The following is a 72,089-nucleotide window of genomic DNA, read 5'->3' on the forward strand; positions in this document are numbered from 1 at the left end:
ATTTGAATTTGGCGAGCTGCTATTCAACGGGTGTTGATGAAAATGATCCTACTAAAGGGATGGGTGCGTCAAGAAGTTAATAATGGAAAAATTTATGTAAAAATGTATCACTTGCCACTGGGCTGCAATCCCGTTAACGGGATGATATGACAACAGCCAGTGAAAGTGCCAAATTCAAAGCAACAGAAATCCCACAATTAAAATTCCTCTAACATACATTTTTACGTTTTAAAGGTAGTCTTGTTGTTAATCCCACCACAGTGTCGATTTCAAATAGGCTTTACGGCGAAAGCACCACAAACGATAATGTAGGTCACCAACAAGCCACAGAAAAACACAGCCATTTTCCCAGCCAAAGAGAGGAGTCACAAAAAGCACAAAAAGCACAAACACATTGGCTAATAGGACCGATGGTAAATTACCCTCTCGGCGACCGATCCTGACAAGGCACCCGGATCTTCATCCAGATACCTCTGTGTCTTTCTCCTGCAAATGACATGGATGAGGACCTTGTCGGGCATCTGAAGTAAATCCTTCCCGTCCGACTCGTTTAACTTGTTATGGATGCAATCTCAATACCGGGATCGATATGACAACTACCAGTGAAAATAGAGGGCGCCAAATTCAAACCACAGAAATCTCATAATTACAATTCCTAAAACATACATGTGTTTTATATAATTTTAAAGGTAATCTTGTTGTTAATCAAAGTGTCCGATGTCAAATAGGCTTTTCAGCAAAAGCACTATAAACGATTATGTTAGGTCTCCACCAAACCACAATATGCACAGCCATTTTCAAGCAAAATATAGCATTCACAAAAAGCTGAAATAAAGATAAAATTAATCACCAACCTTGATTTATCTTCATCAGATGACACTCATAGGACTTCATGTTACACAGTACATGCATGTTTTGTTTGATAAAGTTCATATTTATATAAATAAAATATGAGTTTACATTGTCTTGTTAGATTCACTTTGTTTCAACAGAAATATTCGTCATAAATGTAGATACAACCACTGTGTCAGATTTCAAAAAAAGTTTACGGAATAAGCAACACATGCAATAATCTGAGACGGCACTCAGAACAGAAGCCAAATCAGCCGCCATGTTGGAGTCAACAGAAACGAGAAAAGACATGATAAATGTTTCCTTACCTTTGATGAACTTCATCAGAATGCAGTCCTAGGAATCCCAGGTCCACAATAAATGCTTGATTTGTTTGAAAATGTCTGTTATTTATGTCCAATTAGCTACTTTGATTAGCGCGTTTGGTAAACAATTCCAAAGTCACAATTCCAAAGTCACAAACGAAATGTCCAAAAGTTCCGTAACAGTCAGTAGAAACATGTCAAACGATGTACTGACTCAATCTTTAGAATGTTGTTTACATACAGTGCCTTGCGAAAGTATTCGGCCCCCTTGAACTTTGCGACCTTTTGCCACATTTCAGGCTTCAAACATAAAGATATAAAACTGTATTTTTTTGTGAAGAATCAACAACAAGTGGGACACAATCATGAAGTGGAACGACATTTATTGGATATTTCAAACTTTTTTAACAAATCAAAAACTGAAAAATTGGGCATGCAAAATTATTCAGCCCCCTTAAGTTAATACTTTGTAGCGCCACCTTTTGCTGCGATTACAGCTGTAAGTCGCTTGGGTATGTCTCTATCAGTTTTGCACATCGAGAGACTGAAATCTTTTCCCATTCCTCCTTGCAAAACAGCGCGAGCTCAGTGAGGTTGGATGGAGAGCATTTGTGAACAGCAGTTTTCAGTTCTTTCTACAGATTCTCGATTGGATTCAGGTCTGGACTTTGACTTGGCCATTCAAACACCTGGATATGTTTATTTTTGAACCATTCCATTGTAGATTTTGCTTTATGTTTTGGATCATTGTCTTGTTGGAAGACAAATCTCTGTCTCAGTCTCAGGTCTTTTGCAGACTCCATCATGTTTTCTTCCAGAATGGTCCTGTATTTGGCTCCATCCATCTTCCCATCAATTTTAACCATCTTCCCTGTCCCTGCTGAAGAAAAGCAGGCCCAAACCATGATGCTGCCACCACCATGTTTGACAGTGGGGATTGTGTGTTCAGGGTGATGAGCTGTGTTGCTTTTACGCCAAACATAACGTTTTGCATTGTTGCCAAAAAGTTCAATTTTGGTTTCATCTGACCAGAGCACCTTCTTCCACATGTTTGGTGTGTCTCCCAGGTGGCTTGTGGCAAACATTAAACGACACTTTTTATGTATATCTTTAAGAAATGGCTTTCTTCTTGCCACTCTTCCATAAAGGCCAGATTTGTGCAATATACGACTGATTGTTGTCCTATGGACAGAGTCTCCCACCTCAGCTGTAGATCTCTGCAGTTCATCCAGAGTGATCATGGGCCTCTTGGCTGCATCTCTGATCAGTCTTCTCCTTGGATGAGCTGAAAGTTTAGAGGGAGAGGCCAGGTCTTGGTAGATTTGCAGTTGTCTGATACTCCTTCCATTTCAATATTATCAGTTGCACAGTGCTCCTTGGGATGTTTATAGCTTAGGAAATCTTTTTGTTTCCAAATCCGGCTTTAAACTTCTTCACAACAGTATCTCGGACCTGCCTGGTGTGTTCCTTGTTCTTCATGATGCTCTCTGCGCTTTTAACTTACCTCTGAGACTATCACAGTGCAGGTGCATTTATACGGAGACTTGATTACACACAGGTGGATTGCATTTATCATCATTAGTCATTTAGGTCAACATTGGATCATTCAGAGATCCTCACTGAACTTCTGGAGAGAGTTTGCTGCACTGAAAGTAAAGGGGCTGAATAATTTTGCACGCCCAATTTTTCAGTTTTTGATTTGTTAAAAAAAATTGAAATATCCAATAAATGTCGTTCCACTTCATGATTGTGTCCCACTTGTTGTTGATTCTTCACAAAAAAATACAGTTTTATATCTTTATGTTTGAAGCCTGAAATGTGGCAAAAGGTCGCAAAATTCAAGGGGGCCGAATACTTTCGCAAGGCACTGTATGTCTTGAATAACGTTCCAACCGGAGAATTAGAATGACTTCAGATGAGCGATGGAACGCAGGTGCTTCCCCTGTGAACGCGCATAGTGAATGCATGGTCAACTCGTGGCAGGGGTGACTATTTCCTCTGTCATTTGACCCCCCTTCACATGAGAGTCATCAGACAAAGTTCTATTGACTGTTGACATCTAGTGGAAGGCGTAGGAAGTGAAAACTCATCCATATCTCGCTGTAATTTCAATGAGAGCTTGGTTGAAATTCTGCCACCCCCAGAAAATAAAAAAAACAGGAAGTGGAATTTCTCAGGTTTTTGCCTGATAAATGTTTCCTTACCTTTGATGAACTGTTATACTCACAGACATAATTCAAACAGTTTTAGAAACTTCAGAGTGTTGTCTATCCAATACTAATAAATATATGCATATATTAGCAACAGAGACTGGGGAGCTGGCTGTTTACAATGGGCACCCTTTCATCCAAGCTACTCTATACTGCCCATGCAGCCATAAAAATATAAGAAAACGTATTCCTCCAGTATGGGTAGAGTTAAAGAAAAAGTATTCCTCCAGTATGGGTGAGTAATCGATGTCCTGATGTCTAGAATCTCTTTTCGGTCATAGACACGGTGGCAGAAACATTGTACAAAATAACTTACAAATAATGCAAATAAACATACACAATAGGAAAATTGGTTACGGGATCCTAGAATGGCAGCCATCTCCTTCGGCGTCATTCTGTATTAAAATAAGGAATAACAGCATCGCCATTTGCAGCCTACTTCACTGTGGAAAAGGGGCCGCAATAAATGTCACATTGATATGCTATTCAGTTTGCTTCAATATGACTGGTTTCACATTCTTGTCCAGGGATCATAAGGAAAAATTATCTAAAACAATTGCTATGTGTATTTACGATCCCCTTCACTCATGGAGATTGCTGTTACAGTACCTTGCAAAAGTATTCATCCCCCATGGCATTTTTCCTATTTTGTTGCATTACAACATATAATTTAAATTGATTTCTATTTGGATTTCATTTAATGTACAAACACAAAATAGCCCAAATTGGTGTAGTGAAATATAAAAAACTGAAAAGTGGTGCATGTGTATTCAACCCCTTTGCTACGAAGCCCCTAAATAAGATCTGGTGCAACCAATTACCATCAGAAGTCACATAATTTTTAAATAGTCCACCTGTGTACAATCTAAGTGTCACATGATCTTTCACATGATCTCGGTATATACCTGTTCTGAAATGCCCCAGAATCTGCAACACCACTAACCAAGGCACACCACCAAGCAATTGGCACAATGAATACCAAGGAGCTCTCAAAACAGGTCAGGGACAAAGTGGTGGAGAAGTACAGATCAAGGTTGGGTTATAAAACATACCTGAAACTGTGAACATCCCTCGGAGCACCATTAAATCCATTATTTAAAAAAATTGAAAGAATATGGCACCACAACAAAATTGCCAAGAGAGGGCCGCCAACCAAAACTCACGGACCAGGTAAGGAGGGCATTAATCAGAGAGGCAACAAAGAGACCTAAGATAACCCTGAAGGAGCTGCAAAGCTCTATCCATAGGACCACTTTAAGTCGTACACTCCACAGGACGGGTCTTTACGGAAGAGTGGCCAGAAGAAAGCCATTGCGAAAAGAGTAAAATAAGCAAACAAGTTTTGTTTTCACCAAAGGGTATATGGGAAACTCCCCAAACATATGGAAGAAGGTACTTGGGTCAGATGAGACTAAAATTGAGCTTTTTGGCCATCAAGGAAAACGCTATGTCTGGCACAAACCCAACACTTCTCATCACCCCGAGAACACCATCCCCACCACAAAGCATGGTTGTTGTTCATTGGCAGGGACTGGGAAACTGCTCAGAAACAAAGGAATGATGGATGGCGCTACATACAGGGAAATTCTTGAGGGAAACCTGTTTCAGTCTTCCAGAGACTTGAGACTGGGACGGAGGTTCACCTTCCCAGCAGGACTATTACCCTAAGTAACTCTTGAGTGGTTTAAGTGCAAACATATAAATGTCTTGGAATGGCCTAGGCAAAGCTCAGACCTCAATCCAATTGAGAATCTGTGGTATAACTTCAAGATTGCTGTGCACCAGCGGAACCCATCCAACTTGAAGGATAGAGACAAAGTCCAAGAGACTTGCAGCTGCAAAAGGCGGCCCTACAAAGTATTGATTTTGGGGGGGTTAATAGTGTCTGTTTTTGTCTTATTTCTTGTTTGTTTCACAATAAAAAAATATTTTACATCTTGTGGAGGCATGTTGTGTAAATCAAATGATAAAAAAAACAAAGATCTATTTTAATTCCAGATTGTAACAATGTAGGAACAATGCCAAGGGGGTGAATACTTTCACAAACCACTGTAAAAATTAAGTAGATGCTTTTTCCACTCTGAACCAGCAGGTTTGCTCTATTCATGGTTCCCTCACACGTAAATGTGGTGGAATTATGAGGGAATTAAGTCAAGGTCAGAATACGTCGTATCTGTAGACACACTTCTGCCACACCTTAATTTCTTAGAACTCCACCACAAACTAATATTTGGAGAATAGCATGTACTCTCATGCTTAGGCTAAAGGTCAGAATACATGCATTCCATTTATGCGTGCATAACGTCTTGAAAGATGTACAGTGCAGCACTCACTGAAACATGTCATCACTGCACTCTTAAAACACGTTCTTTAGTTGGTCTTGGTATCCAAAATTAGACATGAAAGGATGGCTTCTACATGTGGCATACGTACACGATACACACACACACACATACACACACACTGGCACAGAAACCTAGATGATCCAACTCACCAGTGAGCAAAGTCACACACACTAACTACACAAATGCAACAAGCACATACACAACAAGGCACGCACACACATAAAACCTAGACAATGTCACAGACAGACACCCCTCCACCCCCACAAAAAAAAGAATAATGAAAGCATTTAATTAAATTCAGGAAATCAGTTTGGCTTTGAACTTACTCTTGAACGTTGTAATAGTAGAATGCACATGGTGCAATTTTGAAATTGGGTAGTGCATCATCAGTTGTCTTCTTGTCATTAGAGAGCTATCTATAACCCGTCAGAAATGTCCAGATCAACCAGCCCATGTCAGCGAAAAATATTTTAGCTAGGTTTTTTAAGGTTTTTTCTAGCCCATAGATGTTTTGTAATGTTTGGGTCACTTACATCACTCTAGAAACATTAGACATGGCAACATGTATAGAATTGCTTTAAAACCACAACATTGTCTCTGCACCCCATCACAAAATGTGTAGAATTTCAGGAAATAAGCTTTAAACTTGCAAAATGTTCACTTTGTGTCATGAACAGTACTTGTGCCCATATAAATAGACTATGGGCTGGTTTCCTTGACACAGATTAAAGTATTCCTGGACAAAGAAGCACTTTCAATGGTGAATCATCCATCCGTTCTTCATTAATACTACAGCGTACATTGAAATGTTCCTACATACATGGAATATACATATATACTCATAAGGCTGCACACTATGGCTTTGTCACGCCCTGATCTGTTTCACCTGCCCTTGTGCTTGTCTCCACCCCCTCCAGGTGTCGCCCATCTTCCCCACTTATCCTCTGGGTATTTATACCTGTGTTTTCTGTCTGTCTGTGCCAGTTCGTCTTGTTAGTCAAGCCTACCAGCGTTTGTCCAGTCAGCGCCTATCTTTTCCCAGCCTCTCTTTTCTCGTCCTCCTGGTTTTTGACCCTTGCCTGCCCTGACCTTGTACCCGCCCACAACACCACTCTGCCTGTCCCTGACCCTGAGCCTGCCTGCCATCCTGTACCTTTGCTCCTACTCTGGATTATCAACCCCTGCCTGCCTTGACCTGTCGTTTGCCTGACCCTGTTGTTAACATAAACATTGTTACTTCACACAGTCTGCACTTGGGTCTTACCTTGATACGTGATAGGCTTAGCCCTTGACCCCAAACAACATGCAACTCTATACTCCCTGACTCAGAAAAGACCACCTCCACCCTCTCCAACACACACCACCACCCACTCTTTCTCACAGTGCCTGCATGGGTTTTGTGCGAATTGTGGAGGGGCTACACGTGTTCGATTAAGGCTCGAAGCATTTGTTTATTGAGGACTATTTAGCTCGCACTCTGTCTCAGGAATTCAGGGTGTTCCAGATTTCCAGAAACATGCTCTGCTAATTCTGTGACCTTGTTCTAAAAATGTACACGTTAGAAGAGCTCTCTTTCATGTTAGTCGGGATAACTGTATTACTTTAGATTTGTGAGGAGGGATGAGAAAAATAAGTGGAATAGACTTTTCTAGAATGTATTTTAATATAATTTATTATGCATATTTTTTTCAACTTGCAGCATCAAATGGATCCATGAGGCCAATGAAATCGTGTGCTTGATGCATTAACAAACTTAAGAGAAAGAAATCTGCCAAAACTACAAAACTGTAGATGTGATGCTATATTATGTAATGAAAAATATCCCTGACTAGTGCTGAACAAAAGCAATAGAGAGAACCCAAGCTTGGTGAGAGAGCAGAAAGGCCCACAGGGTCAGGGCCCCCAGTTACAAATCGAACGTAGGATTGAGTTGTCCTCTTTGGGTGAGGTCGCTAGATGGGGCTGGGGTCTACTAGGTCTCCACAACCCTTTCAAGCTACGGGAACCATTGATCTGTTTCACTCCTCAAGCTACATCCAGCTCCTCTGGAACAAATTTGTGAGTCACACCCACGTGCATAGACTGGTTCTACAGGATATAGGCAACACAATGAGAACAGTCTCTCTTTCTCTCCCTCCCTCTTCCCCCCACTCTCCCAACTCTCATCCTTACAGTTCCTGTTTAATATAAAGGAGATATGGGGAAGTATTTGTTATTTTATTAGGATCCCCATTAGCTATTGCAAAAGCAGCGGCTACTCTTTCTGTGGTCCGTACAGAACATTAAACGGGACATAATACAGAACATAGACAAGGATGGAACTACATACATTTAAAATAAGAGTATAGAAGTGAAAAAGGTCCTGTACTGACAAAACACAGAATACAGACCTATACTATAGACCTACATTCAGTCACATCTATCAATTTAATTGGAACTACAAGGACCTACGGTACACAGCAAGGTCTTTTGGGGTTCTCAAGCAGAATGGTGATTTCTACAAGGAGAGGTGCTTGCTGTGAAAGAGTGTTCTCAATCTCCTGGGTCTCTCTTTCCCGCTTCTCAGTGTAGACTTTCAGGGGCCACATAACTGCAAGCAGACTCTTCCAATGCAGACTTGGTGAATATGAAGGGGTAGAGATTTGACACGCTGATTGTATCTAGAGAACTGTGCAGTGTAGATCATTATACAGAAATGTGGCATAGCTAGTCAAACAGACTTCTCAACATTAAAAGCGCCCACATACTAGGTTCAGTTTGCTCCTAGCAGAACATGGCTAAGGGAAGCAAATGTCTATGCCTCGCATACTCCCTTAAAATACCTTTGCTTGAAAAAACACGAAATATCTGCAATATTACTGTTTGTCACTCTTGAGACGTTATAGCAACAACAGTCAGTATATACCTCCTCAAAATAGTCAAGCCAAATCAAGAAATCTGTCATTAATTTAGACATTTTTGCTGAGGTGGTCTAAATCTTAATTACATCTAACTAAGATGTTTGATGCAGCATTTCTCAAGTGAAATAATTTGCATTAAACTATTCATCTCTTATTGAATGACAACAAACACTTAATTGTAGAATCACTTCCAAAATTCCCACTCCTACTAGGAGTAGTACTGTTGACCAATAACAGGGCTTAGACTTCGGCTACCAACTTCGACTTGCCTCAAGAAAAAAAAAGGTGTGCGTGAACAGCCCCAAAAAAACCTGTTGAAAACCAAAACAAACAGTAAGGTAAAAAATGTAGTCATATTTTGTCCCACCTCAAGAGGCCAATATAGTGTAGCACCTTCTCACACCATGTGTGAATTAATTATCACGTGTGCATTCCATGAACATCTAATATAATTATCCAATTAGTCCAAAATAAAATCCCAACCATGTGGATTGACTTCAAATTAAATGTTTGCCAACAATTGTTCTTATCAGCAGTCTAATGCACCAAATTAATAGTCTAGAGGTTAAGGACATTATCAACATAAATATTTAACTTTAATTGTCTGTTATCAACATTATATTTGAATAATAGCAATTTTATCTTGAAAATGTAGCCTATTTCTGAACAAAGTAGCCATTTATTTGCTATAGAAATACACAAACGTAAATGCTGAGCACATGGCTTTTGCAAGCATCAACATCCCTCTGGAAAAAGTGAATAATCCCCATTCATTAACACACATGTAAAGAACGGAGGCGCAGTATGGCCAAAAAAACAGAAAGCATCTCCAGAATAACGGACGAATCCACTCACCCACAAGACCAATATGTTCTTCATATTTTGTAGGAGATCTGGGTAAAGACATTAAAGTTATTCTGGCTGATACAGTGTATTTACAGATAGTGAACTATTCAACAGTCAGAATATCAGGCAACACTTATTTTTAAGGAGTCCTTCATACAGTGTAATTACAATGTAACAAGTATTGTCTTCAACTGTAATAACTCATAGTTATAGTGTAATAGTAACATGTAACTGGTAGTAATTGCAGTCTGTAATTACAAACGTGTAACAACAAATTAGTGTTACCATGGCTTGTTACAAATGGTCAGGTTTCCACTTGGTTCACCAACTTATTGTTTCGCTTCTTCTCAGCTGCATCTGATTAATTAGCAACTGTGGCGAAACATTGGGATCCCTTGTGGATGCGCTGGGTGTCTGATCATAGCCTATGCTCAACAGGTTCTTACCCATGAATGTGCACTGTTCACAATATATCTCCAGACAACGTTGTTGCTAGCACTTGCCACCCAAATAAAGCATACCATATGGGTGAAGTTGGTTGAGCTTATGAAAACAGATCTAATACGAGTGGAATAAGGCACTATTTCAAAGCATAGTATATGTAATGTTTGCCTAAGTACAATGTAATTACTAGTTGTTACACACGATTTAGCTAGGTAAAATTAAGTGTATCTTGCGGGGTTCTTACTTGTAACGAATGTGTACTTATACAGTACAGTACCCATCCTGACAACATGGCCCTCAAGTTAATGCTTCTGGAAACGAGATCCAAGTGAATACACCACAGAATACATGGGGCGGCAGGGTAGCCTAGTGGTTAGAGCGTTGGACTAGTAACCGGAAGGTTGCAAGTTCATGTCCCCGAGCTGACAAGGTACAAATCTGTCGTTCTGCCCCTGAACAGGCAGTTAACCCACTGTTCCTAGGCCGTCATTGAAAAATAGAATTTGTTCTTAATTGACTTGCCTGGTTAAATAAAGGTAAAATAAAAAAATAAACATGTAACAGCTGCATAAGTACAATATAATTACTAGGTACTACACAGGCTCTAGCCCTTTCTATGTAATTACTTAAGCCTACTACTCATTACCAAGTGAAAATAAATACAAACAATAGATAGGTTTCTACTTTAGTCAACTTTATTGCAACATGTAAAAATACCTAAAATTCTTATTTTCAATGATGGCCTACCAAAAGACAAAAGGCTTCCTACAGGGACAGGGGCTAGGATAAAAAATAAATAATATAAATATAGGACAAAACCCACATCACGACAAGAGAGACAACAAAACACTACATAAAGAGAGACCCAAGACACCAACATAGCAAGGCAGCAACACATGACAACAACAACATGGTAGCAGCACAAAACATGATACAAACATTATTGGGCATAAACATCAGCACAAAGGGCAAGAAGGTAGAGACAACAACACATCACGCAAAGCAGCCACAACTGTCAGTAAGAGCAATCTATTTCTTTCTTGTAAGCATTTTCCCATCCTAGTGTCTGAAACCGTGAGAAACTCTGTGGTAGAGAAAAATATGTAGGATAATTTAGCATTAGACACTACGTTCCTCTATACCAGTTATCATCATCATGCTTTCTCTAGTTTAGGCATATAGCTAACTTGGCCTGGCTATCTACCTGGCTAGCTATAAAAGTGCATGCTAAAGATTTTTCTAACTCAATTTGCACATTTCTGTTAGGGAATGCCTACTCTGTGAAGTGTGCATGGGCAATAACTTAACTCGCCCTTGCACTCCTAAACAACACAATTTTATGAAACTTAGGCAAAGGGTAAAGTATACAAAACGTAGTCCACTGAGTCTGTTCGTAACATATTGTAGTTTTGGGAACAGAAAACTGTATTGAGATCAAATGTTTAATCGATGACAAAATTGGAAGGATGTCAGTCGAGTTCCATCTCGTACTATCAGCCACTGAGCTTCCTCTCCCCACCATATTTGGTGCGTAGAGGAAACTCCCATTGGATGCTTCACATTTACACTTACGGTGAAACATCTCTGCCATCATACACCTGTACAAAGAGTGAACTTGGTATAAACGGAGCAGTTTAATGAATATACAAAAACTCAGAAAACCAAAATATATAAAATAAAATAAGAGGGTGCAAAACCCGTCACACACCAGAACAAAATTTGCACCAATAGATACAGCAAACAATCACCGACAAGGACATGAGGGAAAACCGAGGGTTAAATACACAACATGTAATTGATGGGATTGGAACCAGGTGTGATGGAAGACAAGACAAAACCAATGGAAAATGAAAAATAGATCAGCGATGGCTAGAAGGTGACGTCAACCGCCGAACACCACCCGAACAAGAAGAGGGACCGACTTCGGCGGAAGTCGTGACAGATTCCTCTACTGTAGTTAGCTAGCAATTAGCGACCATAGCATAGCTATTTGCCAGCTCTAGGATAGGTAACTTAGCTACACTTTGATTATTTTGCACACTGACCTTGTTCTTGACCCCATTCTTTGCACATTGTCACATGATGTCAGTGTCGACACAACGGGACACGTTCCAGCTTGTCGTTATTTCAAGCGTGTTGCACAGATGGGAAGACATAATGCCTTCATTCCTTGACATGATGCCTTAATTCCTGGGACACTAAATAATTTCAACAATGCATTCCATTCAAAGTTAGAATGTTCTTTAACAGTGAAAACCTTGCCAGATTACATGATCAATAAGGGTTTGTCCTTCGACCATTTAAGATTACATGATGAATAAGGGTTTGTCCTTTGACCATTTAAGATTACATGATGAATAAGGGTTTGTCCTTTGACCATTTAAGTGCATTTATTAACCATTATTCAACCAAGCTTACAATGTGGCAAGCACAAATTACTATTTCACAATTTTAACCATAACTAAAACATTTTAATTGATGGTTAAAGCAATTGACCTATTGTCTAATACGTACACTGTTAAATGATTTAACAAATTAAACTATTTTATTTGTGAACCGTTAGTGAACCAGTTTTTGCAATTGCGCACATAAGGTTCCATTAATTTGAAACCTGGGCCTGGGTATCAGACTCCAAAGCTGTGTCAATGGGGTGATCGGTTCTCAGTTGGCAAACACATATAATGTGGCTTGTGTAGGCTGAAAATGGTGTGTTGGGATGCTATTGGCAGTGGTGTAAACTAAAGAACCAGTACACAACAAATTCGTAACATGTAGTATGAATTGGAATCCTAATAAATCATACAAATTGCGCAACAACAACCAAAATATACGTTTTTTTTTGCAGGACGTAACATATCATACGAAATTAATGACGTAGTGCACAAAAAATGGGGAACACATTTGGCTCATGATCACCACTTTCAAAGCTACTGGCTGAAATTATACAAAAGGTTAGAGAGTGATCTTCAAGTGCACCTCATTTTTTGGGGGTATCTGTACTTTACTATTTATATGTTTGACAATGTTAACTTTAACTTCACTACAGTTGTATAGAAAATAATTTACTTTTTACATTTTCCCTGTCAGCCAAAAGTATTCATTAAGTTTCGAATGCTTAGCAGGTCAGGAAAATGGTCCAATTCACACACTTATCCGGAGAACATCCCTGTTCGTCCCTACTGCCTCTGATCTGGCGAACTCACTAAACAGAGAACATCCCTGTTCGTCCCTACTGCCTCTGATCTGGCGGACTCACTAAACAGAGAACATCCCTGTTCGTCCCTACTGCCTCTGATCTGGAGGACTCACTAAACAGAGAACATCCCTGGTCATCCCTACTGCCTCTGATCTGGCGGACTCACTAAACAGAGAACATCCCTGTTCGTCCCTACTGCCTCTGATCTGGCGGACTCACTAAACAGAGAACATCCCTGTTCGTCCCTACTGCCTCTGATCTGGAGGACTCACTAAACAGAGAACATCCCTGGTCATCCCTACTGCCTCTGATCTGGCGGACTCACTAAACAGAGAACATCCCTGTTCGTCCCTACTACCTCTGATCTGGCGGACTCACTAAACAGAGAACATCCCTGTTCGTCCCTACTGCCTCTGATCTGGAGGACTCACTAAACAGAGAACATCCCATGTCATCCCTACTGCCTCTGATCTGGAGGACTCACTAAACAGAGAACATCCCTGGTCATCCCTACTGCCTCTGATCTGGAGGACTCACTAAACAGAGAACATCCCTGTTCGTCCCTACTGCCTCTGATCTGGCGGACTCACTAAACAGAGAACATCCCTGGTCATCCCTACTGCCTCTGATCTGGCGGACTCACTAAACAGAGAACATCCCTGTTCGTCCCTACTGCCTCTGATCTGGCGGACTCACTAAACAGAGAACATCCCTGGTCATCCCTACTGCCTCTGATCTGGAGGACTCACTAAACAGAGAACATCCCTGGTCTACTGCCTCTGATCTGGAGGACTCACTAAACAGAGAACATCCCTGTTCGTCCCTACTGCCTCTGATCTGGAGGACTCACTAAACAGAGAACATCCCTGTTCGTCCCTACTGCCTCTGATCTGGAGGACTCACTAAACAGAGAACATCCCTGTTCGTCCCTACTGCCTCTGATCTGGCGGACTCACTAAACAGAGAACATCCCTGTTCGTCCCTACTGCCTCTGATCTGGCGGACTCACTAAACTCAAATGCTTCGTTTGTACATTTTGTCTGAGTGTTGGAGTGTGCCCCTTGCTATCAATAAATTAAAAAAACTGTGCCTTTTGGTTTGGTTAATACAGTATAAGGAATGATAAATTATTTATACTTTTACTTTTGATACTTAATGCAGTTTGTGATTATGTTACGCCTGTTCCGGTTAAAATTGTTGTTTTTTATGGGGCTCTATGCTCAGATAGTCGCATCGTATTATTTTGCAGTGAATCCTTTTTTAAATCTGACAACGCAGTTGGATGAGCAAGACTCTAGGCTTTCGATACATGTGAGACACTTGTATTTTCATGAATGTTTAATATGACTTATGTAACGATCACCTATGTTTATGTAGCGAACACATGTTGTGGAATGTCAGCCCGCTAGCGGGTTCCGTGCGCAGGGAGGTTAAGGCTAGGGCACGATGTCAACGCTGCAAAGCATTACAACTTTCTCTTACCTAGCTCTCCGATTTGGTCCTGCCCTACATACTGTACCTATACATACCTTACAGGCCTCCTTATTTTTCCTAGAATTTCTAAGGAAACCTATAAAGCCTATTTCAGGACTCATGAAATGAATCCTCACTATCAGTATCTGGAATTTAGCAGTGCGCCCAGAACCTTGTTTTGTGAATGAAAGGATATCTCCGTTTCAAGGTCTCAGATTGGAGAAAAGAGTCCTCATGAGGTGTTGGTCTGTCACGTGAACCATTATTGGTCGGTCACATGCATGAACCAAACTTTAATGATGAATTAATTATGAATGATGAATAAGCTAAATCATGCCTATGTGACATGTCCATAAGCAGTATATAAGAGATCTAACGGGAGATCCACTACAATTTGGCATCAACGAACAGGAAGATTAATTCTGCCTGCAGAACTTTCTAGTGAGGGTCTGCGAGGAAAACCGGTGGCACATTTTATGAAGCATTAGGGAAATCCCTGTCTGACCAAAAGAGGAGGAGGACCCGCCCAGACCAGACCAGGAGATACCGCACTTTCAATCAGTGGCAAGTGGAAATTCCCAGACATCAGTTATACGCCTGATCGGGAACGCGCCTTTCTCATTTTCTATTAACGAAGCTTTTGTCCGGTTGAAATATTGATTATTTATGACAAAACAACCCGGAGGATTGATTTTAAACATCGTTTGGCATGTTTCTACTAACTTTTGTTGTACTTTTTAAGAACTTTTCATCTGGACTCGTCTCCCTGTATGATGCGCACCAGATTGTATGCGTTCCAATTAGGATTACTGGACAAAAGGCCCGAACGAAAATGAGGTTTTTGGTCATAAAGAGGGACATTATTGAACAAAACATGGATACCTGGGAGTGCCACCAGATGAAGATCATCAAAGGTTAGTCATTAATTTCATCGCTATTTCTTACTTTTGTGAGCCTTCTCCTTGGCTGGAAAATGGCTGTATGGGTTTCTGTGGCAAGGTGCTGACCTAACATAATCGCAAAGTGTGCTTTCACCGTTGAAATCTGACACAGGGGTTGCATTAAGGAGAAGTTGATCTTTATTTGTATGTTTAACACTTTTGTTTATCAATGTTTATGATGAGTATTTCTGTAATTTGATGTGGCTCTCTGCACTTTCACTGGATGTTTGTTTGAGACAATGCATTTTTTAACATAACGCACCAATGTAAAGAGAGATTTTTTGGATAATAAATATGAGCTTTATCGAACAAAACATACATGTATTGTGTAATATGAAGTCCTATGAGTGCCATCTGATGAATATCAAAGGTTAGTGAATCATTTAATCGCTATTTCTTACTTTTGTGAGCCCTCTCCTTGGCTGGAAAATGGCTGTATGGTTTTCTATGACTAGGTACTGACCTAGCATAGTCACATGGTGTGCTTTCGCAGTAAAGCCTTTTTGAAATCGGACACTGTGGTTGGATTTACAAGAAGTTTATCTTTAAAATGTTGTATAATAATTGTATTTTAGAGGAATTTTAATTATGGGATTTCTGTTGTTTTGAATTTGGCGCCCTGCAATTTCACTGGCTGTTGTCGAGGTGGAACGCTAGCGTACACTTGTACCAGAGAGGTTAATAAGTCCAAACGGCATGACCAGGTACTCATAATGTCTATTAGGGGTGTTGAACGCTGTCTTCCACTCGTCTCCCTGTATGATGCGCACCAGATTGTATGCATTCAGTAAATCCAATTTTGATAAAAGCGTAGCTCCCTGGAGTCTCTAAAAAGCTCAAGACATAAGAGGATGAAGGTAACGGTTCATGATGGTAATGTTATTTAAACTCCGGTAAGTGATACAGGGACGTAATCCCCCATCCTTCTTCCCAACAAAGAAAAAACCCACTTCTGCACGTGAAGTGGACGGCCAAATAAAATCAGCCGCCAGCTGTGTGTGTGTGTGTGTGTCTGTGTGTGTGAGAGTTGAGCTGACCTTGTGTGAAGCAGACAGCCTGGTCCAGGGCCAGTCAATTTGAGGATTATGGGTGGAAAGTCACGGATGTCCAAGAACCAGGGGAAGCTCAGGGGATTCCAATAGATGTAGCTGGATAAGTTCCACATGGTAATCCAGAACTCGTAGCTGAATAGGCGTGGTGAGGTGTTTTATCTTCCCAGACCCTAGGGGTTGACCATCCAGCGCACTGTCCAACAATGGAATGTCCAGCTTAGTGAGAGGCAGCCCCTGTTGGTGAGCTAATGTGCGATCTAGAAAACAGCCGGTAGCCCCAGAGTCTATGAAAGCAAGAATGTCCAACTGACAATTGTCCCACCACAGGTTGGCCGGAAGCAAGGTGCATACCGTATCGGCAGCTGGAGACTGTATCTGACTTGCCAGTATTCTCCCATATACTGATGAGTCACCCCATTTCGTCAGCTCGGGACAGGAGGCATAGAAATGTACAGACTGTCCACAGAAAAGACAACGTTGCTAGTTAATCCTGCGCCTTATTTCCAGAGCGGACAGTCTGGTGCGTCCTAATTGCATCGACTCCTCTGAAGGATATGAACGAGGCCCAGGGACAAATTGAGAACCCCAACGGCATACAGAACAAGCATATGCAGCATAAGGCAGTGGAGCCAACAAAGCTTCGGCTCCCTCAGCAGAACCCGAAACACTGGAACCAATACGGGAACTCCTCTGTCCTCTCCTGACGACGTTCCCGAAGCCGGTTGTCAATCCAAATGGCCAGACCGATAAGTTCATCCAGAGTGTAAGGGTTGTCCCGGGAAGCCAATTCATCCTTGAGAACCTTGCTGAGTCCGTTCAGAAATGCTAAGAGAAGTGCCTCTGTATTCCAAACGCTCTCAGTGGTGAGCATCCGAAAGTCAATGGCGTAATCATCAATGCTCCGGCTGCCGATGCGCAACGAGACTTTGGGCAGCATTCCGACTGATGGGGTGATCAAAAACCCTGTTCATCTTCTGCCTGAAGATTTGCCAATTGAAACAAATTTCTGATTGTCGCTCCCATGTGGCCGTGGCCCAGGCCAGAGCCCGTCCTGAGAGCAAGGAGATGACGTATGCCACACTGGAACGCTCAGTTGGAAACGTTGATGCCTGCAGCTTGAAGACCAGCGAACATTGGAGCAGGAACCCACGACACCTCTCAGGATGCCCCTCATAGCGCTCTGGTGCCGGGACATGAGGCTCAGACAATGAGAAGACAATGAGCTGGTAGGAGTGGAGGGATAGGAACCGCCACAGGTGTAGCAGCCATTGCTCCCGTCTGTCCTGTCTGCAGAGCGGACACAAGAGTTCTTAATTCCTCCGACAATGTCTTCATCCGCGCCTCATGGCGACCAATCACAGTTCCATGGTGGGTGAGATTCGACCGTAAATGGTGTAGCTCGGAGTGTCCCTCGGATGACGGAAAATTCTCTGCTGGGTCCATTGTGGCTAAGGTCTACTGTGACAATCATGCTAGTATGAACTCGGACCCAGGCACATAGAAACACAGCAGGCAGAGGTAACGGTAAATCCAGAACATTTCCTAAGGTTTTCAAAGAAAAAATAAAGCAATAGCACACAAGCACACTATTCAAAACATGAGACCTAAGATCCCTGCCCACAGAAGAACCTAAATAGCGAGGCAACAGGTGAACCAAGAGGGAAAACAACCATAGATGAAACCAATAATAACAATCAGAGTAACCTGGACACTAGAAACAAAGTAAGGGTGCCCTCCAGCGGTAACCTAAGGGAGCACACTCAAAAATCAAACAGAAACTGTGACATGCATGGGTGTTTGAGCTCTGTGCTAGTCATTTAAACAGACAGCTCGGTGCTTTCAACATGTCAATACCTCTCACAAATACGAGTAGTGATGAAGTCAATCTCTCCTCCACTTTGAGCCAGAAGAGATTGACATGCATATTAGTGTTTGCTCATCCAAGAGACAGCTGTGCTGCCCTGTTCTGAGAAAATGGCAATTTTTTTAATTCCCTCTTTTTGGCACCTGACCACACGACTGAACAGTAGTCCAGGTGCAACAAAACTAGAGCCTGTAGGACCTGCTTTGTTGATAAGAAGGTTGTTAAGAAGGTGCTGTTCAGAAGGTAGAACAGAGCATTATTATGGACAGACTTCTCCCCATCTTAGCTACTGTTGTACCAATATGTTTTGACCATGACAGTTTACAATTCAGGGTTACTCCAAGCAGTTTAGTCACCTCAACTTGCTCATGATTTATTACAAGATTTAGTTGATGTTTAGGGTTTAGTGAAACATGTCCCAAATACAAAGCTTTTCGTTTTTTTAAATATTTAGGACCAACTTATTCCTTGCCACCCATTCTGAAACTAACTGCAGCTCTTTGTTAAGTGTTGCAGTCATTTCAGTCGCTGTAGTAGCTGGAGTGTATAGTGTTGAGTCATCCGCATACACAGACTGTCACGCTCTGGTCGTAATATATTGTGTTTGTCTTTATTTATTTGGTCAGGCCAGGGTGTAACATGGGTTTATTGTGGTGTGTTTTGTCTTGGGGTTTTGTTAGGTATTGGGTGTGTGGTTTAGTGGGGGTATCTAGCATAGTCTATGGCTGTCTGGAGTGGTTCTCAATCAGAGGCAGGTGTTTATCGTTGTCTCTGATTGGGAACCATATTTAGGCAGCCATATTCTTTGAGTATTTCGTGGGTGATTATTCCTGTCTCTGTGTTTGTTGTCACCAGGCTGTATAGGTTTTCACCTTCAGTTTGTTGTTTTTGTATTGTTAGTTATTTCATGTCGAGCTCCTTTTCATTAAAGAACATGAATAACCACCACGCTGCATTTTGGTCCGCTTCTCCTTCGACAGACGAGAACCGTTACACAGACACACTGGCTTTACTCAGCCAGCGGCATGTCGTTAGTAAATAAGGGGCCTAGACAGCTGCCCTGGGGAATTCCTGATTCTACCTGGATTATGTTGGAGAGGCTTCCATTAAAGAACACCGTCTGTGTTCTGTTAGACAGGTATCTCTTTATCCACATTATAGCAGGGGGTGTAAAACCATAACACATGCCTTTTTCCAGCAGCAGACTATGAACAATAATGTCAAAAGCCACACTGAAGTCTGACAAAACAGCCCCCACAATCTTTTTATCATCAATTTCTCTCAGCCAATCATCAGTAATTTGTGTAAGTGCTGTGCTTGTTGAATGTCCTTCCCTATAAGCATGCTGAAAGTCTGTTGTCAATTTGTTCACTGTACGATAGCATTATATCTAAACTTTATTAAGGGTTGGTAACAGGATGATTGGTCAGCTATTTGAGCCAGTAAAGGGGGCTTTACTGAGGTAGCGGAATTACTTTTGCTTCCCTCCAGGGCTGAGGGCACACACTTTCCAGTAGTCAAATAGGAGTGGCAATGTTGTCCTCTATTATCATCAGTCATTTTCCATCCAAGTTATCAGACCCCGGTGGCTTGTCGTTGTTGATAGACAACTTATTTTTTCACCTCTTCCACTCACTTTACGGAATTCAAAATTACAATTCTTGTCTTTCGTAATTTGGTCAGATATACTTGGATGTGTAGTGTCATCGTTTGTTGCTGGCATGTCATGCCTAAATTTGCTAATCTTGCCAAAGAAAAAAATCATTAAAGTAGTTGGCATTATCAGTTGTTTTATAATGAATGAGCCATCTGATTTAATGAATGAAGGTGCAACAAAGCTTTCTACAATCATTCGTTATGTAATTTACCGTTGTTTAATAGTGGAGTTTCTTCTTTTTTTCATTTTAGTCACATAATTTCTTCATTTGCAGTACATTTGCCAATTGATTATACAACCAGACTTATCTGCCATTCCTTTTGCCTCATCCCTCTCAACCAAATCATTTTTCAATTCCTCATCAATCCAGTTTTTACAGTAATTTCCTTAATGGGTTTATTAGTAACTGGGATAAGCAATTTCATAAATGTGTCAAGTGCAACATCTGTTTGCTCCTCACCACGGACCAACAAATATTCTTCACACCAACAACATAGGAATTACTACAAAACATATTGTATTAACCTCTTATATATTAGGCCCAGCCTAATATATGGCTACTATATTGTGATTACTGCAGCACATGGCTCTAGATACTGCTTTCAAGCACATTTCTGCAGCATTAGTAAAGATGTGATAAATACATGTGGATGAGTTTATTCCTATGCTATTTGTAACTACCCTGGTAGGTTGACTGATAACCTGAACCAGGCTAAAGACACTGGTTCCAGTTTGAAGTGTTTCCTTGAGTGGGCAGCTTGATGAAAGCCAGTCAATATTTAAATCACCCAGAAAATATACCTATCTGTTGAAATCACATACAGTTGAAGTCGGAGGTATGCATACACTTAGGTTGGAGTCATTAAAACTTGTTTTTCAACCACTCCATACATTTCTTGTTAACAAACTACAGTTTTGGCAAGTCGGTTAGGACATCTACATCTATTCCAGTGGGTCAGAAGATTACATACACTAAGTTGACTGTGCTTTTAAACAGCTTGGAAAATTCCAGAAAATGATGTCATGTCTTTAGAAGTTTCTGATAGTCGAATTTACATAATTTGAGTCAATTGGAGGTGTACCTGTGGATGTATTTCAAGGACTACCTTCAAACTTAGTTCCTCTTTGCTTGACATCATGGGAAAATCTAAAGAAATCAGCCAAGACCTCAGAAAAAAATTGTAGACCTCCACAAGTCTGGTTCATCCTTAGGAGCAATTTCCAAACGCCTGACGGTACCACGTTCATCTGTACAAACAATAGTACGCAAGTATAAACACCATGGGACCACGCAGCCGTCATACCGCTCAGGAAGGAGACACGTTCTGTCTCCTAGAGATTTACATTACATTACATTTAAGTCATTTAGCAGACGCTCTTATCCAGAGCGACTTACAAATTGGTGAATTCACCTTCTGACATCAGTGGAAGAGCCACTTTACAATAGTGCATCTAAATCATTTAAGGGGGGGGGGGTGAGAATGTTTACTTTATCCTATCCTAGGTATTCCTTGAAGAGGTGGGGTTTCAGGTGTCTCCGGAAGGTGGTGATTGACTCCGCTGTCCTGGCGTCGTGAGGGAGTTTGTTCCACCATTGGGGGGCCAGAGCAGCGAACAGTTTTGACTGGGCTGAGCGGGAACTGTACTTCCTCAGTGGTAGGGAGGCGAGCAGGCCAGAGGTGGATGAACGCAGTGCCCTTGTTTGGGTGTAGGGCCTGATCAGAGCCTGGAGGTACTGCGGTGCCGTTCCCCTCACAGCTCCGTAGGCAAGCACGTACTTTGGTGAGAAATGTGCAAATCAATCCCAGAACAACAGAAAAGGACCTTGGGAAGATGCTGGAGGAAACAGGTACTAAAGTATATACATCCACAGTAAAACAAATCCTATATCGACATAACCTGAAAGGCCGCTCAGCAAGGAAGAAGCCACCTCTCCAACACCGCCATAAAAACTGCACATAGGGACAAAGATCGTACTTTTTGGAGAAATGTCCTCTGGTCCGATGAAACAAAAATAGAACTGTTTGGCCATAATGACCATTGTTATGTTTGGAGGGAAAAGGGGGAGGCTTGCAAGCCGAAGACACCATCCCAACCTTGAAGCAAGGTGGTGGCAGCATCATGTTGTTGGGGTACTTTGCTGCAGGAGGGACTGGTGCACTTCACAAAATAGATGGCATCATGAGGTAGGAAAATTATGTGGTTATATTGAAGCAACATCTCAAGACATCAGTCCAGAAGTTAAAACCTTGTAGCAAATGGGTCTTCCAAATGGACAATGACCCCAAGCATGCTTCCAAAGTTGTGGCAAAATGGCTTAAAGGCAACAAAGTCAAGGTATTGGAGTGGCCATCACAAAGTCCTAACCTCAATCCTATAGAAGATTTGTGGCAGAACTGAAAAAGTGTGTGCAATCAAGGAGGCCTACAGACCTGACTCAGTTACACCAGCTCTTTCAGGAGGAATGGGCCACAATGTACCCAAATTATTGTGGGAAGCTTGTAGAAGGCTATCTGAAATGTTTGACCCAAGTTAAACAATTTAATGGCAATGCAACCGAATACTATTTGAGTGTATGTAAACTTCTGACCCACTGGGAATATGATGAAATAAATAAAAGCTGAAATAAATCATTCTCTCTGCTGTTATTCTGACATTTCACAATCTTAAAATAAAGTGGTGATCCTAACTGACCTAAGACAGGGACTTTTTACTAGGATTAAATGTCAGGATTTGTGAAAAACTGAGTTTAAATGTATTTGGCTAAGGTTTATGTAAACTTCCGACTTCAACTGTACATTATCAAGCATTTCACACGTCATCCAGATTCTGACTGTTAGCACATGGTGGTCTATAGCAGCTTCACACAAGGCTGTATGACTGAGGTATGAATAGTTGAATAAGACACGTTTTTGCCCATTTCCAATTATTATTACTCAATTAATAATCCTTCCAGATTTTTTAAACAACACAATTTCATATTTTGACTAGTTTATGCCCCAGTGACAGTTAGTACAGAACTGTATGTCAGTACAACAGGTCAAAAAGATTAAGATTACAAGACAGGGGCTCTGGGATTGTTTACTTTAGAAGGTGCCTATCCAGCTTTACAGGACACCATATCATCAGATGTGTCTTAAGTATAATTCTCTATATGTATGGTTTTATCAAGACTTCCTGCCCAATATGCAGTAAACTCAATTAAGATTAAGAATGTTTAGGACTGATTAAGATGTGCAAACTAAGTACATGTTTATTTTTTTTTTCCTGCATTGATGGAATGTCCGCTACCAAGTATTTTTGACATGTTTATCAATAATTCTGTATCTCTCTCTCTTTGAAATGCTTTCTGAGGCAGGTGCCTTGGGAGTTAGCATAAAGGTACCCGGATCCAGCTGTTAAGGGAGTTCCCAAATTAAGTAAGGCCATTTTGTTTGTTTTTACCTGTTATGAATATTTGTTAGTGGTGTTAATATTCATTTATTTGTGTGGGGTCTTTTTATTTTGTTTTTAGTGGGTTTTTCACAGGTTACAAATGATGCACCTGTAAGGTTCTGTATTTATTTTCTTACTCAACCTTGTGCTCTGTTTCTTTGTGTTCTTGAACGTAGCCCTGTCTTTCATTTTTGTTCATTGATTTCACCTGTTTAAGTTACTCACCTGGTCTCATCAGCTCCTTATTTAGTTCAGTTCATGCTGTTTGTGCCTTTGTGACTCTACTAAGCCTTTTCCTATCTCATTTGTGGGAACCAGTTACAGCCTTCGTTCTTAGTTTTGATTCACCTGCCTATTTGCCTACCTGTGTATGACCATTTTCTGTCTTCCGTGAAGGCGAAATAAACATCTGCCATATTCTGCACGTGACGCCAGGACAGCGGAGTCAATCACCACCTTCCGGAGACACCTGAAACCCCACCTCTTCAAGGAATACCTAGGATAGGATAAAGCAATCCTTCTCACCCCCCCTTAAATGATTTAGATGCACTATTGTAAAGTGGCTGTTCCACTGATGTCAGAAGGTGAATTCACCAATTTGTAAGTCGCTCTGGATAAGAGCGTCTGCTAAATGACTTAAATGTAAATGTTAAATGTGAATCTATACCTTTTTCTCCGTGAGTATTCATTACAGCACCTTAAAGGGCACATTCAGTACCTTCTTGACAAGGAATGTACTGAAAAACCCAATTTAAACCTGATACACAAAATTAAATATCATTAAAAAATGTCTGAGGTACAGAGAAAGAAACACTCACTTAATGGCGTTGAATGACCTCTGACCTCTGTTCTGACTTTGCGGCCTGATCACCCTCACTAGAAAGACTATAGACATTGGGTGAAATTTAAATGGGCTATGTAAACACTAGATAATTAGGAAGAAGTTTGTAATTTATCAACAGTCCTATGTGTGATTCGAAACAAGAGTGAGTGCTGCACCTGAATGAGGTACACCTGTGTCTAGTCTATTGTACCTTATGGGATACAATGATTTCCCTATGGAGTTATCAAGAGTTATAATTCTAATTTTAGTTGTTATTTTGATTTAACAGGCAGTTTTTTTGGAATGCATAAATCACAATCTGAGTCATGTGTCCAAATGGGGAACTACCAGTCCCCTGGGGCCCTTTGGTAAATATGCTAATACATTTTTTCACATGCCTGCCTGTGAAAGTGAAAACATATATGTTGGTAATGGTTGACAGTTACTCCAAAGTTTTTGCCACCTTGAGTGAATATATGAAGAAGTGTATTACTGTTTTGTTTTTGTCTTGCTTCAATACAAATCTCACCAGATTGTGTCTGCTGGATGTTATGAGATCTCCCTGAACTGTAACTCTAATGTGAGATTGCCGAGATGATAGGAGTATAAACCCACTTTGGGGGAAAAAATGGTTTCAACTGTGTATTATTCTCTTTGACATTTGTCTTAGAAATCGATATTAAGAATACTGGTAGTAGTAATTTGTCATACATTATTTGTCTGGATTTCCGAAATCAGAAATCCACCAAACTGTTCCTGTCTGTCCTTTCTCGAGGTTAAGGAAAAGGTGACGATCACAGATGGTGGCTAGATGCATGGAAGTGATAATTCGGCTGAGGACAGTGTGAGCCTCTTCCCCTCTAACCGGCTGATGAAATGGTGCCAATGGCATTCAATATGGCCCTGTCCTTCACCACTTCTACCGTGAGACCTGAGTCTGCCAGCAACCAGTACACAGCATCCAGTCGAAGCCATCAACCGCCTTTTCTCTCATGCCTTTATCCTGGGAAGTGACAAAGCAAAAACATTTTTTTATATATATTTTAAACGGAGTTATCACATTTTCAAAAGTATTCAGACCCTTTACTCAGTACCTTGTTGAAGCACCTTTGGCAGCGATTACAGCCTCCAGTCTTCTTGGGTATGGCGCTACAAGCTTGGCAAACCGTATTTGGGGAGTTTCTCCCATTCTTCTCTGCAGATCCTTTCAATCGCTGTCAGGTTGGATGTGGAGCAACGCTGCACAGGTATTTTCAGGTTTCTCCAGAGATCTTTGATCGGGTTCCAGTTCTGGCTAGGCCCCTCAAGGATATTCAAGGAATTGTCCTGAAGCCACTCCTGCATTGTCTTGGCTGTGTGCTTACGGTCGTTGTCCTGTTGGAAGAAGTACGTTCATCCCAGTCCATTCCTAAGCCCTCTGGAGCGGGTTTTCTTCAAGGATCTCTCTGTACATTGCTCCGTCCACCTTTTTCGTTGATCTGACTATTCTCCCAGTCTCTGCCGCTGAAAAACATCCCCACAGCATGATGCCTCCACCAACATGCTTCACCGTAGGGATGTTGACAGATTTCCTCCAGATGTGATGGGTGGCATTCAGGTCAAAGTGTTTCATCTTTGTTTTATCAGACCAGAGAATCTTGTTTCTCATGATCTGAGAGTCTTTAGTTTCCTTTTGGCAGTGGGCTGTCATGTGCCTACTGAGGAGTGGTTTCCGTCTGGCCTCTACCATAAAAGCCTGATTGATGGAGTGCTGCATAGATGGTTGTCATTCTGGATGGTTCTCCCATCGCCACAGAGGAACTCTGGAGCTCTGTCAGAGTGACCATCGGGTTCTTGGTCACCTCCCTGACCAAGGCCCTTCTCCCCCGATTGCTAAGTTTGTCTAGGCGATCAGTTCTAGGAAGAGTCTTGGTGGTTCCAAACCTCTTCCATTTAAGAATGATGGAGGCCAATGTGTTCTTGGGGACCTTCAATGCTGTAGAATTTTTTGGTACCTTTCCCCAGATCTGTGCCTCGACACAATCCTGGGACTGCCCTGATAGAGCTCCTGACAGATGTGTACTATGGTGCATCAAGTTTGTTGGATCCGCACCAGCATGCTGATAATTAAAGATTAATTTAAGATTGATTTTGAATGTCCATGTGTAGAATTTCCACGACAAAGTCTTTACTGAAGACTCATCTCTTCAGTAGGTCCTATGATTGAGTGTAGTCTGGCCCAGGGGTGCAAAGGTGAATGGAAAGACAATGGAGTGACAAACCACACTTGCTGTCTCTGCCTGGCCGGCTCCCCTCTTACCACTGGGTTTCTCTGTCACTGACCCTATTACTGGAGCTGAGTCACTGGCTTGCTTGTGCTCTCCCATGCCCTAGAAGAGGTGCATTACATCATGCAGGTCTTTTTCGATATACTCGACTTGAGTGGGATGAGTCACTGATGTAATCTTCCTTGCCAGTTTTGCGCCCTTTGGGATAATACAGTTGGGGCGATCTTCGTGAGCTATACTCAGCCTTGTGTCAGGGTAGTAAGTTAGTGGTCTGTTAGTATCCCTTTGGCAAAGTGGGTGGGGTTATATTCTGCCTGATTGGCCCTGTCTGGGTGCAACTTTCACAGTGTCCCCTGACCCCCTCCCCCGTCCCCCCCGTCTCAGTCTCCTCTATCTACTGTGCTGCAATAGTCTGTGCCGGGTGGATATGGTTAGTCTCTCCTATCTGCTGTCCTCTGTGGTCTTAGGTATGCACCCTCTAATTCTCCCATCTCTCGCTATCTTCTCCCGAAGGATGTGAGCCATAGGACCATGCCTCAGGACTACCTAGCCTGATGACTCCTTGCTGTCCCTGTCCTCAGTCCACCTGGCTGTGCTGCTGATCCAGTTTCTGCTGTTCTGTCTGCGGCTATTGAACATTGACCTGTTCCACGGTCATGCTACCTGCTGTTTCGTCTCTGTCTCTCGCTCTCTCTCACCTGCTCTCTAGATCTGAGTGCTCGGCTATGAAAAGCCAACTGACATTTACTCCTGAGGTGCTAACATGTTGCACCCTCTATAACTACTTATTATTTGACCCTACTGGTCATCTACAAATGTTTGAACACCTTGAACAACGATCTGGCCTTAATGGCCATGTACTCTTATAATCTCCACCCGGCACAGCCAGAAGAGAACTATCCACCCCTCAGAGCCTGGTTCCTCTCTAGGTTTCTTCCCAGGTTCCTGCCTTTTTAGGGAGTTTTTCCTATTTTTTTTATACACTGCTCAAAAAAATAAAGGGAACACTTAAACAACACAATGTAACTCCAAGTCAATCACACTTCTGTGAAATCAAACTGTCCACTTAGGTAGCAACACTGATTGACAATACATTTCACATGCTGTTGTGCAAATGGAATAGACAACAGGTGGAAATTATAGGCAATTAGCAAGACACCCCCAATAAAGGAGTGGTTCTGCAGGTGGGGACCACAGACCACTTCTCAGTTCCTATGCTTCCTGGCTGATGTTTTGGTCACTTTTGAATGCTGGCGGTGCTTTCACTCTAGTGGTAGCATGAGACGGAGTCTACAACCCACACAAGTGGCTCAGGTAGTGCAGCTCATCCAGGATGGCACATCAATGCGAGCTGTGGCAAGAAGGTTTGCTGTGTCTGTCAGCGTAGTGTCCAGAGCATGGAGTCTCCTGATTGCGCCATGCCAGTACATCAGGAGACGTGGAGGAGGCCGTAGGAGGGCAACAACCCAGCAGCAGGACCGCTACCTCCGCCTTTGTGCAAGGAGGAGCAGGAGGAGCACTGCCAGAGCCCTGCAAAATGACCTCCAGCAGGCCACAAATGTGCATGTGTCTGCTCAAACGGTCAGAAACAGACTCCATGAGGGTGGTATGAGGGCCCGAAGTCCACAAGTGGGGGTTGTGCTTACAGCCCAACACCATGCAGGACGTTTTTAATTTGCCAGAGAACACCAAGATTGGCAAATTCGCCACTGGCGCCCGCCCTGTGCTCTTCACAGATGAAATCAGGTTCACACTGAGCACATGTGGCAGACGTGACAGAGTCTGGAGATGCCGTGGAGAACGTTCTGCTGCCTGCAACATCCTCCAGCATGACCGGTTGGTCAGTCATGGTGTGGGGTGGTATTTCTTTGGGGGGCAGCACAGCCCTCCATGTGCTCGCCAGAGGTAGCCTGACTGCCATTAGGTACCGAGATGAGATCCTCAGACCCCTTGTGAGACCATATGCTGGTGCGGTTGGCCCTGGGTACCTCCTAATGCAAGACAATGCTAAACCTCATGTTGCTGGAGTGTGTCAGTAGTTCCTGCAAGAGGAAGGCATTGATGCTATGGACTGGCCCGCCCGTTCCCCAGACCTGAATCCAATTGAGCACATCTGAGACATCATGTCTCGCTCCATCCACCAACGCCACGTTGCACCACAGACTGTCCAGGAGTTGGCGGATGCTTTAGTCCAGGTCTGGGAGGAGATCCCTCAGCAGACCATCTGCCACCTCATCAGGAGCATGCCCAGGCGTTGTAGGGAGGTCATACAGGCACGTGGAGGCCACACACACTACTGAGCCTCATTTTGACTTGTTTTAAGGACATTACATCAAAGTTGGATCAGCCTGTAGTGTGGTTTTCCACTTTAATTTTGTGTGACTCCAAATCCAGACCTCCATGGGTTGATCAATGCGATTTCCATTGATCATTTTTGTGTGATTTTGTTGTCAGAACATTCAACTATGTAAAGAAAAAAGTATTTAATAAGAATATTTCATTCATTCAGATCTAGGATGTGTTATTTTAGTGTCCCTTTTATTTTTTGAGCAGTGTACATCTGCATTGCTTGCACTTTGGAGTTTTAGTCTGGGTTTCTGTATAAGCACTGTGACAACTGCTGATGTAAAAAGGGCTTCATAAATACCTTTGATGAAGTTCCCAGATGAAGTTCCCAGATGAAGTTCCCCAATGAACACATACTCTTAGAACATTTGTAACAATCTTGTACAGATACATGGATCACACTTTACATTACAATGCCCAAATGACTGTGTTATTATTCATGCACGTACAGTGTATTGTAATAACACAATGTTAATATACTTTAGGTTAGGGCTAGACTCGGGATAGTGTTACTGCTGTTGGTACATTAAAACAATGAGTTCTGACAATAGTTATTACAATGGAGGAATAATAACACAGTATAAGAACACTTGTGTAAAGTGTAACCAATGTGTAACTGATCTGATGATCGACAGTGTTCCCCCTCAATCGCTACAGTGATGTGGATATAGCAGTGCATATGGACTATGTCTGTACTCCACTCTAGGAAAAGTGTTTTCTTCCTGGTATGAGAAGTTGTTTCACAATGAGTATGGTACTGACTTTAGACCCAGTAGCAGAAGGATGACATCATGTTGGTTGGTAAGTCCCTGAATGTTGCTGAACTGGTTTTAGCCTTGTTCACCCTGCTGTTGACTGTGTGGGTGTTATAATGTGTGACAGACAATGCCTTACATTCAGAAGGTATATTATTGGAAGTGTGATCCCTGCAGTTCTAATCAGGATATATTAATATTCTCAATGTGTGTTTTACAACTGTACGTTGTTGCACTTATACCAGTGTCATAAAGCAGTAGTAGTAACATAGTAATATACTATACACAGTAAGTCATTTGAAATTGCAAATCATTACTATTCAATCATTGTTCTATGCAGAGGTGCAACTTTCACTGGGGAGGGGGGGGGATATGTCCCCCCACATTCTGAAATTGCATTTTTGTCCCCCCCCAGTTTTATCATTGGAATGTGATACGAGGCAACGGTGTGCTTAAGGACCATGCAGACGATAATATTATGTCCCCCCCCCCACTTCTAAAACCTAAGTTGCACCCCTGGTTCTATGTTTCGTATCTGCAGTTACCGTAGACAGTTGATTGTCATTCTTGGTAACTCAGTAGTTATAGAGTAATACTGAGGTACATCAAGATGTGTGAAATCATTTCGGGCTTAGTATGACCATACAATAAAGAGCGTGGCCATCTCTGAACTGATTTGAAATAATGAATCTTTAGCAGTATCAAAAGAAATGTGAGCTTCCATAAGAACTGCGACAAACAATTGTTCTGAGTTTTGTTACGAAGATTATTGACCATGTTCATGGGGATAGTGTTTTTCTCCGCTGCTTTAATTAGGCGTACCAATGCCACAATTTGAGTGATAAACGCACCAAACCCACTAATCAAGCTGAAAGGCTTAGGCTGTCTCTCGCGTGTCATCAGCTGGCACTGACAATCTGGAAATCCTTCCGAAGCATGATGTCAGACCATGAGACACTGACTCAATTTGTTTACTCCATGTGTAACTCTGTGTTGTCTGTTCACACTGCTATGCTTTATCTTGGCCAGGTCGCAGTTGAAAATGAGAATTTGTTCTCAACTAGCCTACCTGGTTAAATAAAGGTGAAATAAAAATAAAAATCTCAATTCGTTTTTCTGCGATTCCTTGCATCTTATCTCCTTGCCTCCTTCAGAACTGTATTGGAGGAGACGGTCCAAGGTCCCTCCTCTTGGACCTTCTTCTTCAATTATGTTTGAATAGGAGACAAGAACGAGAGGATGCAAGGAATCAAGGAAAGAAAGATGAATTGAGGAAGAGACACTACCTACCAAAATGTAGCGAATGAGGGGGCTTTTCGTCACTTTAGGCAAAGATCAGAACCTTCTGTGGCTAGGTGCCATCAGTCTTGCACTGGAGAGTGGTCTTACGTATGTTATTAATTAGACAACGTGATAGGTCTATGGACCTCATATCTGGGGATTTCGACACAGGTGTAACATGTAGAATTTGTCAAAAAATCTGAACCAAACCAAGATCACTGCAGAAATGTGGCTATATAAAACCAAATGACCCATTCATTTTAGGGGATAGATCAAGTACAGAAGCATGAGACATGCAGTTTGATTTAAGTTTTAGAAATTCACACTTGCAGTATATTTGAAAATATACATTTATTCACAAAACATTCAGTCAAATACAGGTCTTTCACACATACCTCATAAGAGTGGAAGAAATAGTAGTTATTTAATAGTAAAAAATAATATTACATAGTAAATATGGACAACAAAGCATTGTGTGTTTGGAAAAGCATGTCAACATCAGCACAGCACATGTCTACTAAGACTAAAGACAAAAGAGACGTTGGGCTTTTAAGGATAGCTCAAAGCTTACAGCTCTTTTCTATCCTTCTCTTCTTGTGTGGCAGAAGCTGAGGAGGTTAGGCCAAAGTGTCTACCATGGCCGTGTCTAGACTTGACAGTTCATGCAGCTTTTCTATTCTGATCATGGAATTCCAAACATGTCATACACCTACATTTAAATGTGTCTACCATGTCCACAGTGTCAGGATTCCCTTTTCCCACACTATATTTAAACGCCAGTATACATTCTACAAACAGTGGAATAGGCTAAATATGATAACACAACAACAACTGATGGCAGTAGCTAACTACTGTTGCTAACTAGCCAGCTAACCTCTATAGTTAGCTAGCAAGCAACGCTAAAGGGATTGCAAACAGGTTAGCATAACTCTAGCCAAACAAAAAAAAATATCTAAATATTAGCTGGATGGCTAGCATTTGAGGCCAGCAAACACATCACACGCTAGGAATTATTTCCACCAACGTTATAATGAAAGGAGTGCTGATGATGTCGCCCACTGTATGCACTTTCGGTAGCAGGATTGTATCCAGACTGAGGAGAAACTTGCATACAATGTATCCCTGAACACCTCCTGGAGTGGTCAGACAGATGTTCAATGCGATCTTCGTATTCTGATGGCAGAAGTCACATGTACAGCGCATTCGGAAAGTATTCAGACCCCTTGACTTTTTCCACATTTTGTTACATTACAGCCTTCTGGAAGTGAATGACCGTAGACGACACACCCCCTTCAACATGCAAACTGCAAACAGACCAAATTCATCTGGTCTCCTTTTTATTATCTTTGGTTGACACAACAACAAAAAACATGGCGGCGCGCAAGACCTACCATGTATTTTGCTCAATTATATCAATCAATGGAGATCTCACCCATGGTGTGATGAATTATAATAGTAATTGCTATCAGATAACTAATTGTAGTTTCTGTCAGCCGAGAGTTATTTATTTAAATATGACTGCTGTGTTATGTCAATCTTTCCTCAGGTAGCTCTAGGACTAATGTAGCCTACATTTTCCAGTTTGGATGATTGTGTTATGCTGTTGCTACTTCTGTGAATGTCTCAACATTGCATCCAAACATAAACTGGTCACATTCAGGACATAGCACTGTAAGGACTGTGTTTGTGCAAAATGTTTCTGTGAGAAAACAGTGTGGCCAGATCAAACTACACTGCAGTGACAACTGTAGAAGGATCACACTTGTTTGTTGGTACGTGTGAAAAGGTTAAATAAAAATGTTTCCTCATCAATCTACACACAAATACCCCATAACGACAAAGGAAAAACAGGTTTTTAGACATTCTGCAAATGTATAAAAAAATAACTGAAATAATGCATTTACATAAGAATTCAGACCCTTTACTAAGTACTTTGTTGAAACACCTTTGGCAGTGATTACAGCCTCAGGTCTTCTTGGTTATGATGCTACAAGCATGGGAAACCTGTATTTGGGGAGTTTCTCCCATTCTTCTCTGCAGATCCTCTCTAGCTCTGTCAGGTTGTTGTCCTGTTAGAAGGTGAACCTTCACCATCATTGCAGATAAAACAAAACAAAAAAAGATTTGCACTGCCCTGCATAAAGCATATTGCTATTAAAAATCAGAAAATACCAAATACGTAAAACATTTAATTGCCATAAGTAATATTTCATTAGTAAGGCTAACAAAAATGCAGGTTGAGTACTCACAACAGCCCCGTAGACACATGTGGGCTTGGGTGCACCCACTGGGAAGCCAGGCCCACCCAATCAGATTTTCAAATGCTCTCTACTTGTCACTGTTACAATTGGGGCATTATTTGTATTTTACCTGCAGACACCATCAGATCAGATAGAAAACATAGCAAGCAGTGCACTGGGATGACATACACTCCTACAAGATGGGTGGCCAAAAATAACAAACTGAAAGGCACACCCCCAATAAGCCACAAATATGACCACATTGATTCAAGTCACTGTGCTTCCCATACATATCGTTCATAATCCGGTGCCTTTATCACAGTCAACACACCGACAGTTGAAGTTGGAAGTTTACATACACTTGGGTTGGAGTCATTAAAACTCGTTTTTCAACCACTCTACACATTTCTTGTTAACAAACTATAGTTTTGGCAAGTCGGTTAGGACAACTAATTTGTGCATAACCCAAGTCATTTTTCCAACAATTGTTTACAAACAGATTAATTGCATCACAATTACAGTGGGCCAGGAGTTTACACATACTAAGTTGACTGTGCCTTTAAACAGCGTGGAAAAATGCATAAAATTTACATCATTTCAGTCATTTGGAGGTGTACATTTGGATGTATTTCAAGGCCTACCTTTAAACTTAGTGCCTCTTTGCTTGACATCATGGGAAAATCTAAAGATATCAGCCCAGACCTCCACAAGTTATTCATCTGTACAAACAATAGTACGCAAGTATAAACACCATGGGACCACGCAGCTGTCATACTGCTCAGGAAGGAGACGCGTTCTGTCCAAACGTACTTTGGTGCGAAAAGTGCAAATCAATCCCAGAACAACAGCAAAGGACCTTGGGAAGATGCTGTAGGAAACAGGTACAAAAGTATCTACATCCACAGTAAAACGAGTCCTATATCGACATAACGTGAAAGGCCAGATAACCTGAAAGGCCGCTCAGCAAGGAAGAAGCCACTGCTTCAAAACCTCCATAACAAAGCCAGACTACGGTTTGCAACTGCACATGGGAACAAAGATTGTACTTTTTGGAGAAATGTCCTCTGGTCTGATGAAACAAAAGAGAACTGTTTTGCCATAATGACCATCATTATGTTTGAAGAAAAATTTGGAGGCTTGCAAACCGAAGAACACCATCCTAACCGTGAAGCACGAGGGTGGCAGCATCATGTTGTGGAGGTGCTTTGCTGCAGGAGGGACTGGTGCACTTCACAAAATAGATGGCATCATGAGGTAGGAAAATTATGTGGATATATTGAAGCAACATCTCAAGACATCAGTCAGGAAGTTAAAGCTAGGTCGCAAATGGGTCTTCCAAATGGACAATAAGCCCAAGCATACTTCCAAAGTTGTGGAAAAATGGATTAAGGACAACGAAGTCAAGGTATTGGAGTGGCCATCACAAAGCACTGACCTCAATCCTATAGAACATTTGTGGGCAGAACTGAAAAGGCATGTGTGATCAAGGAGGCCTACAAACATGACTCAGATTCACCAGCTCTGTCAGGAGGAATGGGCCAAAACTCACCCAACTTATTGTGGGAAGGTTGTGGAAGGCTACCTGAAACATTTGACCCAAGTTAAACAATTTAAAGGCAATGCTACCAAATACTAATTGCGTGTATGTAAACTTCTGGCCCACTGGGAATGTGATGAAAGAAATAAAAGCTGAAATGAATAATTCTCTCTACTATTATTCTGACATTTCATATTTTTAAAATAAAGTGGTGATCCTAACTGACCTAACACAGGGAATTTTTATTAGGATTAAATGTCAGGAATTGAGAAAAACTGAGTTTAAATGTATTTGGCTAAGGTGTATGTAAACTTCAAACTTCAACTGTATAGTTTCGCTTTAATTAGCTTTAAAAATGCTATATTTCCTCTCAGCCTCAAGGCAAAATGTGTGGAATAGCATGAGGTTGGGGTCCATGCACATTTCTGCAGGGACATCCACCAACGAATTTCTGGCTACACTACTGGTTCACAATAAGATTGCTATAACAATAAAACAATGATATTACACTGGTATAGGGCTGAATAGTGTGGTCTGCCTGTGCCATCATTTGCACTCTACTTCATTCCTTAAATGACAAAACATTACAGGTTAATGCTTTTCTTTTAATTCACATGCGCAACATTGTGTGTGTGTGTGTGTGTTTGTGAGTGAGAGAAAGTAAAATAGAGCAAATGAAAAAGAATGCAAACAAATCAATTCACATTTTTCTCCTTCTCTAACGCCCCTCCTATTTCTCTTTTTCACCTTCCTCCCTCAACCTACTGTACCTCTCCTCCTGCTTTCTCTCTCCATTCACCCTTTCTCTGGCTGTCTTGGAGATGTGGGCAGGTCCCTGGCCAACAACGCACCCAGAGTGACAGGCAGGCATGTAGATGAGTCTGAACAGGTCACAGGAAAAAAAATCTACATACCATCCTGGCCACTGCCTGCCTGTAGCAAACACAGGAGATCACTGTGGAGCACTCACAAAATACACTCACACTCAGTCAAAATACATGAGCAAAGATACAAACAAACACACACACACATTGCATTGCAAAGGCACTCAGTATCTCAGCGCTTGAGGAGTCACTACAGACCCAGGTTCGATCCCGGGCTGTGTCGCTGCCGGCTGCGACTGGGAGACCCATGAGGCGGCACACAATTGTCCCAGCGTTGTCCGGGTTAGGGGAGGGTTTGGACAGCCGGGAGGTCCTTGTCCCATCGCGCTCTAGTGACTCCTGTGGTGGGCCGGTCAAATGCACACTGACATGTTCACCAGCTGTAGGGAATTTCCTCCAACACACTGGTGCGGCTGGTTTCCGGGTTGAGCAGTGTCAAGACGCAGTGCGGCTTCGCAGGGTTGTGTCTCGAAGGATTCATGGCTCTCGATTTTCTCCTCTCCCGAGTCCATACGGGAGTTGCAGCGGTGGGACAAGTCTGTAACTACCAATGCAAAATCCTTATGGTGTGTGTGTGTGCAAGAGATTTACAACAACTTTACAAACAAATCAATGGGAATGTTTTATTAATTTTCCTTTATTGTTAGAAAATTAGCGTAAAGATAAAAAAGTAATATTTAGTGAAGGTTATTTCCCACCATGTATTTCTCACAAAGGTTGGCCTAGGTACACATGTTTTCCACATGTAATCATTCCAGAGTGCTTTAACCAAACAAAATTGGCTAGATTCTAATGTCTCGTTTTCTATTTCCTTCCCATATGGACAGTGTTAGGAGACTCAACTTATTTACGACCATTGCCTAGGCACACTTTACGGGAATGCTTCCATCTATGGAAATCTATGAGTGACTTAATTCAATCTTAAATTTCTTATGGGCAGATGTTAAATCAATATCATGTTTGCAATTGCTTTTGCTAAATGGGTATGCAATTTTTGTGACAAAATTCAAAGTATAATTTTTACGATTGACTATGCATAATGCCTGCCAAATTCAAAAGAAATAGCAGTGAGTTTAATATTGCATTTCCATGGTACAATCCAGTACAACACTGACACATTTAAAACTTAAATGTCAGTAATGAGTCAGTAATGCCCAGAGCACGTATGACCTTCTACCGGCGAACAATGAACTGAAAACTCGAAAGAGTCATGATTCTACAAGCCTCTCGTTAACTTCTTATGGCTGGGGGCAGTATTGAGTAGCTTGGATGAATAAGGTGCCCAGAGTAAACTGCCTGCTACTCAGTCCCAGAAGCTAAGATATGCATATTATTAGTGGATTTGGATAGAAAACACTCAGAAGTTTCTAAAACTGTTTGAATGATGTCTGTGAGTATAACATAACTCATATGGCAGGCAAAAACCTGAGAATAAATCCAACAAGGAAGTGGGAAATCTGAGGTTTCAACTCATTGCCTATCGAAGATACAGTGGGGGAATTGGTCATATTGCAGTTCCCAAGGCTTCCACTAGATGTCAAGTCTTTAGAACCTTGTTTGAGGCTTCTACTGTGAAGTGGGGGCGAATGAGAGGGGAATGAGTCAGAGGTCTGCCAGAGAGCCACAAGCTGGCCATGCTTGTTCACGTGAGAGTTAGCTTGAGTTCCATTGCAATTCTGAAGACAAAGGAATACTCCGGTTGGAACATTATTGAAGATTTATGTTAAAAACATCCTAAAGATATATTCTATACATCGTTTGACATGTTTCTACGGACTGTAATGGAACTTTTTTTACTTTCGTCTGCTCCTAGTGATCGCACGTCATGAATCTGGATTACTGTACTAAATGCGGGAACAAAAAAGGAGGTATTTGGACATAAATGATGGACATTATCGAACAACTCAAACATTTATTGTGGAACTGGGATTCCTGGGAGTGCATTATGATGATCATCAAAGGTAAGTGAATATTTATAATGCTATTTCTGACTTCTGTTGACTACACAATATGGCGGATATCTGTCTGGGTTGTTTTGCTCTCTGAGCGCCGTACTCAGATTATAGCATGGTGTGCCTTTTCCGTAAAGTTTTTTTGAAATCTGACTCAGCGGTTGAATTAAGGAGAAGTGTATCTATAATTCCGTGCATAATAGTTTAGCAATGTTTATTATGAGTATTTCTGTAAATTGATGTGGCTCTCTGCAAAATCACCAGATGTTTTGGAACTACTGAACGTGTAACGCGCCAATGTAAACTGAGATTTTTTCATATAAATATATATATCAAACAAAACATACATGTATTGTGTAACATGAAGTCCTATGAGTGTCATCTGATGAAGATCATCAAAGGTTAGTGATTAATTTATCTCTATTTCTTATTTTTGTGACTGATGATGAAAAATGGCTGTGTTTCAGGTCTGTGAGACTCAGAAATCTTGCTTGTTTGTAGGTGACCAAATAATTATTTTCCACCATAATTTGCAAATAAATTCATTAAAAATCCTACAATGTGATTTTCTGGATATTTTTTTTCTGATTTTGTCTGTCATAGTTGAAGTGTACCTATGATGAAAATTACAGGCCTCTCTCATCTTTTTAAGTGGGAGAACAAGCACAATTGGTGGCTGACTAAATACTTTTTTGCCCCACTGTCCTCAGATCATGTGACACAGATTGCACACAGGTGGACCTTATTTAACTAATTATGTGACTCCTGAAGGTAATTGTTTGCACCAGATCTTATTTAGGGGCTTCATAGCAAAGGGGGTGAATACATATGCACACACCACTTTTCTGTTTTTTATTTGTATGAATTTTTATTATTAGGTCATTCATTTCACTTCACCAATTTGGACTATTTTGTGTATGTCCATTAAATGAAATCCAAATAGAAATCAATTTAAATTACAGGTTGTAATGCAACAAAATAGGAAAAATGCCAAGGGGGATGAATACTTTTGCAAGGTACTGTAGATATATATATTTGTTGATACAGTGACTGTGTGTGAGAGAAAAGGACCCCTTTGGCCATTAGCCTTTGAGTTCGTCCTTGGTGGAAGAGTATTTACAAAAACTGCTGGTTGTTACATATGTCATGGCACACTAGGTTATCCCAACGAGATAAGAAGCCTGCTTGCTCTGCCTCTTCAGTACTGTGGCAACAGATTTTATTGAGCAGTAAAGCTATTCCTTGACTCAATACTGTTTAAGCTGTAAGCCAAAGTAAGTAAGAGGGGAGCTTTGAATGAGCCTTAGCTTGTGTGAGCCACAACGGCTCATAGGAGCAGGAGCATATCTCCTGTTTCTGTAATGTGATGCAGCTTGATGTACAAGTACACCCCCTGGATAGGACGCGAGTCTATCGCAGGGCCTTACCCCTAATCTATCTTGAGGGCCAAGCAGAGACGCATCAGGTCCCATTTTTACAGTCTTTGGTATGACTCGGTCAGGGATCGAACTGTCCAACCTTCAACTCTTAGGTAGGACACTAACAACAGGGGCACTGAGTTGGTTATGCAAGCCATAGGTATAACTATATTGCATATTAAGTGGAAAATGAGAGGCATGCACAATTAGCCATGAAAATAGATTTTATTAAGGATATGCCTTATTGTACCCTTGGTGACCTGTGATAGAGACATTGTCCTACAGGTAACAGTTATTTTTGTTCTTAGAATCACTGGCGTTCAACAAACAGGTTACTACCTACACAAAGTGTTCAACTACTGTAGGTTTTCTTTATAATGGATACATATGATTGTCAGAACCTCATCGAAGAGCAAGAACATATCTGTATTGCTATTATTTTTGCAGAACATCTTCTCAGACATGTGACTAGCGGTGACAAAGTGGCATTTTGACTCTACACATCAAACAGTTCAGGGACAATGGATAAGCCTGCCCTCCTGTTCTTCATCAGTACAGTAATAATATAATATATATAATAATAATAATAATAATAATAATAATAATAATACTAATATTATCATTGGGGATGATATTCCCTCTGGGTTTCTATCAGCTATGGCGACAGGTCATCAGCCAGAACCGCCTGTGAAAAGGGGCACATATTATGCTAAATGGACAGAAACCTAATACACAGACGATCAATGTACAACTCATGATAAGTAAACTAGTCACAATTCAATTCACCTCTTTTTTTATTGTTCACATTAACTGTATGCTCCGGTTTAGTGCATGTTGTCGTAACCAATTACTCATTCACTCCATTTACCCAAGTGTGGTCTTATTGAGTAGTTCAAGTAGGTGTTGCAGCACAGGTAGGGATGACAATGTTCCCACTGTTGTCCGGGTGGGGGGGGGGGGTAGCAAGACATCTTTCAGCCATGTTGGTGCACCTTCAGCCCTTCCTTCCTATGGGAGAGCATCATTACCTGTCAGATGGTGGACAACTAGGTCGGCAGCATCTGGAAGACGGGAGGAAGCAGCTTCTGCTGGAGGAGCTGTTGGGGTTGCACGTACACAGAAATGACATCATAGTTTCCTGAGGGTTGGAACACAAAATAGATTAGTTGAAAGGCACACTGTCAAGTCTGGGGAAAATTAGCTAATATAGAAAAGGCTTTTCTTCCAAAAATACCTTTTGTAGCCTTCAAATCAGACAACAGGAACTCATAATCAATCTCTATCATAGATTATCTGCCCCCTTACAAAGTCTCTGTTACTGTCCCCTGCGGGATAAAATAATTAAATACTGCAACGTTGACGTTTACTAGCATGCAAACGAAAGCTTGACTTACAATAAACAAAATGTAACATACAATAACTCAGTGGGGGAGGATCATGGGACTACAAGATGAATATAATTAGATTTGTATTATACTGTGTACACTACCATGTCATAGAGTAGAGTTATATTGAGGGAGTTTAATTCAACTGGACCGGGGTGCACCGGGCTATGGCTCGTGACATGGCCCGAAAGCGGAGAGCGAAGAGGAGCGCCCTGCTCAACATGAACAGTAATCTGCGCCGCCAAGTCATATCGTCAACAAGACATCATGGTTCATTGTTCAGAAACGTGCAACATGCATTTTCCATAAAGTATATGATAGAATTTTACTAGTTTTACTTGGGAAGGCAAATAAGGTAAATATTTTTGTTATTTTTTTACCAAGAGCAAACAGCACTCTGAATCCTAAATCATTACTCCACATTCCTGACAAACGTCACTTTGTTTTGAGCCGATTTCGCCAGGGCACCCGGCTCACACCTGGGGGACAGCCCGATTTTCAAAACAATCACTTTCACCTGGTGCAATCTCTGCCCACCCAGGCCAGCTTAATCGAATCCCCTCATTGCAATATCGCTGTAACCATCAGCTACAGGAATAGGCATATAGGTGGTTGAGAGAGTGCAATGAGGGCTACATCCCAATTCTCCACCCTTGTATTATGGTGTGCACTAGCAAACTCCTCATCATGGAAGTTTGATAGTGCACACTTTGGTAAAAGGGAGGACAATCAGGACAAAAGTCAAACTCATTGAGTACTGGTCTGTTCACAGTGTAGCACAATGTGTCTTGGGTTGCCAAGTAATGACTTGCAAACGGTATAAAAATAAATAAAAATGTACCCTTATTTTACCAGGTAAGCTGACCTGACTGAGAACACATTCTCATTTACAGCAACAACCTGGGAAATAGTTACAGGGGAGAGGAGAGGAGATAAATGAGCCAATTGTAAGCTGGGGATGATTAGGTGACCGTGATGGTATGAGGGACAGATTGCGAATTTAGCCAGGACACCGGGGTTAACACCCCTACTGTTACGATAAGTGCCATGGGATCGTTAGTGACCACAGAGAGACAGGACACCCGTTTAACGTCCCACCCGAAAGAAGGCACCCTACACAGGGCAATGTCACCAATAACTGCCCTGTGGCATTGGGATATTTTTTTTAGACCAGAGGAAATGGTGCCTGCTACTGGCCCTCCAACACCACTTGTAGGAGCATCTGGTCTCAAATCTAGGGACCGACCATGACCAATCAGACCCTGCTTAGCTTCAGAAGCAAGCCTGCAGTGGGATGCAGGGTGGTATCTACCTCTATGTTTGCAACCTCTGCCTCTGATCTATCTAAGTAACAGTACCTAATATGGGATACTTACTTCCAATGTCTTGTTGTGAAGGTAACTAGCTAGCTAGGCTAGCCAGTGGGCTAGCTAGCTACTGTAATGTTAGCCAGTAACGCCTCTTCATAGGCAATTAGGTACTAGCAAGCTAGCCTTTGATCATGACTCTCAGTTCCATTACATTACACATTGGACATAGGTGCTTCTGTAGGGGGATCAACGAAACTTGGTCTGAACATTACATGCATCGCTTGTGGTATAGTTTTGGAAGCATGAGGACCTAATCTTTCATATCAGGCCTAAAATAAAAAGGTTAAATTGACACACAATTTGATGGGGTTAAGGTTCCCACACGGCCCTACCTCCATGTTACAGCTCAAGAGGTGACCACCTGTGCTAACTAGCTATATTGAATGCTTCGAACACCTGTGTGAAAGCGTAACTCAGGAAGTGTAGCATAAGTGTAGTTTCGTTGGATGGAGGCACCCATACCTATATTGATTTGGGCAAAACTGCTACAGTAAGTGTGTCTTTTTTATTTGAAAGATTCGTTCTCGCTGGTGAAAGATAAGGGCCATATGTTTCGAAAGCTGTATCACAAGATATGATTATTGACATTTCTAAACATTAAAACACAGCGTTGGGTTTGTAGTTCACATGAGGCAGCCGTTGGTGAATCTAATGGTTGAGAACTGTAGGTAGAAGGTAGAATGCTGCCAAAAGCTCTCTAAAGCTACTAGCTAGCTATGCTACCTACCGGTAGCTAGCTACATATAATAGCCATATTAGCTATCTACTCGTAGCTTCCATTGTCCCCTACACTGAGCTTTATAGTCCCCACTCACAAACTCCTCGCACACACTGGATGTTCTTCTTCTGTGCGGTTTCTCACTGGCTCTTGCGGCAGAGTAGCCTGGTGGTTAGAGTGTTGGACTAGTAACCGAAAGGTTGCAAGTTCCAACCCCCGAGCTGACAAGGTACAAATCTGTCGTTCTGCCCCTGAACAGGCAGTTAACCCACTGTTCCTAGGCCGTCATTGAAAATAAGAATTTGTTCTTAACTGACTTGCCTAGTAAAATAAAGGTAAAATTAAAAAAATATATATATATCAGTACAGCCACAACCGAAAGCAACCGTTGACAGCAAGCACAGGCAACGTCTTCTGCCTCAGGTGACCGGAACCCCGCCCACCGTGTTTGATTGACATGAAATGAAGGAAACTAAATAGAAAAATGAAGCATTTGCAAGTGATTTATGGAATTTGATTGACCATAACAATTTTGACAGTCTTAAACCACACAGAGTATGTAAAAAAATTGTGAATTGCAAATTGGGAATAATTTAAATTTTTGTCACGATTCATGCTATCGCAACAAGCAAATGAAATGGCAAACATGATAAATGATTTGTCATTTGAACATTTAGTGATGTGTCAGTGTTGTACTGGATAGCACCATGGAAATTAAATATCAAACACAATCATGAAAATGATAATGCAATATATTTTTTCCATTTAATTAGAATTGTCACAAAAAATGCATTCTCATTTAGGAAAAGGAATTGCAAACATGTTTTACAGTGTCCTAACCAATTGTGGTATTGTGTGTGTTTTTCTGGGTTATTTGTAACTTATTTTGCACATAATGTTTGTGGTACTATTAGCCAACTTACAATCATTTAAAATAAACTAAATACAAGCATGTATATCCTACCAATGGGATGGTAATATCTTATGTTTCACCGAGTCTTGGATGAACGACGACATGAATAACATACACTGTATCGGCAGGATAGAACTGTAGACTCTGGTAAGACAAGGGGTGGCGTCTATGTACAGTTGAAGTCGGAGGTTTACAAACACTTAGGTTGGAGTCATTAAAACTTGTTTTTCAACCACTCCACACATTTTTTGTTATAGTTTTGGCAGGTTGTGTCATGCACATCTACTTTGTGCATGACACAAGTAATTTTTCCAACAATTGTTTACAGACAGATTATTTCACTTAGAATTCACTGTATCGCAATTCCAGTGGGTCAGAAGTTTACATACACTAAGTTGACTGTGCCTTTAAACAGCTTGGAAAATTCCAGAAAATTATGTCATGGCTTTAGAAGCTTCTGATGGGCTAATTCACTTCATTTGAGTCAATTGGAGATGTACCTGTGGATGTATTTCAAGGCCTAACTTCAAGCTCAGTGCCTCTTTGCTTGACATCATGGGAAAATCTAAAGAAATCAGCCAAAAAATTGTAGACCTCCACAAGTCTTGTTCATCCTTGGGAGCAATTTCCAAACGCCTGAAGGGACTATGTTCTTCTGTACAAAGGAGACGCGTTCTGTCTCTTTGAGATGAACGTACTTTGGTGCGAAATGTGCAACTCAATCTCAGAACAACAGCAAAAGACCTTGTGAAGATACTGGAGGAAACCGGTACAAAAGTATCTATATCCACAGTAAAATGAGTCCTATATCGACATAACCCGAAAAGCTGCTCAGCAAGGAAGAAGCCACTGGTCCAAAACCTCCATAACAAAGCCAGACTATGGCTTGCAACTGCACATGGGGACAAAGATTGTACTTTTTGGAGAAATGTCTTCTGGTCTGATGAAACAAAAATGGAACTGTTTGGCCTTAATAACCATTGTTGTGTTTGGAGGAAAAAGGGGGAGGCTTGCAAGCCAAAAAACACCAACCCAACAGTGAAGCACGGGGGTGGCAGCATCATGTTGTGGGGATACTTTGCTGCAGGAAGGGCTGGTGCACTTCACAAAATAGATGGCATCATGGGGTAGGAAATGATATGGATACATTGAAGCAACATCTCAAGACATCAGTCAGGAAGTTAAAGCTTGGTCACAAATGTGTCTTCCAAATGGACAATGACTCCAAGCATACTTCCAAAGTTGTGGGAAAACGGCTTAAGGGCAACAAAGTCAAGGTATTGGAATGGCCATCACAAAGCCCTGACCTCAATCCTATAGAAAAGTTGTGGGCAGAACTGAAAAGGTGTGTGTGAGCTAGGAGGCCTACAAACCTGACTCGGTTACACCAGCAGTGTCAGGAGGAATGGGCCAAAATTCACCCAACTTATTGTGGGAAGGTTGTGGAAGGCTACCTGAAACGTTTGACCCAAGTTAAACAATTTAAAGGCAATGCTACCAAATACTAATTGAGTGTATGTAAACTTCTGACCTACTGGGAATGTGATGAAAGAAATAAAAACTGAAATAAATAATTCTCTCTGCTATTATTCTGACATTTCACATTCTTAAAATAAAGTGGTGATCCTAACTGACCTAAAACAGGGACTTTTTACTAGGATTAAATGTCAGGAATTGTGAAAAACTAAGTTTAAACGTATTTGTCTAAGGTGTATGTAAACCTCCGACTTCAACTGCTTATTTGCAAACAACAGCTGGTGCACAATATCTAAGGACGTCTTGAGGTTTTTCTCACCTGAGGTAGAGTATCTCATGATAAGATGTAGACCACGCCATTTACCAAGAGAGTTTTCATCTATATTCTTCATAGATATCTATTTACCACCACAAATGCTGGCACTAAGACCGCACTCAATTAACTATATACGGCCATAAGCAAACAGGAAACCGCTGATCCAGAGGCGGAGACCCTAGTTTCTGGGGACTTTAATGTTGGGAAACTCAAATCAGTTTTACCTCATTTCTACCAGCATGTTAAATGTGCAACCAGAGGGGAAAAAAACTCTCGACCACCTATACTCCATACACAGAGATGCATACAAGCCCTCCCTCACCCTCCATTTGGCAAATCTGACCATATTCCTACTTACAAGCAAAAACTAAAGCAGGAAGCACCAGTGACTCGGTCAATAAGTGGTCAGATAAGGCTAAGCTACAGGATAGTTTTGCTCGCATAGACTGGAATATGTTCTGCGATTCTTCCGAGGGCATTGATGAGTACACCACATCAGTCACTTGCTTCATCAATAAGTGCATCGATGACGTCGTCCACACAGTGACCATACGTAATACCCCAAACAGAAGCCATGGATTACAGGAAACATCCGCACTGAGCTAAAGGGTAGAGCTGTCGCTTTCAAAGAAGGGGACTCTAACCCGGATGCTTTTAAGAAATCCCGCTATGCCTTCTGACAAACCATCAAATAAGCAAAGCGTCAATACAGGAATAAGATCTAATTGTACTACACCAGCTCCGACACTCGTCGGATGTGGCAGGGCTTGCAAACTATTACAGACTACAAAGGGAAGCAGAGCCGCGTGCGGCCCAGTGACACGAGCTTAACAGACGAGCTAAATTACTTCTATGCTCGCTTCGAGGCAAGTAACACTGACACATGCATGAGAGCATCAGCTGTTCCGGACGACTGTGTGATCCCGCTCTCCGTAGCCGATGTGAGTAAGACCTTTAAAATTTTGAAATAATGGTCATGGCCCATATCAACACCATTATCCCAAAAACCCTAGACCCACTCGAATTTGCATATCGCCCCAAAATACCCACAGATGATGCCATCTCTATTGCACTCCACACTGCCCTTTCCCACCTGGACAAAAGGAACACCTACGTGAGAATGCTATTCATTAACGACAGCTAAGCGTTCAACACCTTAGTGCCCTCAAAGCTCATCACTAAGCTAAGGACCCTGGGACGAAACACCTCCCTCTGCAACTGGATCCTGGACATCCTGAAGGGCCACCCTCAGGTGGTAAGGGTAGGTAACAACTCATCCTCTATGCTGATCCTCAACACAGGGGCCCCTCAGGGGTGGTGGCTCAGTCCCCTCCTGTACTCCCTATTCACTCATTACTGCATGGCAGTCATGACTCCAACACCATCATTACGTTTGCTGATGACACAACAGTTGTAGGCCTGATCACAGACAACGATGAGACAGTCTATAGGGAGGAGGTCAGAGACCTGGCCATGTGGTGCCACAACCTCTCCCTCAATGTGATCAAGACAAAGGAGATGATTGTGGAATACAGAAAAAGGAGGACCGAGCACGCCCCCATTCTCATCGACGGGGCTGTAGTGGAGCAGGTTGAGATCTTCAAGTTCGTTGGTGTCCACATCACCAACAAACTATCACGGTCCAAGCACACCAATACAGTCGTGTAGAGGGCACAACAAAACCTATTCCCCCTTAGGAGACTGAAAAGATTGGCATAGGCCCTCATATCCTCAAAGTTATACAGCTGCACCATCGACAGCATCCTGACTGGTCGCATCACCCCTTGGTATGGCAACTGCTCGGCCTCTGACCGCAAGGCACTACAGAGGGTTGTCCGTAACGACCCAGTACATCACTGGGGCCAAGCTTCCTGCCATCCAAAACCTCTATACCAGGTGAACAGAGAAAGGCCCTAAAAACTGTCAAACTCCAGCCACCCTGGTCAGACTGTTGTCTCTGCTACAGGCACGGCAAGCGGTACCGGAGCGCCAAGTCTAGATCCAAAAAGCTTCTCAACAGTTTCTACCCCAAGCCATAAGACTCATGAACAGCTAATCAAATGGCTACCCAGACTATTTGCATTTCCTCCCCACCCCCCTCTTTTACGCTGCTGCTATTCGCTGTTTATTATCTATGCAGTCACTTTAACTCTACCTACCTGTACATATTACCTCCATTACCTCGACTAACCGGTGCCCCTGCACATTGATTCTGTAACGGTACCCCCTGTATATAGCCTCGCTATTGTCATTTTACTGCTGCTCTTAAATTATTTGTTATTTGTTTCAAATGTTTTACTTATCTACTTTTTTACTGAACACGTATTTTTCTTAAAACTGTATTGGTGGTTAAGGGCTTGTAAGTAAGCATTGTAAGGTCTGTTGTTTTCAGCGCATGTGAAAAATACAATTTTTATTTTATTTGATATTGATTTATAATTTGCCCATGTGCCTTCCCAATTGAGTTTCGGCAACTAAATGTTTCCATACCCAGCTCGAGACATCTCCATGGAAACGAATCCATTGGCTGAGGGTGGATGGGATGTGGAGGGATATGAAGAGGTCAAGACATGCAGTTTCCTTGGAAACTGCGCACATTGCTCTGGCCTTGTGCCCGTACTTTCTCCGACTGGCGCTCACAAGGGGGGGTCAGGGTTTTTTAATTGGCTGGAATTCTGTCTCTAGGCTTGACACCTCCTCCGTGACAGAGTCTCAAGCTTTTAAAGGGGAAAGGAAAGGTAATACTATACCATTCATTACATTTGGATCAAGTCAATCGATCAATAATATAAAAAATAAATATATGGCAAATATACATTTTTTTAAATGGATGGTGTGGGGTTGAGTGGTGCTGAAGGGTGGGACTAAAAACAACAAGATAGATCAAGTCAAATATACTGTGTCCATAAAATGTATATAGGTTCAGACCTTTTGTGAAACAGCACAGTTAAAAATATATGGCAAATAGAAATGTAACTGGATGTTCTTCAGACATTGATGGGAGGAATTGAGGGTAGCTGAATGACGAGTGTGGAAACAAACAGAAGATAACTATTGTAAAATATACTGTGTCTATAAAATGTATATAGTTTGTATACCCTGGAAGTAGAAGCCTAAGTGTTGTTGTCCATTATTTTACTCCTATTAAGGGAGGGGTGCTAGGGTTAGGGCAAAATAATATAGGAAAATACAAACTCAGCAAAAAAACTGTTTATTTTCGGCAAACTTAACATGTATAAATATTTACACGGACATAGGATTCAAAAACTGAGACACAAACTGAACAAGTTCCACAGACGTGAGTAACAGAAATGGAATAATGCGTCCCTGAACAAAGGGGTGGTCAAAATCAAAAGTAATAGTCAGTATCTGGTGTGGCCACCAGCTGCATTAAGTACAGTAGTGCATCGCCTCCTCATGGACTGCACCAGATTTGCCAGTTCTTGCTGTGAGATGTTACCCCACTCTTCCACCAAGGCACCTGCAGATTCTCTGACATTTCTGGGGGGAATGGTCCTCACCCTCAGATCAAACAGGTCCCAGATGTGCTCAATGGGATTGAGATCCGGGTTCGTCGCTGGCCATGGCAGAACACTTGACATTCCCGTCTCGCAGGAAATCACGCAGAGAACAAGCAGTGTAGCTGGTGGCATTGTCATGCTGGAGGGTCATGTCAGGATGAGCCTGCAGGAAGCACATGAGGGAGGAGGAAGTCTTCCGTGTAACGCACAGCGTTGGGATTGAGCTTGTTGTCAATGCAGGCAGTCTGATGATCTTGTGACACACCGCCCGAGACCATGACGGACCATCCACCTCCAAATTGATTCCGCTCCAAAGTACAGGCCTCGGTGTAACGCTCATTCCTTTGACGATAAACACAAATCCGACCATCACCACTGGTGAGACAACACCGCGACTCGCCAGTGAAGAACACTTTTTGCCAGTCTTGTCTGGTCCAGCGACGGTGGGATTGTGCCCGTAGGCCACGTTGTTGTCTGGTGAGGACCTGCCTTACAACAGGCCTACAAGCCCTCAGTCCAACTTCTCTCAGACTATTGTGGACAGTCTGAGCACTACTGGAGGGATTGTGCGTTCCTGGTGTAACTCGGGCAGTTGTTGTTGCCATCCTGTACCTGTCCTGCAGGTGTGATGTTCGGATGTACCGATCCTGTACAGGTGTTGTTACACGTGGTCTGCCACTGACTTGATAACAGCTTTGCACACGCTTGCCATTCTCTCAACCAGCTTCATTAACTCACCTGGAATGCATTTCAATTAACAAGGTGTGCCTTGTTAAAAGTTAATTTGTGTTTATCGCTTTCCTTCTTAATGTGTTTAAGACAATCATTTGTGTTGTGACAAGGTAGGGGTGTTATACAGAAGATAAAAGACCAAGTAAATATTATGGAAAGAACAAGCCCAAATAATCATAGAGAAAAGACAGTCCATCATTACTTCAAGACAAGAAGATCAGTCAATCTGGAAAATTTCAAGAACTTTTAAAAAGTTTCTTCAAGTGCTATGATGAAACTGGCTCCCATGAGGACCGCCACAGGAAATGAAGACCCAGAGTTACCTATACTGCAGAGGATAAGTTCATCAACTAAGTTCATCAATCGGCAATTAACTGCACCTCAGAAGTAACAGACACATCTCAACATCAACTGTTCAGAGGAGACTGCATGAATCAGACCTTCATGGTCAAATTGCTGCAAAGAAACTACTACTAAAGGACACCAATAAGAAGAAGAGACTTGCTTGGGCCAAGAAACAAAAGCAATGGATATTAGACCAGTGGAAATCTGTCCTTTGGTCTGACGCATTCCAACCACCATGTCTTTGTGAGATGCAGAACAGTTGAGCGGATTATCTCTGCATGTGTGGTTCCCACCATGAAGCATGGAGGAGGAGGTGTGATGGTGTGGGGGTGCTTTGCTGGTTTCACTGCCAGTGATTTATTTAGAATTCAGGGCACAATTAACCAGCATGTCTACCACAGAATTCTGCAGTGATAAGCCATCCCATCTGGTTTGCGCTTAGTGGGACTATAATTGGTTTTCAACAGGACAATGAACCAAAACACACCTACAGGCTGGGTAAGGGCTATTTGACCAATAATGTGAGTGATGGAGTGCTGCATCAGATTACCTTGCCTCCACAATCACCTGACCTCCACTCAATTGAGATGGTTGGGATGAGTTGGATCACAGAGTGAAGGAAAAGCAGCCAACAAGTGCTCAGCATATGTGGGAACTCCTTTAAGACAGTTGGAAAAGGATTCCAGGTGAAGCTGGTCGAGAGGATGGCTATTTTGAAGAATCTAAAATCTAAAATATATTTAGATTTGTTTTGCACTTTTTTGGTTCCTACATGATTCCATGTGTTATTTCATCGTTTTATTATACAATGTAGAAAATAGTACAAATAAAGAAAAATCCTTGAATGAATAGGTGCGTCCAAACTTTTGACTGGTACTGTATATTTAAGAAGCTGTATTTAAACTGTTTAAAATTGTATGACAATATTTTAGCTTGACAATATTCTATTACTCAATTTCTGATATATCACATGCCATACTTTCATTTTCCTGCATAAATAAAATCAGGATTAAGCCTCCACTGCCATTCATTCCAATAGGTCATTATCAATAAAATGTCACAATATGGTGCATAGCGTTCGATTTGGCTGCTGGGGGCCAAGGAGCCCCCTGCTAAAACCATTGACCATTGCCTTTTTCAAGGAATTGTTAAATGAATTAACTATTTGGTTTTAATATCATCACCTCTTGAAGAGTCACAACTACACATTTCTGATTATTCCACATTGGGTTCTATCATCAGAGTTGTACAGCAAGTAACTGCATGCTTTTCATTATCAGTAAACATGAATTGATCATATACAGTGGGGCAAAAAAGTATTTAGTCAGCCACCAATTGTGCAAGTTCTCCCACTTAAAAAGATGAGAGAGGCCTGTACTTTTCATCATAGGTTTCACTTCAACTATGACAGACAAAATGAAGAAAAAAAATCTGGAAAATCACATTGTAGGATTTTTAATGAATTTATTTGCAAATTATGGGAACTACTACTTCAAGGTCTCAGAGCAAGTGACGTCACCGATTGAAACGCTATTTAGCTCGCACCGCTAACTAAGCTAGCCGTTTCACATCCGTTACATTAACATGGGCTAAAATAAATGGAGGAATAAACCCATTTCAACCTATATAGCCTAATACAAAGTATCTAGTGCCCAATACAAACAATATTCCCTATAATTAATTATAAAGGACAATAGTTGTTTCTTGATCATGTGGTCTGCATTTAATCATAGGCAGTAGCATTTAAAAAGCACAACAGGTAATATATAGGGAATATTGCTGTGTTTGTAACCAAGTGTAAATTTACCAAATAAGACTGGGAAAAATCCACTTGAACGGCCCTCCAACTGGTAATTGCTAGTGGGAAACTAATTCCTCTATCATCCTGAGCAGGAACTCAAGTCCTTTTGTTCACCTGACCTAGAATTCCTTACAATCAAATGCCAACAGCTTTTTTCTTCCAAGAGAATTCTCTTCGATTATAGTCACAGCCGTGTAACCCCCGCCAAGCAGATACCTCGTCGGCCCTGAAAGAACTTCACTGGACTCTATGTAAACTGGAAACCATACATTCTGGGGCTGCATTTATTGTAGTTGGGGATTTTTAACAAAGCTAACCTAAGAACAATACTTTCTAAATTCTATCAGCATATTAAATGCGCGACTCGAGCTGGTAGCATTCTGGACCATGGCTACTCTAACTTCCGCGACGCATACAAAGCCCTCCCTCGCCCTGCCTTCAGCAAATCTGACTATGACTCCATTTTGATGCTCCCACCCTATAGACAGAAATTAATACAGGAAACGCCCGTGCTCAGGTCTATCCAATGCTGGTCTGACCAATAGGATTCCACGCTTCAAGATTGCTTCGATCACGTGGACTAGGATATGTTCCGGATATCCTAAGACAATAACATTGATGTATGACTCGGTGAGCGAGTTTATTAGCAAGTGTATTGGCGATGTCATACCCACTGTGACTATTAAAACCTTTCCTAACCAGAAACCGTGGATTGATGGCAGCATTCGTGCAAAACTGAAAGCGCGAACAACCGCTTTTAATCATGGCAAGGCGACTGGAAACATGATTGAATACAAACATTGCTGCTATTCCCTTCGCAAGGCAATCAAACAAGTAAAGTGTCAGTATAGAGACAAAGTATAGTTGCAATTCAATGGCTCAAAAACAAGACGTATGTGACAGGGTCTACAGTCAATCACCGATTACAAAAAGAAAACCAGCCCCATCGCAAACATCGACGTCTTGCTCCCAGACAAATTAAACAACTTCTTTGCTCACTTTGAGGACAATACAGTGCCACTGACATGGCCCGCTACCACTAACACAGACCGCTCTCCTTCTCCGTGGCCAACATGAGTAAAACATTTGCAGGCCCAGACGGCATCCCTAACCGGGTCCTCAGAGCATGCACAGACCAGCTGGCTGATGTGTTTACAGACATATTCAATCAATCCCTATCCCAGTCTGCTGTCCCCACATGCTTCAATGTGGCCACCATTGTTCCTGTTCCCAAGAAAGCTACGATAACTGAACTAAATGACTATTGCACTCACTTCTGTCATCATGAAGTGCTTTGAGAGACTAGTCAAAGATCACATCACCTCCACCCTACCTGATACCCTAGACCCACTCCAATTTGCTTACCGCCCCAATAGGTCCACTCGCGATGCAATCGCCATCAAACTGCCCTATCCCATCTGGACAAGAGGTATACCTCTTGTGCAGCTATGTAAGAATGATGTTCATTGACTACAGCTCAGCATTTAACACCATAGTACCCTCCAAACTTGTCATTAAGGTCTCGACTCCACCCTGTGCAACTGGGTCCTGGACTTTGACAGGCCGCCTCCAGGTGGTGAAGGTAAGAAAAAATATCTCCACCCCACTGATCCTCAACACTGGGGCCCCACAAGGGTGCATTTTCAGCCCTCTCCTGTACTCTCTGTTCACCCATGACTGCGTGGCCATGCACGCTTCCAACTCAATCATCAATTTTGCAGACAACACTAAAGTGGTAGGTTTTATTACCAACAATGACGAGATGGCCTACAGGGAAGAGGTGAGGGCCATCGGAGTGTGGTGTCAGGACAATAACCTCTAACTCAACATCAACAAAACAAAGGAGATGATCGTGGACTTCAGGAAACAGCAGAGGGAGCCCCCCATCCCCCATCCATATCGACGGGACAGTAGTGGAGAAGGTGGAATGTTTTAAGTTCCTCGGCGTACATATCACTGACAAACTGAAATGGTCCACCCACACAGACAGCGTGGTGAAGAAGGCGCAACAGTGCCTCTTCAACCTCAGGAGGCTGAAGAAATTTTGCTTGTCACCCAAAACACTCAAACTTTTACAGATGCACAATCGAGAGCATCCTTTCGGGCTGTATCACTGTCTGGTACTGCACCGCCCTCAACCGTAAGGTTCTCCAGAGGTTAGTGCGGTCTGCACAAAGCATCACTGGGGGCAAACTACCTGCTTTCCAAGACACCTACATCACCCATTGTCACAGGAAGGCCAAAAAGATCATCAAGTACAGCAACCACCCGAGCCACTGCCTGTTTCCCCCGCTATCATTCAGAAGGTGTGGTCAGTACCGGTGAATCAAAGCTGGGATCGTGAGACTGAAAAACAGCTTCTATCTCAAGGCCATCAGACTGTTAAACAGCCATCACTAACATAGAGAGGCTGCTGCCAACACTCAGACTAAAATCTTTGGCCACTTTAATAAATTGACTTAATAAAAAGGTATCACTAGTCACTTTATTTAAAGCACTTTATTAATGTTTACATATCCTACATTACTCATCTCATAAGTATATACGGCCATCGCTCATCCATATATTTAAATGTACATATTCTCACCCCTTTACATTTGTGTGTATAAGGTAGTTGTTGTGAATTTGTTAGATTATTGTTAGATATTACTGCACGGTCAGAACTAGATGCACAAGAATTCCGCTATACTTGCATTAACATCTGCTAACCATGTGTATGTTACCAATAACATTTGATTTGAGCCCCCACTTCTCCCACATGCTGACATCCCCTACTAAGGAAATTATCTCCATAACAGCATTTTCGGTAGTTAATTGCAAAAACATGTTATTTATAAAAAGTAATCTATTAATTTGGTTTTTGAACACAATCATTTGTTTCATGCATGATAGCTATATTTATAGTTTATGCAGCATATCAGCGTTTCTCAGCAGAGTTCAAAGCATATGAATGCATCCAAATGGTATTTACAACTTCACAACCGGTAAATTCCTCCCTCCAACATAATTACAAACACAGCATTAATCACAGCTGGGATGGTACAGGGCATAACCTTATCAAAGCATTATCTATCAACTAGTACAAAGCATTATCTGTCAACTAGCACAAAGCATGATATATTTATTGGCCAAGAGAGCTTGTTGAAATCTTTTTCGATTCAGACATCACAAGAGGATATACATTGCGCAATATATATTTATTTATCTAGAAGGCACTTTCCATAAAACATGAGTTGATTAATATAGAAAATAGAACCTTACCATACCGTTACAACACATCATCGTCATAGGCTGCAACGCATCCACTAAAGGCTATACATCTAGCCAAAAACAACCAAAGAACTGTGCTGTTTTGCTCAATAACGTGACTTTTGTCTGATCTATAAAAAAATCAGTCACATAGATATCAGATGCGAAGCAAGTCGTGTGAAAATAAGCATCTTCTCAGCAAACCCTGTGCACCCCGTGAAGCGTTTTCTGTCCAAAATTACCAGAAATAACGGAGGCGAGCGGCTCTCTGAAGCAGCAACCGGCGATTTATGTGTATTACTTTGCCTTTAAGTTCAGAAGGCATCTATCTACCAAGCACCGACAGCTCCGCCCCTGATATTTTACCTTCAAAGCCCTCCTGCCCTTGGACTTCCAGCGAATGTCTCAGGTAACACAAATCACTATGTCAATTCGCACAATGCATTCATGTGAGGTCTTTTAAACTACTTTTCTGACTTCATGTGAGGTCTTTTAGACTACTTTTCTGACTTCATTTGAGGGACTTTTGATGGATGAGGCATATTATACCACAATAATATTCCATGTTGCATCACATGCAAGAGTTTGAATTCACACGCGGTATGTAATATCTGAGCATTTATGTCTGGAGTTGTGGTTACAAATCAAGAATGCGTATGAAGCATTCAATAAGAATAATATTTCATAATGAAAGCAATGAACATTACTTAGCTTAATGTTACCTCCAAACAGTTTTAAAAACGTGTTGTTATATATTCAAATATAATGTAATTGCAATGTCCTGATAGGGTATTGAATAACCATTTTACTTTTGTGCATAAAAAGCACATTTGCGCGTGAAAACGTTAATTTGTTATATTGGAGTAGGCCTAATGTTATGTATCTATAAAAATGTTGAAGATTACATTTGCTGCATGACAGATGTCATGCATGAAAGACACACCTGGGAAAAAAACATGTCTGTCATTGTTGTCAATAGTCGACTGAGTGACGTGTAAAGACGCATGTCAAAAGACAAGAGTGCTGTTCCCGAAAGACCACCACAATTTTACCATCTACCAAAAAGTGCCGTTCTTTGCTAGGCACTGGAAAACTTCACCTGTCTTTGTGGTTGAAATAAATGTATATTTGAGTTTGTATTTTATATGATTGGTTAAATCAAGCCATCTGAAACGCAGACACACAAACGAGAAAGACAAGTGCACTGCACATACATGCACTAAATGCTTAAAACACATACACACACAGACTGACACACACAGGGCCAGTTCTAGCCTTTTGGGGGCCCGGAGCAAGATTTTTATTTTATTTTGTTGAGGGGGGGAGGCACCTCACTGCAAAACATTTTAGTAGCCCTTCTCTTCAGGTTTATTTCCTGCAGTTCTACTCATTTTGCTATGGGGCGTAGAGAAAATGTTGCAGTTTTAAAGAAAGTTTTCTGCAATTCTATATATTGTGCCATGGTGCAGAAATACATTTTTGCAGTTTTAAAGCTAATTTCCTGCCATTCTACACACTTAAATAATATATATATATATTTTATTATCATTGAAAATAATCTGTATTTATTATTTTATATCTGTATTATATAGTAAACGAATGAACAACAACACTTAGGCTTCAACTTCCAGTTGATACATACTATATGCATTTCATGGACATAATCTATTTAACCTCTCCATCTATTTCTGATGTCCATCCAATTTGATTTCTATTTGCCATATATTTTTAACTGTGCTGTTTCACAAAAGTTCTGATATAAGTTCTGACATACATTTTACAGATACAGTATATTTTATATTCGTTATCTTGTTGTTATTTTGTCCCACCCTTTAGCTCCATTCAACCACTCCCATCTATCTCTTAACACCATCCATATAGGATTTCTATTTGCCATATATTTTTCAACTGTGCTGTGATGCTTGACAAAAGTACTGAACCTTTCTATTCTCATAGTTTCTACAGATTGTAAATTAAAGAAAAATATTTTGCTAAAAGTATAATTATATTTTTGATCGATTGACTATGCCTTTTCAAATCAACCAGTATTGTTATCTGCATTATTAGTTCCAGGTATATGTTGCAATTCCCTTCCTGGACTTGTAACCAAAAACAAGCTACATATGGACAGGACCAAAATAAACGATCTGTCTCTTCGCAGCAAATTCTGCAGAGCTGGGAAGTTTGGAACCATAAATATAACATTCTATTCGTGGCAAGATTTATACATTTTTATTTATTTACCCATTTTTCACCCAGTTTCGATCTTGTCCCATGACTGCAACTCTCCAATGGGCTCGGGAGGCGAAGGTCGAGTCATGCATCCTCCAAAACATGACCCGCCAAAGCGCTCTTCTTAATACCTGCCGCTTAACCCAGAAGCCAGTGGCACGAATATTTCGGAGGAAACACAGTTCACCTGACGATGAGGTCAGCCTGTAGGTGCCCAGCCCGCCACAAGGAGAGCGCGATGCTCTCCATCCAACCTCACTGAACTCGAGCTGTTTTGCAAGGAGGAATGGGAATAATTTTGCACGCCCAATGTTTCAGTTTTTGATTTGTTAAAAAAGTTTGAAATATCCAATAAATGTCGTTCCACTTCATGATTATGTCCCACTTGTTGTTGATTCTTCACAAAAAAATACAGTTTTATATCTTTATGTTTGAAGCCTGATGTGGCAAAAGGTTTCAAAGTTCAAGGGGGCCTTTCGCAAGGCACTGTATGTGAGAATGCTTTTCATTGACTACAGCTCAGCGTTCAACACAATAGTACCCTCAAAGCTCATCACTAAGCTAAGGATCCTGGGACTAAACACCTCCCTCTGCAACTGGATCCTGGACATCTTGACGGGCCGCCCCCAGGTGGTGAGGGTAGGTAGCAAGACATCTGCCACGCTGATTCTCAACACTGGAGCCCCCCAGGGGTGCATGCTCAGTCCCCTCCTGTACTCCCTGTTTATCCACAACTGCATGGCCAGGCATGACTCCAACACCATAATTAAGTTTGCAAACAACACAACAGTGGTAGGCCTGATCACCGACAGAGACCGGGCCGGATGGTGCCAGAATAACAACCTATCCCTCAACGTAACCAAGACAAAGGAGATGATTGTGTACTACAGGAAAAGGAGGACCGAGCACAACCCCCATTCTCATCGACGGAGCTGTAGTGGAGCAGGTTGCGAGCTTCATGTTCCTTGGTGTCCACATCAGCAACAAACTAGAATGGTCCAAACACACCAAGACAGTCGTGAAGAGGGCACGGCAAAGCCTATTCCCCCTCAGGAAACTAAAAAGGTTTAGCATGGGTCATGAGATCCTCAAAAGCTTCTACAGCTGCAACACCGAGAGCATCCTGACTGGTTGCATCACTGCCTGGTCCGGCAATTGCTCGGCCTCCGACCGCAAGGCACTACAGAGAGTAGTGCGTACGGCCCAGTACATCACTGGGGCTAAGCTGCCTGCCATCCAGGACCTCTACACCAGGCGGTGTCAGAAGAATGCCCAAAAATTGTCAAAGACCCCAGCCACCCCAGTCATGGACTGTTCTCTCTATTTGCACTGTGTGCCTCACCTCCCAACCATACTTTTACACTGCTGCTACTCTCTGTTTATCATATACGCATAGTCACTTTAACTATACATTCATGTACATACTACCTCAATTGGCCCAACCAACCAGTGCTCCCGCACATTGGCTAACCGGGCTATCTGCATTGTGTCCCGCCACCCACCACCCGCCAACCCCTCTTTTACGCTTCTGCTACTCTCTGTTCATCATATATGCATAGTCACTTTAACCATATCTACATGTACGTACTACCTCAATCAGCTTGACTAACCGGTGTCTGTATGTAGCCTTGCTACTTTTATATCCTCGCTACTGTATATAGCCTCGCTACTGTTATTTTCACTGTCTTTTACTGTTGTTTTTATTTCTTTACTTACCTATTGTTCACCTAATACCTTTTTTGCACTAGTGGTTAGAGCCTGTAAGTAAGCATTTCACTGTCAGATCTAGTACACCTGTTGTATTCGGCGCACGTGACAAATACACTTTTATTTGATAAACCATGTGCCATGGAATCGGTGCATCGAAAATTTCTTCACCACTATTTTGCAATCTATATGGCACAGCATTCAATTTTTTGGTCCTTAAATGAAACTGGTAATAAATAAAAAATCTCCCCATTTTTATTAGACAAGTTCCTTACCTTTTCCCCCTTCCTCTTGCCTCTTCCTTTTTTGTGGTAATGCTGCTATTAGTTGGTTGTAATTTTGGGTAGAGCTAAATATATTTCCATGTATTTTTGTTAGCTGCATGTCTGGCATAACGCCACCAGTCCAATTTATGACATAATTTACAACAATTCTACCTTCTTTTTTTAATGTTATTGAAAATGTTTTTTTAATCAATTAGTATATTTGAATTGAACTACAATATTCGTTTTATTATTTGTTCTGTCTTTTCTGGTGGATTAAGCTGAAATTGCAACCAACTTTCTATGGCTTGTTTTAAAAAGAACCATATTTTGGGGATTATTTCTTTTTCAAATAACCGAAAGTGAGAGCTTGTAATCTGAATAAAGGGAAAAAAGCCATTCTTAAAAATGTGGTGAGACATTCTTACTAATTTGCTTAAGAACCAGTTTGGATTTAAATATAACTTTTGTATGACTGACACCTTTCGTGAGAGGTCTAATGCTTTACTATTTCATCATTTCTGCCATCCGAATTTATATTCATTATATAAATAGACCCTTTACATTTTGTCTGGTTTGCCATTCCAGGTAAAATTGAATATTTTTGCCCATATTATTAAAAAAACAGGTCGGTGGATGTAGCAAGACCATAATCAAATTATTAAACTGGCTTATGACTAAAGAGTTAATCAGGGTGATTTTTCAACAATAGACAGGTATTGTCTTTTCCATGGCTAATTTTCTATTAAAATTTATTGGAGTGAGAGATTTGTATACCGAGTTTGTCCACATCCCCATCAGACAATTATATTGATAGACTACACGGTAATGGAAAAGTTGTGTTTTCTAGTGATCCAATCATTTGGTTTTAATGTCGTCCAGAGAGGTTAGAGAAATTAACTAGATTCTCTATGAGGCTGTGGAGGGATTCTAGTTGTGGATTCATAAGGAAACATGAATCATCGGCGTACAATGACACCTGGATTTCTAACCCCTTAATATTATTGTTGGATCTAATTTTAACAGCTAACACTTCAATGGCAATAGTAAATAGATATACCGATAGTGGACAACTTTGTTTTACTCAGTTCAAAACTTTCTGAGAAGTAGCCATTATTTACTACTTTACACCTAGGGTTACTATACATAACTTTAACCCATTCTATAGGAGATTCGACAAAATTGAAATATTCCAGACATTTATATATAAACTCTAGTTGTACTTTATCAAAGGTCTTTTCAAATACCAGGCCTGGTTTCACAGATTTTTCATCGTTTTTTATTGTTTCCAGTACATGTCTTATATTATCTACAATGTATCGTCTATGTAAAAAACCTGTCAGATTAGGAAAAATCATATCCGACAATACCGTTTTGAATTCTATGCGCCAAGCATTTTGCTAGAATTTTTGCATCACAACACTGAAGTGTAAGAGGCCTCCAATGTTTTTATGGACTGGATCTTTAAATCCTGTTTCAGTAATAATGAAATCAGACCTTGTTGAGTGTTTGATAATCTACCATTTATGTAGGAGTGGTTAAAACATGCTAATAATGGGCCTCTGAGTATATCAAAAAGGTTTGGTATACTTCCACTGGTATGCCATCCAGCCCTGGAGTTGTCACAGACTTAAAAGGCTTTAATTGCATCAATAAATTCTTCCTCTGTAATTTGGGCTCCACGTGTGTCTTTCTGTACAGCTGTTAATTTTACATTATTATTAGGGAAAAAATCCATACAATTAGCTTCGGTTAGTGGAGATGGAGAAGACTGAAACTAAAACATATGCTTAAAGTACTTTACTTCCTCTTTCAAAATATTGTTTGGAGAATCATGGGTAACGCCGTCATTTGTAACAAGTTGAGGATCTGTTTGGACAATTTGCACATTCGGATCACCCCTTTTGAATTTCTTTGCCCATGGGAGAAACACCGTGCATTCGGATCACCCCTTTTGAATTTCGTTGACCATGGGAGAAACACCGTGCATTCGGATCACCCCTTTTGAATTTCTTTGACCATGGGAGAAACACCGTGCATTCGGATCACCCCTTTTGAATTTCTTTGCCCATGGGAGAAACACCGTGCATTCGGATCACCCCTTTTGAATTTCTTTGACCATGGGAGAAACACAGTGCATTCGGATCACCCCTTTTGAATTTCTTTGACCATGGGAGAAACACAGTGCATTTGGATCACCCCTTTTGAATTTCTTTGACCATGGGAGAAACACAGTGCATTCGGATCACCCCTTTTGAATTTCTTTGACCATGAGAGAAACACAGTGCATTTGGATCACCCCTTTTCAATTTATTTTCCCATGGGAGAAACACAGTGCATTTGGAATGTATTCAGACCTCTTGACTTTTTCCACATTTTGTTACGTTACAGCCTTATTCTAACACATATATTAAATTGTTTATTTTCCTCATCAATCTACACACGGTACCCCAGAATGACAAAGCAAAAATCTGATTTTAGAAATGTTTTCAAATGTATTAAAAAGAAGAAAAGAAAATTTCACATTTACATAAGTATTCAGACCCTTTACCCAGTACTTTGTTGAAACACCTTTGGCAGCGATTACAACCTCGATTCTTATTGGTTATGCTGCTACAAGCCTGGCACACCTGTATTTGGGGAGTTTCTCCCATTCTTTTCTGCAGATCCTCTCTAGCTCTGTCAGGTTGGATGGGGACCATCGCTTGCACAGCTATTTTCAGGTCTCTCCAGAGATGTTGGATCGGGTTCAAGTCCAGGCTCTGGCTATGCCACTCAAGGACATTCAGAGACTTGTCCCGAAGCCACTCCTGCGTTGTCTTCACTGTGTGCTTAGGGTTGTTGTCCTGTTGGCAGGTGAACCTTCACCCACGTCTGAGATCCTGAGCGCTCTGGAGCAGGTTTTCATCAAGGATCCCTCTGTACTTTGCTCCGTTCATCTTTTTGTTGATCCAGACTAGTCTCCCAGTCCTGCCTCCCAGATAATCCTTGCCTTATCTCAGCTCACTGGTCACCATAGCAACACCCACCCGTAGCACTCGCTCCAGCAGGTATATTGCACTGGTTGTACCCAAAGCCAACACTTCCTTTGACCGCCTTTCATTCCAGTTCTCTGCTGCCAAAGATTGGAACAAATTGCAAAAATCTCTGAAGCTGGAGTCTTACATCTCCCTCTCTAACTTTAAGCATCAGCTGTCAGAGCAGCTTACTGATCACTGTACCTGTACACAGCCATCTGTAAATAGCACATGCGACTACCTCATCTCCATATTATTACTTACCCTCTTGCTCTTTTGCACCCCAGTATCTCTACTTGCACATCATCATCTGCACATCTATCACTCCAGTGTGAATGCTAAATTCTAATTATTTTAGCCTCTATGGCCTTTTTATTGCCTACCTCCCTATTATTTTACATTTGCACACACTGTACATAAATATTTATATATTTCTTTTTCAGTTGTAAATGAGAACTTGTTCTGAACTTGCCTTCCTGGTTAAATAAAGGTGAAATAAAATATACAATATCATATCATAGTGAGAATGACTGATAAAATCAATAGGGGCCCCCTGGATGTCCGGGCCCCTGGGCACGTGCTCTGCGTGCCCGGTTGGTATTCGGACATGTTTACTACAAGTTTAGACAGCTGAAAAACTGCTGATGCAGTTTTTCCTTATTTCTATTACAGCATATTGGATGACTCATTCATATTCCATTCAACCAGTTCAATGTAAAATCATTTGATTTAGGCTACTACATGATACTCAACCAAGCCTATGAATGAATGTTTACAACGTAGGTCGAGAGAAACATTTGAGATGACAGACAGTGACACATTCAATACCACCTTGCATCTAGCTTATCTAGGGTGTAATCATTAGTCCAACTGTTGCAAACGAGAGTTTCTATTGGACAAATTCAGGTATTTCTATCCCTGTTTCATTTTCTTCCGTTTAAGAAATGTTTTTAAACAGAATCATCAGAATGAATACACCCCTGATCACGCATAAAGACTTCACTTTCATAGTAGCCACATTGTATTCCTTCTCGCCTCAATGCACTCTACTCCTGTCACCTTTTCCCTTCATTTGTGGAATACAATGCACAACACATCAGCTGCATGTGACCAATGTGAAAAAACCTTTCCAAGCAAAACCATGTCATAACCGCTACACATAGCCTACATCGTTGTTCCCATATTAGTTAAAGTAATGTCCTAGTTGGCATAGCTAATAGAACTAATGTGTTAGTAAACCCGCTACAATCATAGAGTAACGTTACAGTGTATCGTCAGCAAGCAGTTACACCAGTGGTGGCAATAAATTAATAAAACCAAAAGCTTACCTTGACTTGGAAGAGTTCCAGTGTTGTGTTCGATAGTCATAGCCATCTACTGTTGACTAACCCCATTCTGTACAAATTTGCACAACCGCGGCATTCAAACGAGAATGCAACGAAAACTAATGGGACTGTAGCAACTGTGTTGGCATCAAAATCTGGGGTGTGAACTATGTTTCTATTCAAGCATTGATTGACATGGTAATTGGCTGTATAGTATTGGAGAAAAGTTGAAAAAACGGACCTCTCTGACGCTGTACGTTAAATTGTGACGTGTCATGACGTAACATGCGGAACGCATAAAGCAACTCATTCTGTGTCATATATCCTCTCTCCACCAGGTGTAGCGCCTCTCTCGCAAACAACAAAGGGACAGGGGGATACCTAGTCAAATGTACAACTGAATGCGTACATTTTTTTTGCGTCATCACTGCAAGCCATCATGACTCTCAAAAGCTGCCACAGCCGCTGTTTACTTCTGAAGATAACTTTAGCGCCGCCCTAAAAACCTGATTCAAATTCGACACAAACCTTCAAATAGGTATGTAATGACACATTATATAAACTCTTTATAGTGTTTTATTTACATTTTAGAGGTGATAAGTTGGACAGATCGGGTGAAAAAAGTTATTTCCCCACATGGCTCATCTCCCCCTTTCCCTATCATGCAGTAGTTTCGCTTCCCCACCCGCCATTTTTAAAAAGACCCGAAGGAGCTCATTGCCTTCTGGATTGGGGTGAGAACCAAGAAGCCTCCTAGGTTTTGTTTTGAAGTCAATGTACCAAGAGGAGGATGGAAGCTAGCTGTCCTCCTGCTACACCATGGTGCTACCCTACAGAGTGCTGTTGAGGCTACTGTAGACCTCCATTGCATTTTAATTTATTATTTGGTTATGTGAATATATTTAGTATAGTTTTATCTAAAAATGATAACCTTTTTAAATGTTTTACTTTTTTTAAATGAAATTCACTGAGGAGGATGGTCCTCCCCTTCCTCCTCTGACGAGCCTCCACTGCTCTCAATACATAGCTAAGAGAAGAGAAAAGAAGCGGCCTGGCTTCCCAGGCATTGTTAAGATGCAGAGGCGCTTCTCTATCTTTCTGAGGAGAGCAGAGCAGGCTGAACATCTGAAGCAGCACTGCAATAGCCGTGCTGCCTTAGATCTGCTATATCTGCATGATTCTCCCATCACTCCCTTCCACACCACTTTCAAGCTGAGGTGGGAAGGGAGGGAGAGTGGAGAAGAAAGGGAGAGCGTAGAGGTGGCTTGGTGAGGTGTGTGTGTGAGAAAGAGAAAGAGAGACTGCATGCAAAATTTTGCTAAAATATCATCCATGTACAGCATAACACACCAAATAATGCATGCAGAGCAGAATCAGGCTGATACCCGCTAATTATCCAAATCCAGAAAATAACTGTCCTATTCTACAACCACCTAAAAGGAAGCGATTCCTAAACCTACCATACCAAAGCCATCACCTACAGAGAGATTAACCTAGAGAAAAGTCCCCTAAGCAAGCTGGTCCTGGGGCTCTGTTCATAAACACAGACCCCACAGAGCCCCAGGACAGCAACAGCATCACAAATACACCCAACCAAATAATGAGAAAACAAAAAGATAATTACTTGACACATTGGAAAGAATTCACAAAAAAAAATGAGCAAACTACAATGCTATTTGGCGCTTTGGTACACATTATTGTCCTGTATTATGTCATGTTTAATGTTCTGTATGGACCCCAGGAAGAGTAGTTGCTGTTTCTGTCTATTATTGTCCTGTATTATGTCATGTTTCATGTTCTGTATGGACCCCAGGAAGAGTAGTTGCTGTTTCTGTCTATTATTGTCCTGTATTATGTCATGTTTCATGTTCTGTATGGACCCCAGGAAGAGTAGTTGCTGTTTTTGTCTATTATTGTCCTGTATTATGTCATGTTTCATGTTCTGTATGGACCCCAGGAAGAGTAGTTGCTGTTTTTGTCTATTATTGTCCTGTATTATGTCATGTTTAATCTTCTGTATGGACCCCAGGAAGAGTAGTTGCTGTTTTTGTCTATTATTGTCCTGTATTATGTCATGTTTCATGTTCTGTATGGACCCCAGGAAGAGTAGTTGCTGTTTTTGTCTATTATTGTCCTGTATTATGTCATGTTTCATGTTCTGTATGGACCCCAGGAAGAGTAGTTGCTGTTTTTGTCTATTATTGTCCTGTATTATGTCATGTTTCATGTTCTGTATGGACCCCAGGAAGAGTAGTTGCTGTTTTTGTCTATTATTGTCCTGTATTATGTCATGTTTCATGTTCTGTATGGACCCCAGGAAGAGTAGTTGCTGTTTTTGTCTATTATTGTCCTGTATTATGTCATGTTTCATGTTCTGTATGGACCCCAGGAAGAGTAGTTGCTGTTTTTGTCTATTATTGTCCTGTATTATGTCATGTTTCATGTTCTGTATGGACCCCAGGAAGAGTAGTTGCTGTTTCTGTCTATTATTGTCCTGTATTATGTCATGTTTCATGTTCTGTATGGACCCCAGGAAGAGTAGTTGCTGTTTTTGTCTATTATTGTCCTGTATTATGTCATGTTTCATGTTCTGTATGGACCCCAGGAAGAGTAGTTGCTGTTTCTGTCTATTATTGTCCTGTATTATGTCATGTTTCATGTTCTGTATGGACCCCAGGAAGAGTAGTTGCTGTTTCTGTCTATTATTGTCCTGTATTATGTCATGTTTCATGTTCTGTATGGAACCCAGGAAGAGTAGTTGCTGTTTCTGTCTATTATTGTCCTGTATTATGTCATGTTTCATGTTCTGTATGGACCCCAGGAAGAGTAGTTGCTGTTTCTGTCTATTATTGTCCTGTATTATGTCATGTTTAATGTTCTGTATGGACCCCAGGAAGAGTAGTTGCTGTTTCTGTCTATTATTGTCCTGTATTATGTCATGTTTCATGTTCTGTATGGACCCCAGGAAGAGTAGTTGCTGTTTCTGTCTATTATTGTCCTGTATTATGTCATGTTTCATGTTCTGTATGGACCCCAGGAAGAGTAGTTGCTGTTTCTGTCTATTATTGTCCTGTATTATGTCATGTTTAATGTTCTGTATGGACCCCAGGAAGAGTAGTTGCTGTTTTTGACTATTATTGTCCTGTATTATGTCATGTTTAATGTTCTGTATGGACCCCAGGAAGAGTAGTTGCTGTTTTTGTCTATTATTGTCCTGTATTATGTCATGTTTCATGTTCTGTATGGACCCCAGGAAGAGTAGTTGCTGTTTTTGCAACAGCTAATGGGGATCCTAATTCTCACATTAACCAGTGGAAATGGATTTCTACTCAACACATTGGTGATTAACATAACCTAATGGATAGAATACAACAAGTAAATAATGACATGGCGCAACAACAAAATGATATGTTATTTGTTTGTCACTGCCTCAGTGTCATTGTCAATGTCATTTCTTGTTTTTATAGCAAAATATTTCATATTCCCACTGATTCCTGATTGTAGTTTACAGTCCTTGTATGTATTATGGGGTAGTTGGCTTTTAAAATGTACACACATTTTATTTACACCTGATAAGTATATATATTAAAATGTAATCAGAATTGTTCAGAGATAGTTCAAGAATGAATCAATCAATCAAATGAGAAATTAATATCATCATGTGCATAGACAAATATTCAATATGTTCTTATTCTAAACACTAAAACTCATGTTTAAGTGCCCTAGACTTTATTTTTTGTTTTGAACAGAATAAAGATCAGAAAATAATTTGAAGATTAATATCATCAATATTACAGACATTTTTAAGTCAGAAATAGTTTCCCCCATGTTGCAGGCTTGTACTATTTGACAGGGCGCTTTAGCCCAGTGAGTCTCATGAGAGCATTCCGGTTTGGTAAAGTCCGTTTGGAATTTGAATAGCACAGAAGAACCGCCTCTGTCTGATAGGGCCTGATCATCTCAAATGGGTGGAGTTTGCATGTCAATCAATGGCGAACGCAGGTCCCTATTGGCGCAAGCCGTTGTGGGCAGACTCTTCGAAATATATATACTCCGGCAATGTGTGCCGAGCAAATGATTTCTTGCTCGCTTACAGAGGGAAGCGGACAGCCGTGTTCAATGTTTCACCACAGAGCTGACTTAGCCTTCGCCCCCAATAGAAATATCGTGACTTCCACTGAGAGAAAGTCGCTTTTCTGCGTCAGAGAGGAGCGGGAAACGACGAGATCACCGTCATGATCAACACGACGGAGTGTGCAGTGGATGCACAAAGTCTAATATCTATTTCCTTACGGAAGATTCACAACTCCAGGACGCAGAGAGGAGGCATCAAGCTGCACAAAAACCTCCTGGTGTCCTATGTGTTGAGGAACGCCAGGCAGGTCTACATGAACGAGAAATACGCGGAGATCTACAGGATGCAGCAGTACGAAGAGGTGATGACCGTCTGCAACGAGATCCAGGAGTTAAACCCGCTGGATTTGGCCGAGGATTGTGAGGAGCAGAGGGGGGACTGCTGCGGCAACGGTGGGGTGAGCGAGCCGGCGAGTCTGTGTTGTGCTCTGCTGCCAGTGAGCCAACTAGTAGCAGTGCAGTCAGCGCATATTCAACCCCCCTCCGCCTGTTCCGCGCCTCTCTCTCTCCAAAGCGACGAGGTCTGCAAGGAGACAGAGCCCTCGTTTTACCAGAGCTGTTGTGCGGAGGCTTACCCTGTATCGAATTGCGAGTTTTCCCCGGTGAACAACTTACACTGCAACAAAACGACGGTGCTCGATTTGGACACGCACGTAGTGACTACTGTGGAGAATGGGTACCTTCACCAGGACTGCTGCGCGTCTCTCCAACAGTGCTGCCAGGGCGCACAGTACTCAGGCAAGAAACGCAAGGTTGACTTTGAATATTATATATCCGATATTGAGGAGGTACCGGATTTTACGCCGTGTAAAAGAGCGAAATTTGAGGATTGTTCCTATGCAAATTCGGAACACTTGGACACTTCGAACATTTCCAATCTGATCTCGATCTTCGGTTCGGGGTTTTCGGGGCTGGTGAGCAGACAGGCGGACATAGAGCAAGCCTTAGCCTTGAACGGACAGTTCTGTAGCAAACAAGCCCTATCGAGTCTTGGGGCAATGACTAGAGCTATAGTAGCTTTTTGACTCCGTGATAAACTAGAATGAAACACTTTATGAAATTGTACAAAGTATAAATCAAATCGGCTTTATTTTTTGCAGGAAAGGGTATTTAAACATTGAACCGTTTGTTTGTTGACTTTTGTTTTCACAGGGAGGGAGAGAAAGGTTGTTGCCGCATGTCTACATAACACATTTTACATAGTAGTTGTGAATTTTATCTAACGAAGTTGATTTCGTTGCCTTAAACCCAACGCATACTACTGGTAGCTATTGTTGCTAACATTGAAAGTGGTTGAATGTCTCGATCGCGGATTATGTTGTTGATCACCCCAGAACAGTTTTGAACACAATGTCTCGTTTTAAAGACACTACGCAAGTAGTGTGACCGAATAGCAATCATATAATGTAGCCCCAGCTCAACATAACTGGAAAAGTGTGGCCATGGATGGCTTTACAAAATGCTTTTGTTGTGCGTCGCAGTTTCATTCGGCAAAATAACTAACACAAAGCTGTGGCAGGCTATTTATCACACAATCACGGTTGTTGTACTTGGTTATCATGCATCTATCTCTGGGTTGATATTTAAACCTTGTGTATAGAGACTCTTATTCTAAGCACGTCAGTGGTAGGCTATGGTACATGGGAACTATGTGGTACATTCTCACCACATATACATTGACAGGTGAAGGCGCAATGGTTCAGACTTAAATGTCCCTATCAAACTCCTGGGTGCATTAACTCTGAACCAGCTTGCTGTGTCTCCATTGATCTGCTAGTTGTACCCAATTTCCCACCTCACCTCTGATCAGAACCATTAATTAGGCTACTCCAACTCCCAGAGTGCATGTGTAATCTAATAAATCCAGGTAGTTTTTGACAGTTTTGTTGAGCTCCCCCCTCCCTCTTAACCTATAACAAAAAGTTATTGATCAAGCCTTCACAGTAATTCATGATGCCAACATGGCTTGGTTTTGTGAGTTTTTGTTTTATTTTCTTAAATCTTATTACCTTTTGTTCTAAAAAGGCAAGCTCCTGATTTAGCCATACATCCACACATTATAAGCACTATGTGTACTGAAAGATGTCTCCAGACGTCCTCTTCATATTTTGTTTGTATTCTTGTATTTTTGTGCATATTAAATGGTATATCACCGGGTAAAACTGTTTAAGAAAATATTTGTTAAATTTATAATCTTAATAAAAAAATTGAAAACAATCAACTCTCCTTGATTAATTGTTTGAATGGCACTTGCTGGTCAAATGTTATTTCCTATAAGGGAGTGAGGTAAGGCCTATTTGGTAACCAGTGTAACAAAATAAGAATGGACCCTTCATTCACTGATATGTTGCATAGGCCTACACCACATTATCTTCTCACACCATTGTAGACCAGGAAGACCTTGTTATCAACACAAAGGTATCCATGAAATATATGTGTTTTGGGATACTAAATTTAATTCCAAGAAACTCATAGAATAGCCAACACTTTTGTATAGCTAGACCTTTTTGGACAATTATTTATAGCATTACTGTTATAGATGGGGCATCATCGTTTAAATGTAAAAAAATAAATAAATAAGTAGCCTGCTATGAGTTGTTACAACGTTACAACTTGGTTGTTACTGCCATGTGGAGTGCAATGCTGTAAGAACAATGAAGGATATTTCATATCTAATAGTGTTTTTTAAACTGGTTTACTTGAAAAGGCAGTGGCTAATTTCTAGTCCCAAACTCGCATAGGACTGTCTGTATTGGTTAGTTAGTGCACGGTCTAGCTGACTGGGACTCTGCGCGTGCACATTTTTGGCCCGACATTTTGCCCAAACTTGCAGTCGTGTTATCTCTGCTATATGCCACTTGGTGGTGTTCTTCGAAATCAATGAATGAAGGTATTAGAAAGCCTTTGTAGCGGCACCTCAGGCTGACCTCGGCTTCTCTGCTTCTCCCCCCTCGCCACCCTCCCCTCCCCACCCTCCCCCCAACAGTCATCCACCCCGCTTCCCACCCCTCCTCCTGTCGCCCTCGTTTTTATTCCAACCAGAAACCTAAACCTCTCGACTCCGCTCAATCTAACACATCGCAGTACGTCCAACACGTCAACGCAGCTATGGTTTAGCCTAACCTACTCTTTCAAGTCTCCGTTGCTGACACTGTTTGCCATTAGCCTTTGGGCATATTCATTTGGTATAGGTAGGTCGTAAATAGAAAGCTTAACTAACTCTGCGCGTCGGTTTTCTTAGATTAGACTATTATTTAGCATGATTGGACGAAAATACGACAAATAATGGAAGATCTACAATTTGTTTTACAGACTATAGGTTACAGTTCATTTAGATATTTTTGAATAACGGGTAATGGACATTTGATTGTGCTTTTTTATAATTTGGATTATTAGGTCGCTATAGACGGGTTTCATCTCCAGAAAGCGATGATGGAAAATAATTGTATATAATAAACCTTTAAAATGAGAGCGTTCTTCTCCTACTGTAACAAATTAGGGTTCGTTTAGTGGTGTAGAGCGAGCTCCTCCGCGTGGATTCCAAAGGAATAGCATCTATCTCTGATATAATTCTCAAGATTAGTGCTGTCAGAGAATGTGGTTTCATGTTATAATGACACAACTGGCCATATTATAATTTATTTGTTTATTTGAATCCTCATTAGTCCAGTTGAGAGATTAAATTATATTCCATTTTATGGTACAAGTATGAAACTTGGTACACTACTACTAGATACTTTAAGGAACATTTTAAAGATTGGAGGCAGTTGGGGAAGCCTGTCAGTCAACCAGGGTGGCCATTTGAATAAAATGGCTGCCATCCGGATTCCCTTCTGGAAGAAAATAGGGTAAAATCGTTCCAAACATTATCAAAATGACTTTGTAATATTATCTACCCACTAAATGAACCACACAGATAATTTAGACAATAATTTGGATAGTAAAGTACTCTTAAGACCTTAGTAGGTGTCATGATGAGGTTATTTTGACCACATTCCAGCAGCTACGTGAACAAATTGTACTCTTAAGACCTTAGTAGGGGTCATGGTGAGGTTATTTTGACCACATTCCAGCAGCTACGTGAACAAATTGTGGACTTTATGATAGAGACACCAAATTTCACACACAGCGAAGGCATATTTAAATAAGTATTTTTGGCAATAGTGTGATCACAGATATTGTCCTTTATCTCTCTGGTTGCCATTTCTATGCAAAGGATATGGATCACGGACAGATAGGTGAAGGTTCGTCCAGTTAACTTTGTAAAAATATTTTTGTGCCAGGTGAACAGTAAAACACCACAACAATAAAATAAGGCACCTAGCTGGTAGATACGCAAATTAAACATTTAAGATTTATGTTATAATGGCTAGCTAGCATGTACAGCTGTGCTGGGAAGAAGTTGAAGTAAACAAATCTTTGTCTTTTGACAGGTCACATGATCAGGCCATTAGATCACTTGGTCAGGCCAGCTGTGTGAACTTAACGCTACGCTGACAGAAGGCCGCGTTACCCTAGTGCATGGTCTAAAACCCCTCCACCATCCCCATCCTTATTGGTGT

At 41.4% G+C, this 72,089-nt stretch overlaps 1 protein-coding gene and 1 long non-coding RNA gene across 2 annotated transcripts; one reads left to right on the forward strand and one right to left on the reverse strand.

Moving 5' to 3' along the window:
* Positions 1 to 39,099: 39,099 nt before the first annotated feature.
* LOC135543962 (uncharacterized) lies at positions 39,100 to 55,136 on the reverse strand. The gene is made up of 3 exons (XR_010456280.1): positions 54,862 to 55,136; positions 40,052 to 40,161; positions 39,100 to 39,708 (listed from the first exon to the last, which is right to left on the reverse strand). It is a non-coding gene; the product is annotated as an uncharacterized LOC135543962 (long non-coding RNA).
* Positions 55,137 to 67,475: 12,339 nt separating this feature from the next.
* LOC135544741 (immediate early response gene 5-like protein) lies at positions 67,476 to 69,744 on the forward strand. The gene has a single exon (XM_064972604.1). The coding sequence runs from the start codon at positions 67,629 to 67,631 to the stop codon at positions 68,550 to 68,552; it is 924 nt and encodes a 307-aa protein (XP_064828676.1). The 5' UTR covers positions 67,476 to 67,628; the 3' UTR covers positions 68,553 to 69,744.
* The last annotated feature ends 2,345 nt before the right edge of the window (positions 69,745 to 72,089 follow it).

The sequence above is a fragment of the Oncorhynchus masou genome, chromosome 8 (genome assembly GCF_036934945.1).
Source record: "Oncorhynchus masou masou isolate Uvic2021 chromosome 8, UVic_Omas_1.1, whole genome shotgun sequence".
Lineage (NCBI taxonomy): Eukaryota > Metazoa > Chordata > Actinopteri > Salmoniformes > Salmonidae > Oncorhynchus > Oncorhynchus masou.

Bases quoted from the DNA above. Each gene is read 5' to 3' on its own strand.
- LOC135544741 (XM_064972604.1), top strand. From the start codon at position 67,629: ATGATCAACACGACGGAGTGTGCAGTGGATGCACAAAGTCTAATATCT.